Raw genomic sequence first — 72089 nt, forward strand, 5'->3', positions numbered from 1 at the left:
ATCTTGGATGGTGTCACCTTTACACTTACACCAGAAACTGTTTCATTAGTAACAGGTATACCGAATATTGGTGAACTATGGCACAAGAAACAATAGATTGACCGGCAGCATTATGAGCCATACATCAAAACCAATTTCTTGAGGCAGCTCAAGAGAGTGTTCCCGTTCCGATACCTGAAAGATGAATATGCTCCACTCATGAGATTGATCATGAAATATTTCAGCGGTGAGGGACAGTTCTCGTGTTTTTATGCTTATCACATCAGGTTGCTTATGCATTTCACTAGGGTGCGGATGATGAACATTCCGTATTTCATTTGCCAGAACATAGAGAGGATGACCACCTTTATACAACATAGAACCCCTCAACAGCAACTTAACAGTGTCTATCATTTTTCTCTTATAAAGATTTTGATGGTTCATCAGCTTGGATTGCAGGGCATCACTTGGGATGATTTCATCTCTCGTGATTTCTTCAGAGCTTCATGAAGAGTATTAGAGGTGAAACACGAGGGTGAACCTTCTCAGCAGTATGAGCATCATGAGACCAGGCCTGTTTTCATTACATATCAGAAAGGCTATCCGAAAGGCACCAGACCTTTGTTTGCAGCAGCAAAGCGAGTGTTATCTCCACCTGGCGTGGAAGGGGCCTCGCTTCCGACATCAGCACCACAGGTACAGGACAAGGGCAAGAAGCCCAAGCATAAGAAGGGGCCTTCAGGTGAGCCATCAGGTTTCGTTCTCGTTCATGATGATGAGACAGCTACAGATTCAGAGAAGGCCAAATATAGAAGGATTATCGAGGAGCAAGAAACAGACATTCAAGCCTTGGAAATCCAGTTGGAGATGGCCAAATGGAACATCAGGTATCTGGAGCAGAGAAATAAGTAGCTTGAAGACCAGCATGCAATCATGGAGCTGCAGAACATCCGTGAGAATCGCCAAGCTGCCCGACATAGGAGGATTGAGTTTACTTCTCTAGAGCGACAGATCAATGAGGATCGAGAGTCTAATCTCGAGAGAGTCAACATTTACTTGGAGAAGTGGTTGAAAAAGGCTAATAGAGACAATGCATTTCTGAGACACATGGCTGTCCACTATAGGGCACGGAACAAAGTTTGCAAGGCTCAGATAAGGAATCTAAAGGCGAATTTGAAGAAGGCAATCAAGAAGCAAAAGAAGCAAAGGGAGCTCGATCGTCTTCAGATTTTTGCCGAGGCCTCTTTGGCCCAGCATCACACTTGATAAGGAAGCTCCAGCCCAAATTTCAAGAAATTTGGGGCATTTTTGGTGATTTTGGAAATTTTTGTGTTAAAAACAGGCTTTTTCCCTGTATGTGCCGCGCACCTTGCACGACGCATAGGATTGGGAGCTCCAAATTACAAATGGCTTGCAGTTTTGGATTTTTCATGAGAAATCATGAATTTTGGTACTTGGACAAGAAACTTGGGCAAGTTCTGGGTCCCCAAAAGGTCAAAAAACATGCAAAAAATGACCTCATTGCCCCTATTTTGACACATAGGAAGCGGCCTTGGGAGAATGCACTTTTGGAGGGGCAAATGGACACCAAATTGGAAAATTCCACTTGGGTTGGAAAGTAGATAGGCAGGGCTTTCCAACAAGCCAACCTGAGCTCAATTTGGACTCCTGAAAGTGCCTCAAAATCAGCAGCAAAGTAGCACGGTGCATATAGAAATAAGCGCGACGCATATAGATTTTTTGCCCAATTTTTCATCTTTCAGCTCAGAAATTCGGCCAGTTTGACTAGTTTTGATTTGTGATGAAATTTTTGACTTCTCTTGATGTAATTGATTGAACATGATGTAATTTTGACACTTAGTTACTTGTTCTAGAAGATTCATTCACCAAAGAGTGAAAATTTCTTGAATGAATCAGTTTCCTACCTTATAGAGGCAAGTTGTTTTGACTGCGTAGATTGTAGTGCTTTGTTTAGAATTGGTTGAAACAGCTCCTAGAATGATGTGCTCGACCCCTAGAGGCAAGGGAATAGGTTGGCTTTCCTATATTATGTAATTTCTAAGTCATTTTCAGGGTTGGACTCTTGGGAAAAGCTTGACACTCTATTGTACATTCACTTCTGCATTTTTGGCAAAGGAAAGACCAGGGTTTTGCAGCACTGTTTGGGATCCATGTGGCTTTATGTCTTGATGGTGTGCTTCTTTCAGTATTTGTAAGTTGTTATGTGTATCATCTTACTTCTCTCATCTTCTGCAATTGAACAAATGAAGTGTTAAGGTAGAATCCATAGTTTGTTATGCTCTGCCTTTGAATTTGTTTGATTTTTCATGTTTTCATCTGTTTAAGGAGAATCCTTGAAAGCTTCTTTCTCTCCTTACTTTCTCACCAGTCAGATCTAGCCATTCATTCTCTTTAAAAGCATCAAGACAATCACCTACCTTGCCCCAAGTAGACCTCTGCAAAAACTGTGTCTCATCCCCGCACCCAAAATTGCCTTTCCCTTTGATTCAACAAAAAACCTCAAAAATCAACTTCAAACTCCTTGTACTTCATACCTAGCCTAAGATCAATTGCCAATTTAGTCATCTCGAGCCTCATCGATTACCTTTTTCCGAGATAGACCCGGAGAGAGCCCTCTCCTGTCCTCGTAGGGCTAGCTACGAGGTTGAGCGTGGTTTGATGTGGACCTAGAACCTTGTCTTTTCAGCCTGAGACAAATCTAGGCTCTAACATAGCGGCGACCATACTGGGGAAAAAATGGTTTGCTTGTTGATGTCATTTCTTTTATAAGCTATAGATGGAGCCTAAAGATTAGCCAGGTAGCCTTCGAAACACTTTTGCTTTGCATTAGCGCAAGTAGATAAACGCTACTTCAGTCAATCTCCGGTCTAACTTGTAATCGTGACGCTTGAAACACCCCAGTACATCTGCAAATTCTAAGCTTCTGGATGATAAGTTTAGGGTTTGACAGGATGAAAAAGTTGTCTATGTTCCTTTTATTTCTTGAAAATAACACGCTGGCTTCAAAGAGATATACCAGAGCTAATCCAGATCCTAATCCTCCTCCTGTTTACGAAAATCCCAATTTGATTCCGAGACTCATTCGTCAAGAGAGCTCTGTGACTCCCATGTTTAAATCTCGTTCATGTCCTGCAATTTTTAAGTATCTTGAAGAACTTGATTTTGATGAGAAGTTTGAATTGTCACTGTTTAAAACCAAATCCGAAAGTGCTCTTGGTTCTCTAGTTCCAGATCCTGACTTTGCTGCAGCTCTTGAAGTTGAAAGAAACAATAAATTAATTGAAAATTTTATCTTGAGGCACCTTCAGAGAGAAATTCAGTTTTCAAATCTTGCTGATTTCCTAGAAGCTACATCTGCAAATATTGGATCTTCTATCACGGCTTCCGCCTCGAAAATTCTCACCGAACCGCCTTTCATTCCCACTATTCCCCTGCAACCTATAATCACATATCAAAAGTCTGCAGTAAATTCTCCTTCTTCATCCCACATTGCTTCTCCTCCGCATACACCTCCTCATACTCCTCATACTTCAGTTACACCCACTCCTCCAACAACCCCCAGACCAAATCCGCCAAGAGCAATGGCCGCTCGGTTTGCACCTCTCGCTCTGCCTCAAGTTTTGAATGACATGTCCGCAGATTATCAGAGCAAAATTCCTTTGTTTGATGGCACACCTCAGAATATCACAGCTCAGCAACATGTCGACAAAATGACGGATTTTTTCGATCTCCATGATATTGATGAAGAGAATGTGACCATGAGATTATTCGTGCAGACCTTTGGTGGTGAGGTAAGGAAATGGTTCAGAGCTTTGCCGGCCAGAAGTGTTCCTACATTAGAAGATCTTAAGAGACAGTTTTTGGAACGTTGGGAAGTAAAGAAAGATCCGCTGCAAATCAAATCTGAATACACTAAGATCAAACGAAATGCTGGAGAGTCCGTTCAAGACTATTGCATTAGATTTAATGCGGTGTATAATGCAATTCCAGATGATTTAAAACCAACTAGAAAATCAGCGTTGCTTAAGTTCCCGGATGGTTTTGATCCGGACATGGCTTATCAATTAAGGGAGAGAGATCCAGCTACCTTAGAAGAAATGCAGAAAATTGCCGTTAGTGTTGAGGCAAATTTGAATGATAAGAGAGCCAGAATGAAAGCCAAGAAGAAAGTCTCAATAAAAGAAGAAGCCTATACATCAGATCAAGTTCTCCGCAAGGTAGAAAAGATGATTGAAAGGTTAGCACTTGATAAGCCGGAACCGCAGATTCGGAATCCCAATTTCCGTGGCCAACAACAGCCACAATTCAGGATCAAACATCGTGAGCAGCGAGCACAGGAAACGGCATCACAACAACAGCAAGTAAAGACACCTCTTCAACAAAATTTTGTTGGTCAAGAATCAGATGATGAAGATAATGTAGTTGGAGAAGAAAATCACTTCTTTACTCCTGATGATATGCCCACGTTTATCACTGAAGATGATGAAAATACAACAAGTTCAGCAGTGCAACATTATGCAGATTTTATCTTGGCAAATGATACAATTCTTGAGGAAGAGTCGGATGAGTATCAGAGAGGTTATATACATGCTTTGTCCGCCCAGCAATGTCAGTATTCACTTAGAAACAGAAATGTTCCCATCAATCCAGTCCAGAAAAGAAAGGAAGTTCCAGCATCTAAAGATGAAACATCAGTTGCCCCAAAGAAAGGAAAAGAAAGTGCTGATCCTATTACTAGCAAGCATCCACCAACAAATGAAAAGGTAAATCAGCCCATTGTATCAAAGGATAAATTTGAAAAGAAATATGTTCCAACCAAAGAGATGGAAAAGATTTCTGCTTTTAGTTTAGAAAATGAAATTTCTAAACTGAAGGTATCCATTCCCTTGACTGAGCTCATGAAGAACAACAGCTATAGAGGTCAAGTCTCTAAAATTCTGAATTTTGACCCAATGTCAGATATGGTGAGTGTGGAGGATGATCAACTAGAATTGATATTTGGATCAGCATTGAGTGGTGAGTCTGAAGTACCTCCTTTTTATATCAGTTTGAGAGTGCATGAGTTTGTGTTGCATAATGCTATGTTTGATTCCGGCGCCTCCCAGAATCTTATGCCGAAAGCTATCATGGAGAAGTTGGGTTTGGACATCACCAGGAAATACCATGATCTTTATTCATTTGATTCTAGCAGGGTGAGATGTATAGGGCTTATTAAAGACTTGGTTGTAAGTTTGGATCAGATCCCCGCGAAGAATGTCTTGATGGATGTTGTCGTGGCTGACATTCCTCCCCGCTTTGGTATGCTCCTTTCTAGATCTTGGGGAGCAAAATTGCAAGGAACAATACAGCTTGATTTCTCCTATACAACGATTCCTGTGTTTGGCCAAATTAGAAAGTTGTACCAGGAACAGAAAATGAAATACATGATCACCAACAAGGAGAAATCAATTAATCATCCAGTTAATTATGTACATACAGATCTAGAGTCTTTTGTTTTGTATTCAGATAGTTTCAATGATATTGATAGTCAGTTAGTTGTAGTAGATGATATTCTAGAAATAGCAGAGAATTTCAGAGAAGTTTTGAAGAAAGAACGACAAGAACAACAAAACACCATTGAGCAATCAGCTGGAGGTAATGGACAACAAGCAAAAAAAATACAGCAAACAACATTTCAACACTTGGCAGAAGAGGAAGATGGTTTGTGGACCATGGATTTTGATGAAGCAGTGGGCAATGACGGTGCTGGGATTGGTATTTGGGTATGTAGTCCTTTTTCTTCTCCAGACAAAGTGCCTAGTAATGTGCGGGTATGTTCTTACAAGCTTGCTTTTGATTGTTCGAACAATGAAGCTGAGTACGAAGCTTTGATCGCCGGCCTGAAAATTCTAAGAAAGCTGAATGCTAAGAGGATTGCAGTATATGGCGACTCCGAGTTAGTGATTAAGCAAGTTAAAGGCGAATATCAAGCAAAACATCCTCGGATGCGGGCATACCGGAACACTGTTCTAGATATCCTGAAGGTGTTTTCAGATTATACATTGACGTGTGTGCCTCGTATTCAAAATAGCATTATAGATGCACTTGCTAAGGCAGCTAGCAATTTGAAGATTCCTATGAACTCAAGCAATAAATTTGAAATCCATGTGAAGCACCGTCTGACTGTCCCAGATAATCAGAGGCATTGGCAAGTTTTCCAAGATGATGAGGAGATTAATGATTTCTGCAAAACAAAGGTGATTTCAAGGATACTTCAATGGATGTAGAACATGATGATGGTAAAGATGATGTGCAGATAAATCAAATGGAAGTGTTGCAGCTCAAGGATAATGTGATTCCTAAAGGCTTGATACCTTTAGAGGAGCTCTTTGATCATGATGACGTAGCCTGCAAACCGACATTGCAGCCAACAGAAAAGGGAGTTGAAGACGTGAACCTTGGAACAGCTGAGCATCCGAAGATGGTAAAGCTCTCCAAAACATTGCCGCCGAAGGTAAAGGCCAAATATATCAGTTTGTTGTCATCTTTTTCCAATGTGTTTGCTTGGGACTATTCTGATTTGAAGACATATGATACAAATATAATTCAGCATACCATTCCTATTAAGCCTAATCAAAAACCTTTCAGATAGAAGTTAAGAGGGCTTAATCCAAAATTGCTGCCATCAATTGAGAAGGAGATAAATAGGCTATACAAATTAGGAATCATTGCTCCTATCCATTTTTCTGATTGGATATCTAATTTGGTGCCTGTGCGAAAGAAGACCGGTGAGATTCGTTTGTGCATTGATTTCCGGAATCTCAACAAAGTTTCATTGAAGGACAATTATCCGCTGCCCAAAATGGATCGCATACTACAGCGAGTAGTTGGAGCATCACGCATGTCACTACTCGATGGTTATTCCGGATATAACCAAATTTTAGTCCATGAAGATGATCGAGACAAAACAACGTTCACCACTCTGTGGGGAACCTTTCATTATGCGAAAATGCCTTTCGGTTTGAAGAATGCGGGTGCTACTTTTCAGCGGGCAATGGACTTGGCTTTCACAAATGAGAAGGATGTCTTCTTAGTGGTGTACCTTGATGATTTGACCGTGTTTTCCAAATCAGATGATGAACACTTGCTTCATTTGAAAATTGTCTTTGAAAAGTGCAGAAAATATGGTGTGTCGCTGAATCCTAAGAAGAGTTTGTTTGCCATGGATGAAGGCAAACTACTTGGGCACATTATTTCAAAAGATGGCATCCGTATTGATCCAACACGTGTGGAAGCAATTCAGCAAATCGACTTGCCCCGGAATAAGAAGGAGATTCAATCGTTCAATGGTAAGATGAATTTTTTGCGCCGTTTTGTTCCTAATCTTGCTGAGCATCTTAGGGAGATTACAAACATGCTTAAGAAGGACAGCCAAGTGTCATGGATGGAAGAGGCTGTAAAATATTTCAATTTAGTTAAATTGGTTCTTTCCTCAGCTCCGGTTTTAATCAGCCCGGATTATACTCAGGATTTTATATTGTTTTCATTTGCTTCGGAGCACACTATGGCAGCTGTGTTAATGCAGAAAAAAGATGAGCATGAGAGACCCATTGCTTTCTTCAGCCAGACCATAAGAGATGTTGCTTTGAAATACAACATTATCGAGAAACAAGCCCTTGCACTTGTAAAGGCACTGAAAGATTTCCGTGTGTACATTCTGCATTCCCATATTTTAGCTTATGTTCCTAATGCTACTGTCAAAGATGTTTTGGTTCAGACCGACCCTGAAGGAAGACGTGGTAAATGGATAGCAGCTTTGCTTGAGTATGATGTGGAGATAAGGCCCACAAAGCTTGTTAAAGGTTAGGGATTGGCGAAATTGATGGCTGAATCAAATCTGCACGTCTTAGACATAAATCTTATCGCTGCCTTATCTGATGAAAATGAGGAAAGTTCTTCGCTTTAGGTATCAGAAATGTTTGTTCTTTCTCCATCGTATTCAGATATCATATATGTACTTCAAAATTTGTCTGCACCACCTGGTATGGCTAGAAACAAAGCGAGAACTCTTAAGTTGAAGGCTGCTAAGTTTTGTGTTTTGAATTCTGCACTTTATTGGAAAGATCCTGGTGGCGTTTTGTTAAATTGTTTGGTGGAAGAAGAAGCGAAGCAGGTCATAGAAGATTTCCATAAAGGGGATTGTGGCGGTCACCTTTTTTGGAAAACAACGACAAATAAAATTTTGAGGGCTGGATACTATTGGCCAACATTGTTTGCTGATGTGTTTAAGGCTGTCAAGAGCTGTCATAACTGCCAGATTTTTGAAGGGAAACAAAAATTACAGCCTTTGCCGCTTAGGCCCATTGAGGTGAGTGCCCCTTTTCAGCAATGGGGGTTGGATTTTATCGCTGAAATTCATCCTTCTTCTTCAGGTCAGCATAGATGGATCCTCATGGGAACGGATTACTTCACGAAATGGATCGAAGCAATTCCCACCAGGCAAGCTACGGATGCGGTAATAGTTTCATTCCTTGAGAACAATATTTTGTCTCATTTTGGTTGCCCGAATAAGTTAATAACTGATAATGCAGCTGCTTTCAAGTCAAAGAGGATGGTTGAGTTTTGTAGTAAATACCATATTACTTTGGGAGACTCAACCGCCTGTCATCCGCAAGGAAATGGATTGGCGGAGTCTTCCAATAAATCTTTGGTTAATATCATTAAGAAAATGCTGGAAATGAACAAGAAAAGTTGGCATAAGAAGCTGGTCCATGCACTTTGGGCAGATTGAGTGAGTCAAAAGAAATCCATTGGCATGTCCCCCTTTGAGTTAGTTTATGGAGTTGATACAATGTTCCCTACCTCTCTTGCAGCTTCGGTAGTCAAACTTCTTCAAGAGGCTGGTAGTGAAGAGGATCCAATGCAGAGAAGGCTAAATCAAATGATCCACTTGCAGCAGACACGGGAAGATGTTTTTCAGAACACATTCAAGTTGCAGGAGCGCATTAAAAAGATTTTTGACAGAAAAGCAAAGGCAGATACATTTCAGTTGGATGATGTGGTATTAAAGTGGGATGCAAGAAATGAAGAAAAGGGTAAGCACGACACGTTTGAAAATCTCTGGAAAGGTCCTTTTAAAATTGCAGCATATCAGGGTCAGAATGCCTTTCTTCTTAAGGAGATGAACGGGGAAGATTGTCCAAGAGGATCGGTCAATGGTCGGCTGCTCAAGCGGTACATTTTCTGAGTTTTTCTGCTGTTCCGTTATCATTGTAAATACCATTTTATTTTAGTTTCGCTGCAAGTGTGTGCTGTGAATCTTTTCTTCAGTCTGGGGCCCGAAGTGAAGGCTATAATTCTGAAGAAAGATTTCAGTTTTGAGTTCAGTTTGTCGAGTCAGTTTGTTAGTCATATTATCGAGTCGTTTTCAAGTTAATTTTCAGTCAAATAAATTGAGTCAACATCTTGAATTGTTTGTCGAAATAATGATTCCATAGCCCAATGGATGAAGGCACTGTCTAGCTCTTACAGAGATCTGCTGTTCTTGGCACCTCCGAGGAGCTACCATCCCCATTGGAGCCAATGTTAGAGTCGGTCTGGTCATCCCTCCGTCAGAGATCAAAACTCTTTTTTGCATTTCATGTTTAGGTGTCCCATCATTTTCGATCAGTTGCATTTCGTTAGGAGCATGCCATAAATCTGATGGAAGGGCTTGTGTCACTCATTCCCCTCATGCTTGGAACTGCTGGCTCAGGTCTGTTCATAAAAATCAAGTCTTGAAAAGTCATTTGCAGTCCTGTTTCAATTTCTAGGTCATAACAATTATTTTAGCCATTAGGTCTAGGGTTAGTCAATTTGGTCTATGACAAAGTCTAATAAAGCCAGCAGGCCCGATGGAGGTCCTTGATAAGTTGTTATTTCAAATATTTTTATCGTCATATAGATGGATTATGACTTCTCTTCAAAACTCTGTTTTGAAGATAAGTCGACATTTCGTTTTTGTAATAATTTTTCAAAAATTTCAATTCTTGAATTGTCCACATGCAGCCCTGGTCTCCTTTGCTAGACCATATGTCAGCTATCCCTACAAAACATTGTCAAAGAAATTCATTATTTCAACTGAAATTAAGGAGGAAACAAAAAGGCCAAAATTCTATTAATTTTGAAAAAGTGTCAATTGCAAAACATTACAAATTGGGTTATTGAAGAGGCAAAAATCAAACTGGTGTCTATATAAAGATTTTTCAATGAAGATTCAAGCCATTGTACATGCCAAGGGTGGAGAAAATCGTGTCAAGTCGAGTTTGTGCGTTTTGGAGAAGATTGGCTCACAGTTCACCTGCGCGGCGCATATAACAGGCAGCACGACGCATATAGTGTGCGCGGCGCACACAGGACTTCTACCCAGTATTAAATTGAACCAGCGCGGCGCATATAGTGCGCGCGGCGCACTGGGTTATGAGCGCGGCGCTTATAGTTTTGAGCCCGAAACTTGCTTGGAAACTCATCAAATCGCCCAAACTTTGCATCAATTTTCTAGGTATGCTCTCATCCAATGCTGTGGCTTTGTATTTAGTGATGAATGTGATTGGTTTATGGATGATGGCCGTTGAAACAAGAATTTGAACCCTCCCTTTGAAAGTAAGGAAATTTGCTGTAGGTTTTGAAACACTGTTTTGTCACCAAGGATTTTTCCCTTTCCCCATTTCCCTTTGTTTCCTCATTTCCAAAAATCCCCTCATCAATCCTACACTACAATCCCTAAACTCCTAATCCCTTACCCTTATAAAAACTCCTTAACCCTATTCAATATCCCAAACCCTAAAACCTATTCTCATATATAGATTTTCCCTCCTCCCCCAAATTAAATTTTATTTCAATATTCCCTAATTCCCTGATATTTTCCCCTTCCTAATATTCGCTGGTTACATTTGTTTTCCCCTTGGTTACAACATTGTTTATATCAAAAAGAGCAGTCCACCTTCAGTTGTATACAGCAGATTCATACATCAGCATTCATTCAAGGCAGTTTGTGTATCAGCAGTGATGTCGTCTGGTCATTCATCTGAATATGAGGCAGAAACCCAAAGTGATTCTCCCTTGGGAGAACAGGAACCCCGGAGGCCTCGTAAAAGTGGCAAACATGTCAGGGAAGAACCAATCACCCTTATAGAACTGCATGCCTGTCCTCTTGCTATGCAGTGTTTTGAGCATCAGTCTTGCTATGAGTTTTGTCAAAAGGTGGCTGAGGTCCAATTTCATCATGAGTTGGCTCGTCTTTTTGTCTTGCACTTGCACGGAGACCAAGCTATCTTGGCTGGTGTCACCTTTACACTTACACCAGAAACTATTTCATTAGCAACATGTATACCGAATATTGGTGAAATATGGCACAAGAAACAACAGATTGACCGGCAGCATTATGAGCCATACATCAAAACCAATTTCTTGAGGCAGCTCAAGAGAGTGTTCCCATTCCGATACCTGAAAGATGAATATGCTCCACTCATGAGATTGATCATGAAATATTTCAGCTGTGAGGGACGGTTCTCTCGTCTTTATGCTTATCACATCAGGTTGCTTATGCATTTCACCAGGGTGCGGATGATGAACATTCCGTATTTCATTTGCCGGAATATAGAGAGGATGACCCTCTTTATACAGCATAGAACCCCTCAACAACAACTTAACAATGTCTATCATTTTTCTCTTATAAAGATTTTGGTGGTTCATCAGCTTGGATTGCAGGGCATCACTTGGGATGATTTCATCTCTCGTGATTTCTTCAGAGCCTCATGAAGAGTATCAGAGGTGAAACACGAGGGTGAACCTTCTCAGCAGTATGAGCGTCATGAGACCAGGCCTGTTTTCATTACATATCAGAAAGGCTATCCGAAAGGCACCAGACCTTTGTTTGCAGCAGCAAAGAGAGTGTTATCTCCACCTAGCATGGAAGGGGCCTCGCTTCGACATCAGCACCACAGGTATAGGAAAAGGGCAAGAATCCCAAGCATTAGAAGGGGCCTTTAGGTGAGCCATCAGGTTTCGTTCTCGTTCATGATGATGAGACAACTACAGATTCAGAGAAGGCCAAATATAGAAGGATTATCGAGGAGCAAGAAACAGACATTCAAGCCTTGGAAATCCAGTTGGAGATGGCCAAATGGAACATCAGGTATCTGGAGCAAAGAAATAAGCAGCTTGAAGACCAGCATGCAATCATGGAGCTACAGAACATCCGTGAGAATCGCCAAGCTGCCCTACATAGGAGGATTGAGTTTACTTCTCTAGAGCGACAGATCAATGAGGATCGAGAGTCTAATCTCAAGAGAGTCAACATTTACTTGGAGAAGCGGTTGAACGAGGCCAATAGAGACAATGCATTGCTGAGACACATGGCTGTCCACTACAGGGCACAAAACAAAGTTTGCAAGGCTCGGATAAGGAATCTAAAGGCAAATTTGAAGAAGGCAATCAAGAAGCAAAAGAAGCAAAGGGAGCTCAATCGTCTTCAGATTTTGGCCGAGGCCTCTTTGGCCTAGCATAAAACTTGATAAGGAAGCTCCAGCCCAAATTTCAAGAAATTTGGGGCATTTTTGGTGATTTTGGAAATTTTTGTGTTAAAAACAGGCTTTTTCCCTATATGCGCCGCGCACCTTGCACGACGCATAGGATTGGGAGCTCCAAATTACAAATGGCTTGCAGTTTTGGATTTGTCATGGGAAATCATGAGTTTTGGTACTTGGACAAGAAACTTGGGCAAGTTCTGGGTCCCCAAAAGGTCAAAAAACATGCAAAAAATGACCTCACTGCCCCTATTTTGACACACAGGAAGCAGTCTTGGGAGAATGCACTTTTGAAGGGGCAAATGGACACTAAATTGGAAAATTCTGCTTGGGTTGGAAAGTAGATAGGCAGGGCTTTCCAACAAGCCAACCTGAGCTCAATTTGGACTCCTTCAAGTGCCTCAAAATTAGCAGCAAAGTAGTGCGGCGCATATAGAAATCATCGTGGCGCATATAGATTTTTTGCCCAATTTTTCATCTTTCAGATCAAAAATTCGGCCAGTTTGACTAGTTTTGATTTGTGATGTAATTTTTGACTTATCTTGATGTAATTGATTGAACATGATGTAATTTTGACACTTAGTTACTTGTTCTAGAAGATTCATTCACCAAAGAGTGAAAATTTAATGAATGAATCAGTTTCGTACCTTATAGAGGCAAGTTGTTTTGACTGCCTAGATTGTAGTGCTTTGTTTAGAATTGGTTGAAACAGCTCCTAGAATGATGAGCTCGACCCCTAGAGGCAAGGGAATAGGTTGGCTTTCCTATATTATGTAATTTCTAAGTCATTTTCAGGGTTGGACTCTTGGGAAAAGCTTGACACTCTATTGTACATTCACTTCTGCATTTTTGGCAAAGGAAAGACCAGGGTTTTGCAGCACTGTTTGGGATTCATGTCGCTTTATGTGTTGATGGTGTGCTTCTTTCAGTATTTGTAAGTTGTTTTGTGTATCATCTTCCTTCTCTCATCTTCTGCAATTGAACAAATGAAGTGTTAAGGTAGAATCCATAGTTTGTTATGCTTTGCCTTTGAATTTGTTTGATTTTTCATGTTTTCATCTGCTTAAGGAGAATCCTTGAAAGCTTATTGCTCTCCTTAGCTTCTCACCAGTCAGATTTAGCCATTCATTCTCTTTAAAAGCATCAAGACAATCGCCTACCTTGCCCCAAGTAGACCTCTGCAAAAACTGTGTCTCATCCCCGAACCCAAAATTGCCTTTCCCTTTGATTCAACAACAAACCTCAAAAATCAACTTCAAACTCCTTGTACTTCATACCTAGCCTAATATCAATTACCAATTTAGTCATCTCGAGCCTCATCGATTACCTTTTGCCGAGATAGACCCGGAGAGCGCCCTCTCCTGTCCTCGTAGGGCTAGCTATGAGGTTGAGCGTGGTTTGATGTGGACCTAGAACGTCGTCTTTTCAGCCTGAGACAAGTCTAGGCTCTAACAGCTTCTATCGAGATGGAGGAGATCAAGAAACATGTGTAGGAATTGATAAGTTAAGGGGGTCATCGGACTGAATTCTTCTCCGTGCGGCTCACCGATCATGTTGGTGCCAAATAAAGACGACACATGGAGAATGTGCGTAGACTACAGGGCGCTAAACAAAATAACGGTGAAGAATCGATACCCTCTCCCTCACATTGATGAATTATCAGATCAATTGAAAAATGTTGTCTATTTTACAAAACTGAATTTGCGTAGTGGATATCACCAGGTTAGAGTTGCAGAACAATACATTTGGAAGACTGCATTCAAAACCAAGCAGGGGTTGTCCGAATGGATGGTGATGCCATTCAGACTGTAAATGCTTTGATCACGTTTATGAGGGTAATGAATGATCTGTTTAGGCCTTTTCTTGATAATTTTGTGCTTGTATATCTGGACGATATTCTTGTTTATAGTAGGACATGGGATGAACATGTATGTCATGTGAAGAAGGTGCTTGATGTTCTAAGAAATGAAAAAATGTATGTAAATCTATCAAAGTGTGAGTTTGGGAAGACCTGTCTAGTTTATTTAGGTCACATAGTCGGTAATGGGCAACTGAAAATAGATCCCTCTAAAGTAGACGCGATTATGAAGTGGCTTGAGCCCAAAAATGTTACAGAGGTCCAAAGCTTTTTGTGTGTGGTACAATATTGGAGAAGGGTCATTGCGAACTTCTCTATTATTGTAACCCCCTTACATGCATTGACAGGTGTGAAGCAGGCCTTTAAGTGGGGAGAAAAGCAACATAATTCCTTCGACACGCTGAAAGAGAAGATCAACACAACAACAATGCTAGCCTTACTAGGCCTTCAACAACCTTTTGAGATTAAAACAGATGCCAGTGGATATGCCATTGGCACTATATTGATGCAGCAAAGAAAGCCTATATGTTACCATTCAAAAAATTTCTCCTAGGCTGTTGTGAATTATCCCACGTATGACTGGGAGTTGTACGCCTTGGTTCAAAGTGTAAAGAAGTGGAAACACTACCTGATTGGAAAGTAGACCATCATCCATATAGATCATTAGCCCTTGCAGCACCTTCAGTCACAGACCAAGCTTCAACAAGCCTGTCATTTCAGATGGATGGGTTTCCTCCAGTAGTTTCATTTGGTAATAAAATACAAGAAGGGCGCCAACAACAAAGTAGCAGATATGCTTTCTTGCCCTCCTATTTCTGCATCTGTAGTTTTGCAAAATGCTTCTTTATCGTTAGAAAGTTATGTTGAACAATATGCTAACGATGATGATTTTAAATAGATTTATGAAAAACTGACTCGTGGATCACAGATGGACAATTATTATTTGTAGGGAAAACTATTGTATCACCTTGGAAAACTGTGTATACCCATTGATGAAAGGGCACATATAATACAAGAGGCTCATACCTCTCTTGTGTCTGGTCATTTTGGGGTTGAAAAAACTTTATGTCATTTACATAGGTTTTTTTTTGTTGCCTCATATGAAAAACATATGACTCGTTTTGTAAAGGGTTGTGTGTTATGTTATGTTCCAAATCCCTTTAATAGAAAAATTGGGCTCTACACACGACTCCCTATTCTGAGTCGACCACAGGAAAGTGTGTCCATGTATTTTGTAGGTTGTTTGCTTATGTCTAGAAAAGGTCACGACTATTTGTATGTCGCCGTGGATCGTTTTAGTAAAATGTGTATTTTAATGCCTTATAAAAAGCAGGGCACTGCTGAGCAGACTGCTTATCTTTTCTTTCAGCATGTGTGGATCCATTTCGGGTTGCCCACATCTATTGTGTCATATCGAGACTCTCGCTTTCTTAGAGAGTTCTGGACCAGCTTGTGGAGAATGATGGACACTAAGCTGAAAAGAAGTACGACATTTCATCCATAGACCGATGGGCAGACAGAGGTCGTCAACCGCACCGTGGTACACTTGTTACGAGGCTATTGTGGAAAACATCCCAAGTTGTGGGATGAACAACTTCCTTATGTGCAACATGCATACAATTGAGAAACACATTCATCCACATAGAGCTCACCGTTCGAGACATGTTTTGGTTATCTACCAAGGGATCCCTTAGACATGGTCTTTGGGAAAGATGAGGATGGCAATGGACGAGATGATAGGGAAAAAGCATGGAAGTTTATTCAACATATACATGTGATTCATCAGGCAGTACAGGAGCAGTTGGAGAAGAGTCAGGCTCGGTATAAAGATAGACATGATAAGCACCGAGTTGACCATTAATTTCAAGTTGGGGACAAGGTATGGCTCCATATCAGCAAGGATAGAATGAAGGGGGAAGGGAAGAAATTGAGACCCATTCGTTATGGCCCCTTCACCATATTAGCAAAGATTGGAGACAATGTTTTTCATCTTGACTTGCCCGCTTATATGCAAATGTACTCAGTAGTAAATGTTGAAAACCTAAATCTTTATGACCTCCATTGATTATGGATATCGAAGAGGTTGCATAGATTCCTATAATGGACGATTTTGCACTAGAGAATCTAGATAATTCGCCCGAAGATATCATATTCTACAGGAAAACTAGAACTTCATGACGGGGAGATGTGGAGTACATTCATGTGGGCTTCAAAGGAATGCATCCGAGTAAAGCTTAGTGGATGGAGAAAGAAAAAGTGAGGGAGAAATTTCCTCACTTGCGAATTGACTTAAAAGGCTTTTAGCGGTCCAAAAGCTCTTAGTGGGGAGGATTGATCCAGCTGGATCTTTTAAAAGTACCAGTGACATGGTAAAAAGCCTTGAAACTCAAAGTGGAAGAATTTGGATAAAATTAGCATCTGATCAAAGTGCTCATCATTCTGATTCTAACAATGTGAACAACACTTGAATCTGAGCTCATATGAAGAAGTTAGCGCAAGTCAAAGTTCAGGTTTGACTTGGACAGTTGGCAGGAGAAGGTGACATGGTAGAATTCTTCGGCGAATGGGGAAGCGCCAAGTGGCAGGCTGCCATTGGTCCCGCATTTCATAATCGCAGATCGGAAGAGGTCAGCAGTAAAGAATCGGCCCCAGTAGGATCAGGGTTGTGATGTGATCGCACATCGCAAAGGGGAAGAGTTACAGAATCGGCCCCTGGCAGTCAGGGATGTGATTACGATATCGTACAGGCCACATTCACAAAGAATAAGACCCACTGGTTCTTGCTGATTTTTGTTTGCGATGTTTTTTAGATCCAATATATTATACACTATGTTTAATAGCTTGTTGGGTCCGCCATTATCATAGGTCGCTTGCTGCAAAGGTCAGGACTATCCATCGATTGAAAACACCAATTGTAATTTGCAATAAGGCTATTTGTGCCAATGGATTATTGATGTCGATGCTAAAACCTTCGGGTTAAGGGATTAACGTGTAGTTAAGAGGTTTATGCTATGTTTAAACATGTTGTTACCACGTACTATTCTAGGCCCAAGATCCTCTGGTGGAAACAAACAGTTGCTAAACTTGTCCTTTGTTGGAACTGCCCGGGATTGAGGAATCGACCAATCAAGGTTACATAATGGACGATATGCACATGGAAAAAGGAGGAGACTGACACGATAGTTCAGAACACATGGCATGCAACAGTAACCCGACCTGGTAGCAGGCCGAAACCTCGCCTTGAGCAACATGGAGGTTTTGAGAGGGTGGAAAAGCTTCAATTCTCCGAATTGCGTGTTCGGATAAGCGATTCTGCATAATTTTTCGCTAGGATTTCAGTGGTACTGTCTGTTTATGAAGCTGGGCTCTCCATTCTTCATCCATATTCTAGCTTGGACGTATAAGGATTGTAAATGAATGTTTCTTGTACTTTATCTCTTTTTATGCCACTTAATGAATGAAGGCCTCCCCACTATTGAGTAGGTCCCGGAGACGTAGTCCAAATTAGATAAACTCCGTAATCAAATATTTGTGTCATGGTTTTCATGCATATCTTGTTATTTCCACATGGTTTTATGTTCTTTTAAGTTCCAGGGTTAATAAGCTCTGTTTCATGTAATTTTGATGCATTTATAAGTAAAAGATCTTGAATCATCTTCTTTTATTGCATGAGATACCTTTGGGGAAAGCTTTCCCATTACAATATTTTTCCTTGGAGGTTCTTGATCTAGCTCTTCTTTATCAATCAAATCAATAGGGGCCTTTGGGACATAATTATTTGATGCTTGGGCCTCCAGATTCTCACCTTCTTTCTATGAATTTTCACCACCTTCTTCCACAAAGGCATTCAAGACTTCAAAGACATTTTTGGAAAGGGGTTTATGCTTAGATTCAACTGTACTTGTATGCTATTTTTTAATTCCTTTCTTCTTATGTTTTATTTTAACAGGAATGAATCCTTGCACATTTTCTCTTTGCTCTAGAGGAGTCAATGGATTTGGAGAGCTTCGAGAAGTTGAAGGTTTTGGACAAATTTTTGCAAAGTGTCCATATTTGCAACACATATTACATTTGAAATAAAACTGTTCGTATTCTAGAGCTCGAAGATGAGACCAACCATCCAGATTAAGTTGAATAGCCTTAAGGAGGCCTTTTGAAAAATCCATTTCTACACAAATTCAAGGGCACGAATAATTATTCCTTTGTGCCATGTCACTGTTAATATATCTGCCCAATTTATCTCCTACACCCTTACAGATGCCTTCACCCCAAAAAGTGAGAAAGGAAAAAGGCAAATTGATCCACACATGTGTAGATGAGATCTCCATCATAGGATTAAATTCCAAAGACCAATGAGTGAGAAACAAAACTCTCGTGCCCATGAAATAGGGACCTGATTTGTAGCTCTAGTCTCCAGCTTCCTGGTCTTCAAAGAGAAATACATAATACCCATTTCCACAATAGAAAATGTTCATGGGTCCATGTTTTTCCCATTTTTTATAAGCCCAATCTTTAATAACTTCATAACTTGGCCATATAATAATGAACTTTCCCAGTAAACCATTTTGCTTCAGGAATGCCACACTCTCTTTCTCTGAGGAGAGAAACCATAGATCCAAGGAAGGGTTTGATTATGATTTTTTCACAAATTTATTTGGGGCGCTCATTATGCTTGCATAAAGCACATGGAAAACAAAACAACCGAAAAATTCTCACGACGGCCACTTGCAGGCACGCTGCAGGACAAGCCAAATAGCGAGGCAAAAAAAAACTCAGATTTGTGCAAAAATTGTATTCGACAAATACAACACGGTGGATTCAAACCCCTGCGAACTTTTCTGCATTTGCAAGTAAACAGGCCATTGAGTGCCTCCCCTACAGGGTGAACATAACAATGGCGATGGTCTTACCATAGGCTTTAGGCACAAACACAATAGTGCAATTGGTTCTGCAACTCGAAACAAGGATTACCAATTGGACATTTTTCAGATCTCCACTCTGGTTCATTAAACGAGGTTTGACTAAATAATGAAACAGTCTACTAGGGAGACCATATCCATCTTAAATAATAATTAATATTATTAATAATTGTTACAAATCATATGCTAATAAAAATTCTAATATGAATTATATATATAAGAATGTTATATATATATATATATATATATATATATATATATATATATATATATCTATATATATATATATATATACGAATATGGTATCATACATAAAATTATTTGTAACAATAATATAAAAATGTTTTAGATTGCTAATATCTATATAAATGCATATCTACCTCCTTATGGTGGGATTCATTAGAATGTCATTATATGTCCTTGCAAATTTAAACACATATATATCAACATACCTCTAAATGATAACACAAGCATTAAAAGACATTACTCGTTTAATTAAACTAGTTCATATATCAATGGATGGTGGATAATTCAAATTATAAAATCAAGTCTACTAGAATTTTTTTTAAGAGTTGAGTCTTTCTATATGTGGTATATGTGGTTCTAATAATGTAGATGATTTCTATATGTATTATGGGGATTTCATTAGATGGACAATATATAAATACATCTATTTATATAGGGTTTAAAAAAAGAGTACACATGAAAAACAATATATTGCAAAGTATATGGGGATAAAAAGATTTATTTTATTATACATAGCAATATATGTTATTATTTTTTGGAATGACAGTTTTGGAGGCGCGAAGGGTTCACTATCTAAATTTTCATTGCTACCAAATTAGCTAATTATTTAAAATATAATACACATGAAAAACAATATATTTCATAGTATTTGGGGCTAAAAAGGTTTATTTTATTATACATAGAAATATATGTTATTGTTTTTGGGGAGGACAATTTTGGGGGCATGAAGGGTTCACTATAAATTTTCATCGCTACGAAATTAGCTAATTCTTAAAAAAAGAGTACATATGAAAAACTATATATTGCATAGTATTTGGGGCTAAAAAGGTTTATTTTATTATACATAGCAATAAATGTTATTATTTTTGGGAAGGACAGTTTTGGGGGGTGTGTTGGCATTATGATGCATGTGTTGTACTTGATGGCAACCCTCTCATAGAAGAATATCTCACTTAGGTATAACTGGATGAATCTTCAGAAGAGATATCAGATGTGACAGCTCAAAGGAATCAGATGATAGTTCTAAGTGTGACAAGTTAGCTTTGCCATCAAGTCCAAAGGGGGAGATTGTTGGCATTATGAGATAAGTGTTGTCCTTGATGGCAAACCACACTGATGACAAATCATAGTGCAGAAGGTCAGCAGCAAGGAATTGATGATCAGACTATAAGAAGAAAAGAAAGTTCATACACGCAGGTTCATTAAGCCCAAGTCGCGTATACACGCTGGTTCACTATATACCAAGTCGCGTGTACGCAGGTTCGCTATAAACCAAGTAGGGTATACACGCAGTTTCATGAACGGAAAAGAGCGTACATGTCGGAAAGCTTACTTTTGGTCCGTGGTAGTTAGTCCTTGGAATTTGTGCCTATGGTTTTGGACGATGGAGTCTCGACAGACGTGTTGATCCCTAGTATTGAGTTGATGGTATTGGGTTACTATGGTTTTGGACCGTGGTATTGTGAAGGGCCTAAAGCTATATAAGGAGAAAGATCATTAGGCCAGATTATGTAGCGAGTGTGTGTGAGTAATGAATATCTGATGAAGTGTGAGATCCAAATGCTGGTTATGGGTTGGTGATCTGAACCATGGTTTCACTCATGTGGAGGATGATGAACTATGGAACGGGATCTCAAGGCTTGGAATGATTATCTTCATATGGTTTGACTGCGGATAGACTAGATCTATTGACGCATGTTTATTGTTATGATCTGGGTATGTTTTTATGTCTGATATAACTGCGGAATTATAAGTTAGGATTTGCAGATCTGTACGCAGGTTGTCTTTGGCAAAAGAGCATATACACGCAGGTTGGGTTTGTCCAAGTAGCGTATACAATGTGAAGTATGATATTTGAAGATGAAGTTGGATCTGGTTACTGTTATGTTGTCTATGTTGTTGACAGGGTTTCAGTGATTCAATATTGGGTGATTCAGAGATTGATGATGCAGGTTGTTTTATGGATCCAGCATGAAAATGTATGAAACGTGGTCCCGGGAAGATCGTAGAGTTCAGTAGGCTGGAGCCTACGTACTGATAAACATATCAGCCAGTACAAGAGCCAGGGGGTTGTAGCTCCCTTCCAGGAGCAGCTGGAGAACGAGCAAAGGTTGGAGCATTCTGTAGGCAGGCACCTACGTACTAGTAAATGGATCGGCTAGTACAAGAGCTAAGAGGGTTGTAGCCCTCTACAGGTTGTAGCCTGCGTGCTGGTAAAGGACTGCACCTGTACATTGTAAAAGAAGTTTCTTATTAGAGGAAGATAGAAACAAATTGCAGCAGGTGGTTTTCACCCACATTGGGTTTCCACCTTATATCATGGTGTTCATGTGTGTGCCTTATGTGTGATGATCTGTTCTGTTATACTGCACCTATTTACTGTTAATATGGTTAATAATGTCCTGATGCATTTACTGAAGATAAACTAACTGAATCATAAGATTTCTGGTTATACGCTGGTTGCTTTAGACACAGTAGCGTGTACACGCTGGTTCACTTAACTGAAGTAGCGTATATGTTTCTGAGTATTGAAAAAGTTTTATTGATCTGATAATACTGATTCATCCCCCCTCTCAGTATTATTTCCAACAATTGGTATCAGATCAGGTCCTTTGATAGAATCTTGATCGCTTGAAGGAGATCCGTGGAACAATGGGAAAGAAGCTTAAGAAGAAAGCTCATAAGAAGAAGAAAACATCTCAGAAGGACTATGACAGTGGGAGAATCGATTGGGGATTAGGTATAAGAAGCTCTTCAGATTCAGAATCAGATTCAGAATCATTATCAGGTATGAATGTGTTATCCTTTGATGTTCCAGCTATATTTCCTTGTGAAAGAGATGGAAGTGATAGTGAAACTACTGAACTTGCTCTTATGGGTGAACAAGAAAGATATCAAATAGAGGCAGAATTTAAAAGGCTGACAGACAAAATTAGAGATCAACAAGATCTATTGAACAAAAGGGAATGTGACTTCAAAGAAGAAGCTACCAAACTAAAGGCCCAACTTGAAGAAGGAAACAAGGTAAGAAAACTACTCAAGGACAAGGAAGCCCAATGTCAAAAATTGCAGCATGAAGTGACATCATTAAGAAAAGAAGTCAACGAAAGAAGCACAACCATCAAGAAACTCAAAGATAGATCCAGCTACTATGAAAATCTTGAAGCTACAATCCTCTCACTAAAGGGAGATCTTGAAGAATCAAGGAAGCAGAATGAAGATCTACATCAAGCAATTGAAAAACAAGACAATGAAGTCATCAGCTTAAAATCCCAGCTGGAATGTGCCTTCCAAGTTCGTCAAATGCAGCAGGATCTGAATGAAGAACAAGAAAAGGAGATTCTCAAACTAAGGGAACAAATGGAAGAAGGAAGAAAAGCTGAAGAAGATTTGAAAAAGCAATCTCTTGAAAAGGAAGAACAGCTTCAGGTTGAGGTAAATATCTTGAAAGGTAAAATAGAAGAAAAGGATAAGCTTTTACGATTTCCAGATAGCTCTAAAGTCTTGGATGATATTCTTAATAGTCAAAGATCTCCTGCTATAAAGACTGGTCTTGGCTTCCATGAATCTATTGAAGGTGAATCTAGTTCACAAGGTGAGGCAAGGAACTCTAAAGAGAAATCTAAAGTGATCAATGAAGAAATGAAAGATCCATCTCATGATCAACCAAGGAAAGAGATTCTTCAAAGAAAATCTTTTACTTCTCCTGTGAATAATGTTGAATGTTATGTATGTCATAATCTTGGACATGTTGCAGCCAGATGTGGAAGAAGAAGAGTTCAAGACCATCATGCAGAAAGATCATCACATTCAAGGTACTTTAATGGATATTGCTTTGCTTGCAATAAGTTTGGTCACAAAGCTGTTGATTGCTACAGAAGGAATATGAAACATGTAAGATGTTATGCATGTAACAAATTTGGACATATAGCAAAGGAATGCAGGAACAAAGGACGAACATCACACCAAAAGGAGAAAACATCATCACACTTGAAGATATGGAAGAAGAAGGAAGTTCAGCCAGAAAGATGTGGCACAGCACAAAATACTCAGGTTCAGCACAACACAGACATAATAAACTCAGAGGGAGCTGAAGGTGTAAAACTTCAGTGTCCTGAAACTCATACGCAAGTTTCATAAATTGAAGTCGCGTATATACGCGAGTTATACACTGCAAAGTCGCATATATGTCAGTCTGTGGAAAAGCAGTGGGGACAGGCTCAGAAAAGGGGTCTGATATGATTCAATCCAGTATCTGCTGTATTGGTTAACAGTTACAGTCTGCTGAGAATGTCTAGAAATGACTTGATACTTGTAAGATGCTAGAAGTGTTTTAATCCTAACTTGATGATGATGATGTCTTCATGCTTACTACTGATGTATGCATGTTCAGATCTAACAGCAAACAGATGGCACAGGTTGAGGGGGAGAATATGCCTTTAATATTGCATTGTTGGCATTATGGATTAATAGTCCTTGGTGATGTTACTTATATAGCTAAATGATATATCTTGATATGATGTGGTTGTGAGTAGTCCATATGATTCTTGGGGTTTCATAGTTGATGTTCAGATCAGATTTATGGTTGACTCATTGATGATGCATATATGGTGCTTACGTGGTGATCTTCATAAGGATAAGGAGAAGTACAAAGCTTGAATACACATCTTCCTCACTTGATGATGAGTCACTCATATGCTGCTGTCGTCATATGCATAAAGATCATACAATTATGATGCAGGCACTCATGGGGATAAGGATTGTTGTTGTTGATGATATCAAGAAGTTTTGTCAAAAGAGTTTTAGCTCAAGATACATAGTGCTGATACATGGATGACTACTCAAAGTTGCTTTGTTGGAGACATGGAGATGAGTTCTTATCTATATGATGATAGGTTGATACTTACATATGTTGATTGATGCAGATGTTCCCAAGTAATGATACTTGGATCATGTAGATCTTGACGTTGATGTAATGGCTATGGTGGTTTCACACATAATGTGAATAATTTCAGAATGATGTTTAAAAAGAAGGAGTTGACATCTATGTCCAGACATACCTTGTTGCAGGACATTTACAGGTTGCTGATATGGAAATGGTTGTACGCGAGTTTCATAAGGCCTATCCGCGTATATACGCTTGTTTATGTGGATGCAGACGCGTATATGGAGTTTTGAAGGAAATCAACAGGGACAGATGTTGGTTGCAGAGAGTCTGATATGGGTCTGACAGAGACCATCTGGCACAGGTTCAGGAGGAGCAGATAATCTTCCAATGATGCATTGTTGGCATTATCTTAGAAGCTTTTGGTTCTAGTTCACATTTGTTGTTGGTTTCAGGTGGAACAAAGGCGAAAGGAGAACAAAAGGATCTCTTGGTTGCTGATATGTACAGTGATTGTCAGATGCTGCTGATAGTAGTTATTGGTCATAAGTCTTGATATTTCGTCTCTATGTCATATATCTCTTTTGTGGTATCTCTTTCATGGTGTCAAGGTCATGTAACGACCTATTTTGGTTTCCCCACTATGCCTGGGATGATTGAGGCAATGTGATTGATTGTCATATGTAAACTTTTGATGTATCCCCACTTGGTTGGGTGGATGAGTCAACTTTTGTATATCCTCACTTAGTTGAGAGATGGATGTATGTATGAGTCTTTGGTGATAGGAAGGTCTTTTATGATGTATAGAGTCATGTTCTTCTTGAAGAACATCTTTTGCAGATCTTGCCTACAGTCAGGAAGAGCATGAACAACACACTTCAGCAGTACAGAGACTCGGCATGTACTCAGGGGGAGCATTGACAGATTAATACACTTTGGCATATAGAAAGGGGGAGATCATTCAGAGATTTTAACAGATACTCAGGGGGAGTATGGACAGCAAAATGTTCAGCAAAGGAAGAGAACATCTTGGTCCACCCTTTGCCCTTGATGTCAAAGGGGGAGAGTGATTTGGTGTTGTTTGTTGTTGCCATCAAGTCCAAAGGGGGAGATTGTTGGCATTATGATGCATGTGTTGTACTTGATGGCAACCCTCTCATAGAAGAATATCTCACTTAGGTATAACTGGATGAATCTTCAGAAGAGATATCAGATGTGACAGCTCAAAGGAATCAGATGATAGTTCTAAGTGTGACAAGTTAGCTTTGCCATCAAGTCCAAAGGGGGAGATTGTTGGCATTATGAGATAAGTGTTGTCCTTGATGGCAAACCACACTGATGACAAATCATAGTGCAGAAGGTCAGCAACAAGGAATTGATGATCAGACTATAAGAAGAAAAGAAAGTTCATACACGCAGGTTCATTAAGCCCAAGTCGCGTATACACGCTGGTTCACTATATACCAAGTCGCGTGTACGCAGGTTCGATATAAACCAAGTAGGGTATACACGCAGTTTCATGAACGGAAAAGAGCGTACATGTCGGAAAGCTTACTTTTGGTCCGTGGTAGTTAGTCCTTGGAATTTGTGCCTATGGTTTTGGACCATGGAGTCTCGACAGACGTGTTGATCCCTAGTATTGAGTTGATGGTATTGGGTTACTATGGTTTTGGACCGTGGTATTGTGAAGGGCCTAAAGCTATATAAGGAGAAAGATCATTAGGCCAGATTATGTAGCGAGTGTGTGTGAGTAATGAATATCTGATGAAGTGTGAGATCCAAATGCTGGTTATGGGTTGGTGATCTGAACCATGGTTTCACTCATGTGGAGGATGATGAACTATGGAACGGGATCTCAAGGCTTGGAATGATTATCTTCATATGGTTTGACTATGGATAGACTAGATCTATTGACGCATGTTTATTGTTATGATCTGGGTATGTTTTGATGTCTGATATAGCTGCGGAATTATAAGTTAGGATTTGCAGATCTGTACGCAGGTTGTCTTTGGCAAAAGAGCGTATACACGCAGGTTGGGTTTGTCCAAGTAGCGTATACAATGTGAAGTATGATATTTGAAGATGAAGTTGGATCTGGTTACTGTTATGTTGTCTATGTTGTTGACAGGGTTTCAGTGATTCAGTATTGGGTGATTCAGAGATTGATGATGCAGGTTGTTTTATGGATCCAGTATGAAAATGTATGAAACGTGGTCCCGGGAAGATCGTAGAGTTCAGTAGGCTGGAGCCTACATATTGGTAAACATATCAGCCAGTACAAGAGCCAGGGGGTTGTAGCTCCCTTCCAGGAGCAGCTGGAGAACGAGCAAAGGTTGGAGTATTCTGTAGGCAGGCACCTACGTACTAGTAAATGGATCGGCTAGTACAAGAGCTAAGAGGGTTGTAGCCCTCTGCAGGTTGTAGCCTGCGTGCTGGTAAAGGATTGCACCAGTACATTGTAAAAGAAGTTTCTTATTAAAGGAAGATAGAAACAAATTGCAGTAGGTGGTTTTCACCCACATTGGGTTTCCACCTTATATCATGGTGTTCATGTGTGTGCCTTATGTGTGATGATCTGTTCTGTTATACTGCACCTATTTACTGTTAATATGGTTAATAATGTCCTGATGCATTTACTGAAGATAAACTAACTGAATCATAAGATTTCTGGTTATACGCTGGTTGCTTTAGACACAGTAGCGTGTACACGCTGGTTCACTTAACTGAAGTAGCGTATATGTTTTTGAGTATTGAAAAAGTTTTATTGATCTGATAATACTGATTTATTGTTGTTTTCCATAAATTACTTTACATGAGGATACAAATGAGGTATATAATGGAACATCATAGTTGTGACATAGAACAAAGGAATGTATATATATACATACATATATATATATATATATATATATATATATATATATATATATTTTGCATTAAAATAATATTTTTACCACAACTTTAACTCTTCACCGTGATCTCTGGCTATAAGCTATTTTGGTATGGTAATGTTATCACCCCAAGAAACTCACCTAGGTTGTATATCAGTGATGCTTGGGAACATTACAAACTCAACAAAAAGTTGGAAAAATAGGTGGATGAACGAAGAAATGCTACATATTCAAGCCAGATAACCACTATTACCATGATTGACCCCAGACATGGGTGAACACCCCCAAACTACAAGGCTTTTAACCACCAATTACTCACAGCTTGAGGATAAGGTGATAATGGAGAATATTGACCACACCAACAGATGCACAGGACCTTGTGATGGCCGGCTACAACCAGTTAAAAGGTCTGTAAATCTGTTTTCTAATACACAGACAGGATGACAGCTCTCTGGCATTAAAACAACAGAAACTTGCAAGCAAATTCAATGATACATGCTAAATCCTAACACAGAGGTGGGATGACATCCCCTTTAATGCTAAATATTAACAACACATGAAATAATGCAGAACAAGCACAACCTGGAACAAAGAAGAAGCATTGGAGAGTGAGCAATCAACAACAAAAGAAGCTTGTATTAGCTGGAAATGTAGACCAGAAGCTGTAGGTTACAAAGTAGTTACAGTCTCCAGAAGTTGAAGCTTGCAACAGAATAACACTCATCAACCTGATTACATCTTTTTTCTGAGTATATATAGAGGTTGAATACAAAATTTCCCTGCATAACTCATGCGTGAGGTGTCTTAATGGACCACCAATCACATTTACAAACTATTATGGGCCTCTGATACATTCTGACCGTTTTAATTAACAAATTTGACATTCTCTAATATTTTGGTGTCCTTTCTGAGCATAAGGGATATAATATGTACAATGCTCCATAACTGATTTATATCTTGATATGCTTGAAGCCATTCTTCTTGTCCTTGACCGTGCTGTTCTTGAATGTAGGTAGCTGAGGGTTTAAATGCGCAGGTCGCTGGATCGTTCTCTTCCTTCTTCGTGCACACCAAACAGGCTCAAATTATGAAAAATGCCTGAAAATGGACGATAACTTGTGAATGAATATTGGTCGTTGAATAGCTCAGATGAACGGCGGAGATGAAGGTGGGAGAAATCGGGAGGCAGATGATGGAATAAATGAGGACTGTCAGATCATGTAATCAGACGGTGGAGATAATTTGACAGAGGATATCGGAAGATAGGCGGGTGAAGAAATGAGGGCCGTCGGATCTGGACACGGTAGATCCGACGGTGACCAAGAGAAAAAGGAGCACGCACTTTAACTACTGGGAGTCATACAGGAAGGCGGAAAACAGTTTTATTGCATCGCTTATGGTGCTACGGTGGTAATCGTACCGCGGGCAGCAATGCAATGGAATGGAGACACATGTCTGAAAAGACAGCAGGGAAACCGCTTTTCCCGCTGCCTAACAGATGAGCGGTTAACGGGAGCGGGGATTGCGTATGGCATTGGATCAAGAAGCGGGCGTGATCGGACGGTCCAGGATTAACGTGCACGTTCGAATGATGTGACAGCTATGGGCCCGCCGAATTATATAATTTTCATTATATGCGCGGCTATAATGTGTTAAGTCTATAGTGTCGAGGAAATAACAAATAAAGGTTTAAGTAGGGTTAAAAAGTTTTCAGGCTTTTAATACAAGGAAATGGGGTAAACAAAGGGTTGGTGGGGTTTAATAGGTTTTACACAAAAGAAGCCTGGGAGCCCGAAAAAGGTTTATGAGGAGTTTTGGAGGCAAAACAAAGAAAAAACAAGGTGGCAGAAGCTATAAGGATATGAAACAAATGAAAGGGGAAAAGATAAAAAGAACTGCTGCTAGCCCCTCCTTGCAGAAAACACCACGGCCAAGCTGTCCTTGACCCTAAAAAATGCTCAAACATGTAGCAGTGCTAACATTTGGCTCCTTCTGGGGATGAGATCGTCCCTGTGAGGTCTCAAGAACCTGGAGATCAATGCCTTCCAGCTGAAAACCAATTAACCAAAATTCCTAGTGTTCCATTGGGCATGGAGTCCTGCACAAAACTGATACAAACAAAACATTTACAACTCTTAAGGCCAAAGTCCTTAAACAACATAAGCTTTCAAAAACCGCCCATTAACTGGGCCATCAAAAACTGTCTCTCCTCCCATACTTTTCAGTATGAAGGTGTTGTTCCTTTGAACCTGTGAAGTGATGAAAGGCCCTGTCCAGAAAGCATAAAATTTCCCATGATTGCCTTTCTTCTCCTTTAGTGCATCCCATTTCAGAACCAAGTCACCAACCTGAAAATTGTTTGCTTTTGCCTTTCTGTCAAAGGCTTCCTTGATCTTTTGTTGATGTGCTGCAGCATTTTCAACCAGCTGTTCTCTAATCTGATGTATTTCTGCTAGATCGGTGATTCTCTTTGCCATTTCCTCTTCCTCATCCTGCTCTGTTTGAAGGAATTTTGCCACAGGGAGAGATAGCTGAATTGGAAATACAACATCAGTGCCATATACCAACTTGAAAGGAGAATTCCCTGTGGATTTTTTGATGGTCACTCTGTCAACCCACAGTGCATACTTGAGCTTTGAATCCCAATTCTTTTTATTGTCCTCTAATAGTTTTTTAATTATCCTGATCAGGATTTTATTAGAGGATTTTGCTAGACCATTTCCCTGAGGATAATAGGAGGTGGAATGAACAAGTTTAATGCCCATTGAATCACACATTTCCACCAACTCTTTGGCCCTGAAGGCTGTTGCATTATCAGTTATTAGTTTATGTGGACAACCAAATCTGCTGAAAATATTTTCTGTTAAAAACTTCATGACCACGTTATGACCAGCCTTCCTTGTAGGTATTGCTTCAATCCACTTTGTGAAATAATCAGTGGCTACTAATATCCACCTGTGCTGGCCACTGGAATGTGGATTGATTTCTCCAATGAAATCCAAACCCCACTGCTGAAAAGGTCCTTTTGCAATTATTGGTTTTAGGGGTAGGGATTTCAACTACTGTTTTCCTTCAAATCTTTGGCACCTGTCATAAGATTTAACAAAAGCAAATACATCAGAAAATAAAGTGGGCCAATACTACCCAGCTCTGAGAATCTTATGGGCTGTAGTTTTCCAATAATGGCGCCCTCCACACATGCTGTTATGAAACTGTTGCATAACTTCTTTTGATTGTTCTTTGTCCAGACACCTTAACAGTATTCCAGCTGGATCCCTCTAGTAGAGCAGATTTTCAATGATACAATATTTTGTTGTTCTAAGTTTTAAAGTTCTGGCTTGACTTTGAGAAAATCTTGAAGGGGTTTCTAGCTTCAACAGAAAATTAATTATTTCAGCATACCATTTACATGAAGCTAGATTTTCAGCCACTAATTGCTTCCTCTTTGTTTCAGCTGTTTCCACTTCTATATCTGTCTGACCATTTTCTGCCATTGTGCACAAGAAATCAATGTCCAAAGACCTACAATTTTCTTCAGCTAATAACTTGGCAAGACCCTGACCTCTGACCAGCTTGGTGGGCTTTAGCTCTATGTTAAATTCTATCATTTTAGCAATCCACTTTGCCCTTCTTCCATCAACATCAGGTTTTGTCAAGACATCTTTAATTGCAACAAAAGACACATATGCAATTATTTTTGAATGCAAGATATAAACTCTGAAAGCCCTTAAGGATTTAACAAGAGCATATGCCTATTTTTTTATAATATCATACCTCAGTTCAGCATCCCTCAAGTTCTTGCTGAAAAATGCTACTGGATGTTCTGAACCTTCTTCATCCTGCTGCAATAGAACAACTGCAATGGTGTCTTTAGAGGCAAAAGAAAATATGTGGAACTCCTTGCTGTAGTCTAGACTTATTAATGTAGGAACCTCCATAATAGCTTTCTTGATGGAATCAAATGATTGTCTTGCTGTATTAGTCCATCTTATCTCTGATCCTTTCTTCAACATGGAGGTCACATGCTTACCTAATTCTGCAAAATTTGGAATAAACATCCCGACAAATTAATTTTGCCCAGAAAGGATTGGATATCTTTCTTTGATCTAGGGACAGATAAAGTCTGTATTGCTTTGACTCTTTCTGGGTCAATCTGAACACTTGCAGCAGACACAATATGTCCTAATAGCTTACCTTGATTTAAAGCAAATTGAGATTTTTTGGGATTGACTGATATTCCAAACCTCCTGCACTTCAAGAATACTTTTTTCAAATGCTGTAAATGATTTTGATGGATGCTAGAGTAAATTGTTATATCATCAAGGTAGATAAGGACAAATTTGTCCTTCTCTCCCACAAATGCTATATCCATAGCTCTCTTAAAGGTGGCTCCGGCATTCATCAATCCAAAAGGCATTTTGGCATACATAAAAGTACCCCAAGGAGTGGTAAACACAGTGTTTTCTTGATCATCTGGATGCACAACAATCTGATTGAAGCCTAAAAATCCATCCAAGAAAGACATTACTTTAGCTCCTAAGACCTTTTGCAACAAATGCTCCATCTTTGGCAGAGGATAATTATCTTTCTTTGAGCATTTGTTTAAATTTCGGAAATCAACACACAGTTTGATTTCTCCACTCTTCTTCCTCACTACCACCAAATTAGCTACCCATTTAGAATATCTAAGAGGAACAATGATCTTGGCAACCAGCAATTTTTAAATTTCTTTTTCAATCAATGGAAGAAGCATAGGATTTATTGGCCTCAGCTTCTGTTTGAAAGGAACAGTGTCTTTCTCCAGAGGGATTTTGTGCTGAATTATATTCTTATCATACGTTTTCAGATCACTATACTCCTAGGCAAACACATCAGCAAATTGCCTCATTAAATTTCAGTATTCATCACTTTGATCAGCAGACAAATGAGTGGACAAATTTACATATTTAGGCTGACCTGGACTTCCTATGTCATGCTTACAAACTGTAGATTGGTCTTTTTTTTGGGCAGCTTTGTAAGGCACATCATTCTGGTCAAGCAATCTTTCAAGAGGAATTAGACCTTTGGGAATATGGTTACTAGGAAGCTGGACAATGTTGTTTTTACCAATTTTATTTCTAAGCTGGGACTGGTGATTTTCTGACAAGGCATCATTTTCTTGGTCAATTTGTATCTCAGAAAATTCATCAATGACTTGCAAGAACCTATTTATCTCATCATCATCATCAAAAACTTTCCAATGGTGGACATTGTTTCAGCAAGGATGGTCTGTATTTCATTTGGACTTCATAAACTAGTCTAGGAGGCATGGGAGGTATAAACATACTAGCAAAAATAGCAAGGGAATCAGCAAGCTGATTTTGGGCTCTAGGAATATAGGAAATGTACAAAAAAAATCAAAAGAGTCTCTGATTCTCCATACCTCATCTTTGTATGCTTTCAGCCTTGGGTGCTTTTCCTGAAAAGTTTTATTTACTTGCTGAATGATCACATCAGCATCTCCAAACACCTTCAGATTCTTGATTCCTCTGTCTTTTGCTGCAATAAGGCCCAACATCAAAGCCTCATACTCTGATATGTTATTTGTGACTTGAAAAACCAGCTTAAAGGACAACTGAATCCTTTCTTGCTGTTGAGATACTAACACCACCCCTGCTCCAGCAGTCTCCCTAGAACATGCTCCATCAAAGAACATCTCCCAAACCTGACCTTCTTGCTCTTTCTCGGCCTGAACAATTGGTTTCCTGAGCTACATTACGGCCTTATGAGATTCTTCTATTTGGAGAATGCAAGCTCCAAAATCGGTGTTCACTGCATATATAGGATGATTTGTAGGATTCTTCTCATCACTGATAATATATGCCAACTGTGCTTCTCTGTACAATCTCCTGCTTTCTCCTCCAAACACTGGGACAGTTGCATAAGATAGATCATTCTGTAATGTCCCACCTAATCTCTTAATCCACCCTCTATACAACAGCATACCAAACTTGGGAGGCACATCTGCTACCACAATATCCATTATCATACTCTTCATGGGTAGCTGGGTTAAGGTAATGGTCAGATCTTTAATCAATCCAAGAGATTTCACCTTCTTTGAATCAAAAGAAAATAAATCATGATAGGGTCTAGTGATATCAAGGCCTAACTCTTCCATGACAACTTTAGGCATTAAATTGTGGCTGGCCCCTATGTCTAGTAGGCAGTTGTGGAGGATTTTATCATGAATGGTCAATGAAACATAAAAAGATGGAGAATTATTATCAGCAGGTTCAATCATGGGGTTGAGCACAATGGCAGGCTTGTCATCTTGCAAATTAACAGAGTCAGTGGAGGTTTGTTTGGTTTCTAGCTCAAGGGCTTCAAGGATAGGCTTCCTAAATAGTTCACTCTTCACCAACTCAACCAGAGGCACATAGATTTTCAATTTCTGAACTTCTGATTCAAAGCTGAAAGAAGAAGAAGACTTATCAGAACTTTTTACCTCTTGAACTGGAGCTTTGAGGATGACTGGATCACCTGCTGGTCTTCTCTGCCTGCTATTATGTGGTTTTGTTTGGACAACAGCTCCTTGGACAGGATTCTCTTTGAAATTTTTTGCATTCGACCTCAGGTTATATCTTTGCTGCTTTTCTCCAGTTTGTAGAACAGCTCCTTTGTCCCACTGCTGACTGTTTTGTTCTTGCAGCAATGATTGTTCAAACTCAGCCAATGTAAAAAATGTAGCGCTGCCTTTATCTTCCATGCAGTGAATTTCATCCTCATCTTCTTCAAATTATTCTTCCTCCATGAATACATTTTGGAAAGGAGCTTTAAATTTCTGTTCATCCTTTGTTTCTTCACCCCTCTGCATAATCTGTAACTTCTCATTTGCTCTTCTGAATGGATTTTGATTTCTTGGAGCAAATGTGTTTTGCTGCCTTGTTTTCCCTGAATTTTGCTCAACCTTTAGCTTAGAAATTTCAGCAACCAATGACTCTATCATCTTGGTCATTTTATCTAATTTAGGCTCTGAAGATGATGCAGAAGAACTAGAAGCCTGATCTCTCTGCCTCCTTCTGTCAGCTTGACCTTTTAGTTTCTCTGCAGCCATAATATTAGATTCTACTTCTAAGGCTGCATCCTACATGTCTGCCAGTGTAGCACATCTCCTTTCTCTCAATAACAGGCAGAAATCAGAATCAAAAGCATTGGCATAAGTGAGTTTGGTAGTGGTGGGGTAGGTTTTACCTTAGCTGGTATGCTACTATACAAACGATTGAATCTTTTATTAAAATCAGGTATTGATTCCCCATTTTCCCTCTTCAGATTACCAAACTCAGTATGATAATACATCAAGTCTTTTTTATCTCCCCATTGCTTCAAAAATGCCTCATCTAATGCTTCAATATATGTTATTGATCTCTGGGGTAATTCTCTAAACCACTTCCTAGCCTCTCCATCAAGGCTCTAGACAAAAACTCTCATCGACACATCATTCTCACTTATGTCTAAATTATCAGCATAGTTGTAAAAAGCTTCAAGGTTTTCTTTTGTTGTTACTCCCTCTGTACCAGTGAATTTAGGCATATATTTTTGATATTCTCCCACAAGCATAGGATTTAAAAGCACATGCAACACAAATGGTCCATATCTGGCAGCTACAATCCTTTCTATTCTCATAGGTGCTTGCTGTCCTGCCATGATTGGAATATTTGGAAGAATACTAGCAGATTGAATGGTAGGGAGTAATGTGATGGATGGCACAGATAAAAGGATGTTTTGGATTGAAATGGAAGCTTTCCTTGGATTGAGATTCAAAGGGGAACTAACTGAACAAGGGGCTAAACTAATCTGTGAATGTTTTTCCTCAGTAACAGTGGTGATTTCTAAATCTTCAAACCATACATCTTTAGCTATGAATTTATCTTTCAGAGATGAATAAGATTTCTTAGGCTTACTTGATCCTGATGCCCCTTTCTGTGAAGCTTTCTTCGATTTAACAGTCCTCTCAGGTTTAGGCACTGGTTGAGCAGGTGATTTCTGAGGATTTCTTCGAGTATGTCTCACAAACTGAGCCAGAACTTCAATGTGGAGTTGCCAAAGGTTGGTCTTCCTCCAATGGAGTCGCCAGACAGATGATTACAACCAGAAACTGTGTTCAAACCTTGTCTGTCATCAAAGCTTGAAGTTGTGTCGTTTTCCCAGGGAAGCTGAGCTTCAATTCTCCTCTCCCCGGCAACGACGCAAATTAATGTTATCACCCCAAGAAACTCACCTAGGTTGTATATCAATGATGCTCGGGAACATTACAAACTTAACAAAAAGTTGGGAAAATAGGTGGATGAATGAAGGAATGCTGCATATTCAAGTCAGATAACCACTTCTACCATGATTGACCGCAGACATGGGTGAACACCCCTAGACTACAAGGCTTTTAACCACCAATTACTCACAGCTTGAGGATAAGGTGATAATGGAGAAGATTGACCACACCAGCAGATGCACAGGACCCTGTGATGGTCGGCTGCAACCAGTTAAAGGGTCTGTAAATCTGTTTTCTAATACACAGACAGGATGACAACTCTCTGGCATTAAAACAATAGAAACCTGCAAGCAAATTCAATGATACATGCTAAATCCTAACACAAAGGTGGGATGACAACCCCTTTAATGCTAAATATTAACAGCACATGAAATAATGTAGAACAGGCACAACCTGGAACAAAGAAGAAGCAATGGAGAGAGCAATCAACAACAAAAGAAGCTTGTAGTAGCTGGAAATGCAGACCAGAAGCTGCAGGTTACAAAGTAGTTACAGTCTCCAGAAGTTGAAGCTTGCAACATAATAACACACATCAACCTGATTACATCTTTTTTCTAAGTATATATAGAGGTTGAATACAAAATTGTCCTGCATAACTCATGCGTGGAGGTGTCTTAATGGACGACCAACCACATTTACAAACTATTATGGGCCTCTGATACATTCTGACCGTTTTAATTAACAAATTTGACATTCTCTGATATTTTGGTGTCCTTTATGAGCATAAGGGATATAATATGTACAATGCTCCATAACTGATTTATATCTTGATTTGCTTGAAGCCGTCCTTCTTGTCCTTGGCCGTGCTGTTCTTGAATGTAGGTAGCTGAGGGTTTAAATGTGCAGGTCGTTGGATCGTTCTCTTCCTTCTTCGTGCACATAAAACAGGCTCAAATCATGAAAAATGCCCGAAAATGGACGATAACCTGCGAACGAATATTGGCCGCTGAATAGCTCAGATGGACGGCGGAGATGGAGAAGGGAGAAATTGGGAGGCAGATGATGGAATAAATGAGGACCGTCAGATCATGTAATCGGATGGTGGAGATCATTTGACAGAGGATATCAGAAGATAGGTGGGTGAAGAAATGAGAGCCGTCGGATCTGGACGCGACAGATCCGATGGTGACCGAGAGCGAAAGGAGCACGCGCTTTAACTTCCGGGAGTCGTACAGGAAGGTGGAAAATGGTTTTATCGCATCGCTTATGGTGCTACGGTGGTAATCGTACCGCGGGCAGCGATGCAATGGAATGGAGACATGTGTCTGACGGGACGAAAGGGAAACCGCTTTTCCCACTACCTAACAAACGAGCGGTTAATGAGAGCGGGGATTGCGTATGGTGTTGGATCAAGAAGCGGGCGTGATCGGACGGTCGAGGATTAACGTGCACGTTCGAATGATGTGACAGCTATGGGCCCGCCGAATTATATAGTTTTCATTATATGCGCGGCTATAATGTGTTAAGTCTATAGTTCCGGGGAAATAACAAATAAAGGTTTAAGCAGGGTTAAAAAGTTTTTGGGCTTTTAATACAAGGAAACGGGGTAAACAAAGGGTTGGCGGGGTTTAATAGGTTTTACACAAAAGAAGTATGGGAGCCCGAAAAAGGTTTATGAGGAGTTTTGGAGGCAAAACAAAGAAAAAACAAGGTGGCGGGAGCTATAAGGATATGCAACAAATGAAAGGGGAAAAGATAAAAAGAACTGCTGCTAGCCCCTCCTTGTAGAAAACACCATGGCCAAGCTATCCTTGACCCTAAAAAATGCTCAAACATGTAGTGGTGCTAATAGGTAACTTGCTAGGGTTTTAACACAATGAATCAGAACGAAAATTGTAAAACCATCTTTTATATGCATGGGTCACTCATATTCATTTTGATCACTTTGGAAGGGAAGTAAAACCACTTTAAGTGTGGGGTGAAACTACCCAAGCTTTGTCCATGGTTTGTACTTATTTTTTATTTTAGGGTCCACCACACACTATCTTGAATTAATAGTTAATAACATGTTAATTTAGCTTGTTTAAGACTAGCATTTGTAGCATATGTTGCAAAAGAAACGCCACAAGGCAATGACATAAGAAACATTAGCATAGAAGAAAGAAGTCAAACAACTTTGGCAGTTCTAAATGATCTTCAGACTCATGAGTGGTATAAAGATATTTTATTTTCTCTTCAAAATATATATTATCAAGAGCATCTTGCTGAGCATAAGAAAATCTCTTTGAGATGTTGGGGGCTGCCAAGTATTGTTGGGTTCGGCCCATAGAAGATAACTTGACCCAACATTCAAAGGATGTGCCCTCCTCAAGTGATCTTGACCCTCTCAAGATGAAGTTTACCCCTCCATAAGCAAAGCTCAGTCCACTCAAAAGGAAACTCATCCGACAATAAATCAAATTAATCCTCCTAGCAAAGGAAATCTTGGACATGAACTGTACGGTTCCCCTACCTTTTCAATCAAGCTAAACTCCCACAAATATTCAACAATAAACCAACAAACTCCATCTTGCTTTGAAACTCTCTCACAATGAAGCATGTTGTCCCTTGAGATGTTCTTGGCTAGGGAACTATGCCAAGGCATCCAAGTCTCATGTAATAATAACAAGAATCCCAAACTTGAAGAATCCACAAGGGAAATAATAAGAAATAAATAGTTGATATCTCAAAAATAACAACTCTTGAAACTCTCACAAATTAAGATAAGCTCAAAGACTTTGGGTCAAGTCACCAAGAAATGAATCTTTTAAAGAACCACTTTGTCATAATCAACATTCAGATAATTTCAGATATGGTAGGCAAAAAATAAAGAAATAAATGACTTTAAGGCATTCATATGAACAAATATTTCAAGTCAAGGCTAGCAAGGTGTATCATTCATCACTGAATAATAACCAACAAAGTTTCAGAGTTAAGAAACATTCATTCATTTATCACAGTGATTAGAACATGAAGCAAGAAAGCTAAATGATGTCCTTCACCACGACAAAACTTCATACATATGGGATTTCTAGGGCATAAGCTAATTAGCCATCAACTCATGTAAAGCTGTTATCACCACAATATTTCAAACATTGATTTTCACAGTCATGAGAATAACCTTCACAATATTTCAAACATTGATTTTCACAGTCATGAGAATAACCTTCACCATGATGCTATACTCAACATTCATTTATGATAATAAAGATATATTTTGAAACAAGAAGAAAGACATGTATGTAAAGGAGATTAACATGAAGTGCGAACAATGGGTAGGGACAAAAACTGACACAAACAAAGGGAAAATATTCAAAAGATTTTCATGGATGATCATTATTCCCAAAGAAATGTTTGAGCTTAAAAAAATATCACACTCAACACAAAGCTCTTCTTTTTGCAAAAATGATAAACCCCCCTGTTGATCCAGTTAAACCATATATATATAGTTTGGAATGTCTTTGTCCAATTAACAATAATTCTTGAAAATAAAAAGAAATATACTAAAAATAGAAATATTTTGTTTTGATAACGGATCCACTGGCTTCACAGGATTCACGAACATATTGCAATGAATTGATCTGATCCTTGGACTTCATTCAGGTTCCTGCTTGCATATTTTTTTTCTTTTGAGCCATTATTGCCCCGTAGAATGCTGATATGTCTTCATGGTCCTACCAACCATACAGTATATCTCTTTTATGCTACTACAGGAAATCCTTGGAAGATTTTCTTTAAGTCAAATTACAATTGAAATTAATCAATAATATGGTTTACCACCACTGTTCCCTTCAGGGGTGCCTTAATATCGTCGAACTTTTTCTCATCGTCACTAAAAACTACAAAGTGTTCATTATATGCTTCATTCTTATAAAGACTAGTGTTATCTCCTGAATAAAAAAAGTAGACCTTTCTGAAAGAATAGCTTGAATTTATCCTTAAAATATTTGCTTGGTTTATTAATGTTCTGGCATTATGCTTGGACTGCAGAAATGAGCTCCTTCTTGGTTAGAACCCTATTTTCTTCCATGACGATACTGGTTTTGTCTGATACTCCCAGATAATTAAGCTCATGCCATGTTCTTCCATTTAAATACTTGATAGTTCTCTCAGATAATTAAGCTCATGCCATGTTCTTCCATTCAAATACTTGATAGTTCTCTCAACAATAGAAGGTATATCACCCATATTTGAGAAGAGATTCTTCATTGTGTAGAACCAATAAATAATTCCAATAATCATTAATAAGATCTAACATCCTATCACATATAATTCTCTTGGCTCTAATCAACTGGTTCTTCCCTAATATCTTCTTCTTTCATCTTTGAATCTCTTTTTGTAATCCAACTTCAGTGCCCTGTAATCTTGAAATGACATTAGTCTTCTCGCTAAGCTGTCCTAACACGATTCTGCTTTTCCTGGGAAGTAAAATACTTTTGAATTCCCTCCAATTCCCTTTTCCTTAATATTCAGTTGGGACAGGGTATTTTCCAACTTCTCAGAAGCTTGTTTTTATTGAGACATGACCAAAGGTATTGTAACCACCGTACTTATTTCTGGTGCTTCAGCCTTTTCTTTCTCCATCTTCTCAAGTTGGAATTTGAACATTCTGATCTGATCATTTACTCTCATTACCTTTAAATTTCACTCCGTCTTCTCTTGAAGAACAAATTCCAACTCTTGCATTTGAGGATGTTCCACAACACGACATCTCAACTTATCTTTCCAAGAAATAACTGATTTATCCTTTTGTTTAAGCACATCCTCAATAGGCTTAGGATTATTTCCATCCTTTCCCAATTCAATAACCTTCTTTTCAAGACTTTCAATTTTGATAGCTTTGGCCCTAACCAAATCTCTCTCATGCTTCAATTTCTTTTCCAATTTATCTACGGACTTGACCAATCTATTTACACTGGCAGTAGACTTCAACAAATCTCTATAAATAACTTTCCCAGTATGTCTATGAAGATCAATATGATCAATTACATTCATTTCATCAACTTGAAATTGCAGTTGAGTAACTGCATAATCCTATGCAGACTGGGCTTCACTGGTGCATGTTGAGTAGGTTGAAGAACGACCAAATTCAAAACCCCTCTTTCAAATAAGTAGCGGACAATAATCTCCATTGGAGGCCATCCTTCTCTGAGGGCATGAAATCCTCATAGATTTGGGCGAATTCTTCTTTGTTTCTCTTATTAATTGTTTCTCTTCTTAATTTCGGCTAACTGTTTATATACATTCCAACTAGTTGGCTGGTCATTATTAGAGGTAGAGCTAATTTGACTGGGACTGGATTCCAACATAGGAATGTGTGCAGGAAGCTTAGATAAAGAGAATTTCCTTATGTACAATTTCTTCTCTCAAAGGCATTTGTAAATTTGACTGAGAAGAGATTTCGTTGTTACCTTCCTCCTCTTCTTCAAGATTTCACCTTTTCTTCTCAGGGGAGAAAGGAGTTTCTTCATCAATCTCCATTAATGATGGAATTTCTAATTGATAACGAAACAATTTCTCAGCAGAAGCCTAAAAACTAAATATTCCAAGAGGAAATAAAGGTGAAAAGAATCATAAAAATGAATTTTTATATACATAATATTACATATTCGAATCCACCAAATGTTAGTACTCTGAGCAGGTACCTAGAGAAGACCCTCCTCGACCATTATTTAGTTTATTTTGAGAGCAGTGGTGGGAAATGGCGGCTCCTCAACAATTATTCAGTGAACTTTGAGAGCAATGGCACCTCCAAGGGAATGGTCGGCGAGAGAAAAATGCGAAGCCCCATATTCCCTTACCGCAAAGCTTCGTCGAGACGGGAAACCTTGTTTATTGTTTAGAGGATGAGATTGAAATCATAGGGGCGGTCGGAGTATGTTTGCAGGTGAAAGACGATGACGATGGCTAGAAAGAAGTGATTGTACATGACAGATCCTGTATTCAAAAACCCTGAAGCTCCAAACACGAAGAAAAGAACCTATGCTCTGTAGGTTATGAATATCTAGAGACCTTTCCAACTACTTTTACCTCTGTGATGATCGAATGATTTCACATACTTCAATCCAAAGGTGGAAAGTAATGACAGGTAGGCAAGAGGGACGTTCTTCTCAGAGAAGAACGCCTTACAACATAATTATAAATCATGTTTGATATATTTTTAATTGAGTTTCAAATTATTGATTTGTTAAAAAATGTATAAAGCAATAGATTATTCATTAAACATTGTAATTAAAGATATGTTTAATTATTGTTTAAAATGTAATTACAAGTGTAGTTGTGAGTTTAGTTTTGCATCATTTTTAAAGACGACTTTGCGTTTATAATGAAATATCTCATAACTTCTTTAAATCAAATATTGGATTTTTTTTTTTTTTAATATCATTAATATATAAATCTTTCAAAATATAAGCACATGATTAAGGATATTGGTTCTAATTAATTGTAATTTAATAAAATATTTGTGTTAGATTTATTTTATAAGGTAAGACAGGGTATCACATTTTAGAATAATATTGAAGATATATTAATAACACATGCCCTTTAAATAATAAATTATAATGAGGGCATAATAAATTATAATGATAAATGACATCTACATCATTAATGTATAAATGAACAATATTAGAAATATAGTATTATATTAGTAATTATTCATCTTTAATTAGATATGTTTGTCCTTCATTGATATTTTTTAGGGTATTATTCGATATATGGTGATGATCTTGGAAGGAGATGAAATATTATACATGATAATGTTTTTTCCTTAATAAAATTCCACCGTTGAAACTTGAAAATTCAACCCCTCAAAAAATGCATGGCCATGTATTAGACTAAAGATGGTGGTGAGAGTAGTATAACACCAATGAACTCAAGTCTATATTATTACAATGACATATCCCTATGTTGAGACGTTAGTGCACTTACTTATTTATGGATCATTTTTGTGATTTGTAGGGATATAAGAGTTCCATCATGTTTCTATACTAGGGGTAGAAATAAAAGGGGTATTATTTTCATTCATAATAATTTTCAATAACTTCAAAATATAATAAATTGAAAATATATAAAAATAGATACAATTAAATCTTACATTTTATAACTCGTGTTTTGGAGGCTAAACATACAATCCTTGTTGAAAAATGATCTTTGTAAAAAATGTTAGGTTCACAATAAAATTTGCATATCATGAACCACCTCTCTTAAACATAAAAGTCTTATTACAAAATTACTTACATGCTAAAAGATAAGTTCTTTTTTTTTTAATTATACATAATTTAGATTAGAGTTAGTTTTATTGTTAAATAAAAAAGTAATATTTTTATATGATACTATCATCAAACTTATGCCAAACTGACTACTTGAAAGACAAATTTTCTAAAAGGAGATCCATAGACCTTTAGGCTATGTATTTCAATTGTCGATTGAAACTTCAAACCACCTACTTTCTCTTGTTAGATAATATCCTCATAATATGCTTCCAAGAGTCGAAATCACAAGCCCTATTCCTTGTCGATGGACTACCTCAGCTTGAAAATCTCGAGCTTCAATTAATGAAAAGGAACCCTCAATGTAATAGGCCTACTTGGATTGCCTGGTTTTCGTAATTAGATTGGTAACTTAGCTAAGATAGGTTGAATCTATTAGTGATATGTGATTGAGGGCATGGGTTGTCAAAATTTGAAGTCAGAAAACTGCTAATGTTTACATGACACAAGACGATGGATGTTGTAAATTCTATGGAATTATATGCCTTTAAATAGGCTACATTAGAAAAGAATACCATGCAAAAAACCACGGTTTAGGAATATCATGGGAAAAACCATGGGTTATCACAACTTGGAGCTAAAAAACTACGAACAATTAATTGACTAATTTACCTCAATTTTATCTTAATTATTAATTTTATTTTTATTTTTATGTAATTTTATTTTAATTATTAATTTTATTTTAATGTAATTTGACCAAGTCAAAATGTTTGACGGAATATGACAGGACATTACAACATGAATTTTATGCCATTAAATAGGCTACACCAACCTAGATCCATCTACTCTGGATCTACCAAGCATCGAGATGGATCATATCTCTTTTCCCTCTAAAAGAGGTTTGCATCTCAAGAGATTTGATCTTCTTAATAGATTGGTAGTTAAGATGGATCTAGACTAGTTTAATTATTACTTATAATTATAATTATAATTATTTTATGTCTTTTATTTAATCTTAACCTCTAGACGCAATAAATTAAATACTCCTAATTAAATAATATTCAAATATTAAACTAACTAAATATTATTAATTTTGTTCCCTACCAAAAATATACCAAGGTCATTACAATTATTATTTAACTTGTTGCCTCGGTGTGTTTCTTTATCTTCTCTTGACGATAAACCACACTAATTGGTTCAAAGCACATCAAAATTTTTCTTGATGTAATTATTTCCATTTTTTTTATATAATACAATATAGATCACAAAAACTTGTTATTATTATAACTTAGCAAATAAATACTCACCTATTAATATTATTATATAAAAATAATAATACATAATTGTAAAATATTAAATTATTTTCCTAGTTTTATTTCATATTGAAAACATTTTTTTAAGTTCCAAATAAATAATTTACAAAATTAAAAGAATTAAAAGTTATAAATAATAGTATAAAAACCTCCATAAAAGTGGAAAATTATGAGAGTTTTGAATAAATAATTTAAAATCTCTTATAATTGTGAAAGTTTTGAATAAATAATTTAAAATCTCTTATAGTTGTGAAAAAACCTAGAAGATGGTGAAAAAATCTCCATAATAAATAACTCTGAAAACAAACCATGTAATAATAATAATAATGCCTTCGAGAAAAGCTCTTCACAATAATAAATGCCTTGTAAAAATCCTCATCAAATGCTTTCAAAAAGCCTTTTCTTTTCGATCCAAGAATTCTTATGAATAGGAAACCTTAATTCAATTCAATTTTACTATAAGTGATTTAAAAATGACTTTCTCAGTTGAAAAACACTGTAAAAAACACAATATACCCCGGGCGGTCAGAGCAATCCTATGTAACTCACGAGTAAACGACATAAGCAATCGCTGTAAAATTATTTTCACATAGTCCAAAAAATTACTGTGGCATACTATCTATACTGTTAATTGTTTTAAAAGTGTAAATATTTGTTGATAAGATTGTTAAATTAGAAGTGTTGAATTGGAAAAGTTGTACTTTGTTGTATTAGATTTAAGTTGTTTAGTGCATTTGTGTTAAGTTAATAATAGATTTAAAATTATTTCGAAGAAATATTGATTTTCTAGAATGGGCAATTTCTGCCAAGAAGAAACCACAGGACATATTACTTTGGCCTATGAAAGACATTTAATATTTTTTTTGTGTGGCTATCTAGTATGGTGGCATTCAAAATGTATATTGTTTTCTTATTCCCATTTGTAATCTCTATTATTGGTGATTATCTCTTTTAGGAAATTATCTATATTTGTTGTAAATCAAGACATTGCATTATTTATATGCATCAAGTTGAACTGAAAGTAAAACATGACAAATTAGAAGAATCCTACTATTGTTGTATAGTGGTTGCTTCAATAGTAGGTTTTGGATGAGACTATTGGCTTAATGTACAATGTCTAGTTGCCATATGTTTATTCATAATGCATCACATTGTTATGAATATAATTCATAACAATTGGCTAAATAAAATAAATATAAATATTAAATAATTAAATATTATTTAGGTTAATTAGTCATTAAATTAAGTGAAAAGATTCACGAAAGGTCCCCTGCTGAGGTATAAAAGCAGGGTCCTCATTGTACATTCATATCATCTCATACATTTTATATATATTAATAAATTATTATTTTAAATACCTCTGTGTATTTTTATAATAAAGTCTACAAGTTATCAGTCCTTCGCGCTTCAGCGTAGTTTTTATGCTACAGTAGTATCAGAGCCATGGCACACGATATAATTATGTGAGTCTTCGAACATTGTTCGCAACACAATGTGCCATTACATTCACATTTTGATTATGTTGAACAACTCAGTATTCAAGAAGCATTGCCACATTTAGAAAAATCATGTGGAGAAGTTAAAGTATGTATAAAGGAAATCATTAATAAAGAAGATGAAAGTGAAGATGGAAAAAAGGGCTTGGACAGATAGTCAAAGAGATTAAAGTTGGAGGCATCAAATACTACTGAGGATTCGCAAGATGCCCCCAAAATGCACCATCTCCACCCAATGATCCAGAAGTAAAGAAAGTTGCTGACAAGTTAGCATGTTTTGTGGCAAAGAATGGGAGACAGTTTGAAAATATTACCAGGCAAAAAATCCTGGCGATACACCTTTCAGGTTCTTGTTCGATGTACATTGTCTTGACTACAAATATTATGAATATCGTGTTTCTGAAGAAGAAAGAGCACTTGCACAGACGAGGGATTCTCAGAATGCTGGGACTGCCAGTACAAGCAATACAACATCACGACAAGGCAACAATTTGCAAAAAGGTGCTCCTCAACAACGAACAAATTATCAAACTCCAGCATCTGCACTCTATGATGCTGGTGGTGTAGATTCAAGATGGTCAAATCAATCAACTCATGTAGCTTGTTCCTTTGGTGACCGCACCACTGAGCCACCACCCACAACAGCAGATTCAGTAGCCATGATGGAATACTATGTGAAGAAAGCTGTAGCAGAAGAGCTAAGGAAACCACCTAAGCAGACCAAAGATGAAATGCCCCCTCCAGCTTCCCTATCGGGTCCACCAAAGAAAGGTCACCACATGGGTGACTACATTCCTCTTGACGAGCTAGAAAAATTTCTAGCATCTTGCAATGATGTTGTTGCCCAAAAAGCTTACAGGGAAGCAACAGAGAAGGAAAAAATTCAGTCAGATAATGTTGGGCATAAGCTATTGTCAAAGATGGGTTGGAAGGAAGGAGAGGGACTTGGAAGTGGGAAGACAGGTCGTGCAGATCCTATTCAGGTAGGTAATGTGAAATTGAATAATCTTGGAGTTGGAGCAGAACACCCAGGTGAAGTAGTGGATAATTTTTTTATATCTAATTTCACCATTCGTTCAAAGAACCCTGCTCAGATAAAGAGAAAGGAAATTGATCAACAACGGCTCTTGAAATTTATGACGGATCATCAGCCTCGTGTACTTGCTATGGGAGTTTCCAACATTTATTGTAGACACTTGAAGGAATGCATCTTTGAGACGATATTTAAGATGCTGGAGGAGCGTCCACGTGAATTACCTGATGGCCTAGAAAATTTAACTATGGTTTATGGCGATATGGTTCTGCCTAGCCTTTATGAGCAGTCCCGCATTTCCCAGGACCAGTTACCGACACAAAAAAGTCTTGTCCGACGTGCCACTGCTCTTGGCGGGTATCTTCAGAATCCATTGGCTATGGTTGCAATGTTATGTGGTCCTGGCAGAAAGATATTATCATTAAAGCTTCATTTGTTATAACATTTCCTTAATCCAGATGAAAGATGCGAAGCTATTGAACAGGTGATGGTTACAGTAACCAATCAAGTTGGTGTTGATATAAATATGGCTGCTTGCCATGAGTGGATGTTTTCCCCGCTGAAAGTTGTATCAGGATTTGGACCAAGAAAAGCTAAAATAGACAGAATGATTCTTTCTATAAATGGTCGGCCCGATTCCAGACCTGCAAGACCAGCACACAGATTTGATCATTTTTACAGGAAGACCGGTCCAGGCATGGATTACGAGGTTACAATCATCGTGGTCTCAGTCGCAGCAACAACGGATTGGATTATGAAAGGAAGAACTGTGAGAGATGATGCCCATGGTACAATCGGTACCTATGAAGCCCCGGCCTATCCCTTCACTGATGCTCATCTTCAAAGGATGGTGGAAGAGCTGGCTGAGGAATCACCCAAGAAGATAAGTTACACCATGCATGAGTGTCCCGTTAAATTGACACAGAATCCTGAATTTAGCCATGATCATCGCTAACAAGATGGATTTGGATGGTGCTATCCTTGTTGTTGCGATGGTTGGGAGATGGGTCTTCATCTCACTTGTGCTTTGGAAAATCAATCTTCCTGGCAACATGTAGACGACTTGGATAACGAGACTAACACCGAAATGGATAGCCGACGAGCCGTCCACCCATACATTCAGTTTAAAATGCTACTGTCGTCTCCCATCAAATGCCACGTCCCCAGGTCGAAAGACATGACGTCAAGTATACCGCTCAATAAAAGCGTTCAGTAAATATACTGTGTATATAGTAAATTAAGGATATGGAAAAAAGGATTATATAAGGCATTTTAAACGAATTATTTACATCGGAAGGCTTTGCACCTATTTATGATAAAATCTATTAAGGAGCCGCGTAATTGAAAGCCCTCGATTACGATTACGAGAGTCGTACATTTCACCTCTGTCACTTATCCACGTGGCAATATATGACTCGAGATCCTTATTCGTCCTTGAATCAAACGGAATGCTCTCTTAAACAGCTATTTACCGCAAGGATTGACACTATTTTCGAAAACATCCTCGACCTCTATGGTAAGATGGTAAAAAGTAAGATTCAAAAAAAAAAAATTAGAGTTAAAAAAAAATTAAAAATTAATAGAGTTACAATTTTTTTTGTTAGAACTATATATATATATATCCAAGGAAATAGTACTGATAAGCTACCTGACGAATCAATGACCAAGTTGTATACATCGATAACAACTGAATGAAGAAAACCCCAGTATTAAAGCTTTGAGGACAAAGCTTCCGAAGGGAGAGGCTATGTTATGAATATAATTCATAACAATTAGCTAAATAAAATAAATATAAATATTAAATAATTAAATATTATTTAGGTTAATTAGTCATTAAATTAAGTGAAAAGGCATGTCTAAAAGACATGCCCATTCACGAAAGGTCACCTGCTGAGGTATAAAAGCAGGGTCCTCATTGTACATTCAAATCATCTCATACATTATATATATATTAATAAATTATTATTTTAAATACCTCTGTGTATTTTTATAATCAAGTCTACAAGTTATCAGTCCTTCGTGCTTCAGCATAGTTTTTATGCTACACACATTCTACATATGCATGTGTAGAGTAACTCAAAAACAATGTAGTGCCCCACCTCCATGGAGTCTCATAGTTTGTCTATACATATAAGAGTGGTTGTGGTACCATATGCGCACTTTTCTCAACAATAAGAAATGAGGTCTTCTTGTCACTTACAAAATAAGACGTGGCAACTATTGAGAGGATGGTTCTTGTATTGCCAACAATGGAAACTTTTATAATTATACATCATTTAATGCACCAGTAGATTCATGGAGCTTTTGTATGAACTCTCTGATATGGTATTCACCTAATGGTTTACATTACCAACGAAATAATTTGCCACTTCAAATGTAAGTGGAACATATTTCCACTCATGAGTAAAGACACCATTATTGTTTACAATTATAGATAACCAACACTCATGCACATCATTTGGAAATCATTTACCTAGGTTTTATATTTTCATTATTATTTAATAGTAAACCAAAAATGTAGCCCATGATTGAATAAAAAAAAAGACCAGAAGGAAAGGAAAGGAGGCAAGAAGCCAAAGTTCCATTGAACAATGCAAATCATGCTGTCAAGAAGATGAACATGTGTTGCACTTATTTCCATAAGCATGGACATACTGCTGAAAGGTGTTGGACTCTGAATCCAGCAATGCTTCCACGAAAGTTGAAGAAATTGGAGAAAGAGTATGGCAAGAATGGGAAGGAAGTTTCCATCATTGATATGTGTCAGAATGATACACATGTTGATATCGATGTGCAGTTAAAGGAAGCGCCTTTGAAATGGATTGGTTAGAAATGGTTAGAATTCTTATCCAATTAAAGTTGCATGTCTTTTGATTGAATGCCTTTCTTTGTTAAGGGAATGCAAGTTGCAGGATGGAAAAGCTGAGTATGAGACTCACTTTATCGCAACGAAAGTTATATTCATTTCAGCTTTGAAAGTACATGTACATGTGATCGAGGATATTGTACTTATGATTGTACTTAAGAGAAAGTTGAAGGATAAACTGCATGCATGAGAATGATATGCATGAGCACAGGGATCATGATGATTTCCTTGTATTTTAAACATGTATGTGTGATTAACTTGAAGGGTTGATTACTTTGTTTTTAACCATGCATGTAATGTAATATTGACTTGGAAAAAGTTAATTTGATCTCCAAGATTGTAAAGAGGAGAAATGATGAAGTGTTTCATCTTTGTAAAAGCCTTCTCATTTGGGAGGCAGCTCTTCTTCTGGAGCAGAGGTGCCATGGATGGGCATCGTGACAGTTTGCAAGCCCACATGTTCAGAGGAATATTTCAGCTCATATATTAGCAAGTTTCATTGCTGGTTCTTGCAATTTCAAATTTGTCTAATGAAAGAACTTGATCGGGATTCGACAAGTACTTGGCTTATGTAGCAAAAAGTCGCCATGACGACAGTTGATAAGGTAGGACATTTTGGCATCAGTATGCTCTTTTGGCTGATCGGAAGAGGATATTTTTGTTCCTCAACTGCTGTACAATTCAGTTCAGAGATTCAGTAAGCTTTTGGGGACCAAAAGCCCTCTCATTTGGGAGGTGTGATCAGGAGCTCAGGACCAAGTGTCGTAAAATGGTCAAAAATGAAATTTCTCAAAATTGGTGTGAACCTAAACGACCGAATAGAGCTCGTCTTCCTGATTCTTCCACCACAAACGGTTCAGAAAACGATCGCCGTATGAGAAAGTTATGCCAAAAAGAAGAATTGCCCAATAACATTGAAATTTTGAATTTTTTCAAAAAAATTTAAAAGAGAATATTCTACATAATATCCATTGGAATATTCTATTTTGGGCAGCGAATGGCAAGCTGCCACGTGGCAGGCTCGGAGACCACCACATGGCCCATGATGACGTCAGCACATATATGTGGCGCATTTCAAAATTTTATGGATGGATGGAGGATCGAACCCGCGACCTCCTTACCACAAACCATGTGCCTTACCAATGGACCACACGGGAAGTTCTCATTGTGAGTGCGGAACGAACTGTATTTAACGGTTGTAATATATTTGGTCGTGGCCCGAAGGGGGCCAGCCCCTAAGTGCCAGCCCCCATATCATACGACCCTAGCCCCATAACCAAGTGCTAACCCTAACCGCCGGCACCATTGCAACGGTCACGTTTAAATGATGTCAAACGTGTTCACATTTAAACGTTAAACGCGGAGTTAAAGAACCAGTTCCGCTAACCGTTTTGCACGGAATCCTACGCAGAACCGCCGAGCCCGGAAATGCAGTCACATGCAGTTTGTAACTAACAGTTAGTAGTTGAGATGGCAGATTTTTTGGCAGAGTGCTCCAAAAATGGCGAAATTGCCTATTTGTCGGGGTTATCTGGCAGTTATCCAGTTTTATCTGGAGTTTTTCTAGGGTAGATTGGAGAAACTTTAATGAGCCATAACTTGGCTAGGAAAGTCCTTTTTGGACGAATTTTTTATTTTATTTTGGGTATCTTCGACCTTATGAAGCCATTGTCATAGGTTTCACAGCCATTTGAGGTCATTTTCATGTGATTTTGCTTCGTGGAAGTTCCAGGAGCCACCAAGGCCAAATCAGTTTGGGAGCTGCATTGGGAATTGTGCAGCCATTGAATGTGGAACGAAGGTCATTCCTAAAGGTTTTCAGCATTCTGAATCCATTTCTATAGCTTGTTTTTCCTGTTGAGGCATTCTTCTCACTGTTTAGCTTCAGGGAAGCTTTCAGGGCCGCTAGGGCCATTTCAGTGCTTGAGCTGTTTGGGGGCTATGTTCATCCATTTTTGGTGATTCAAAAGCCTATGCCTGCTATTTTCGACCTTCTAAGTCTAATGGCAGAGGTTTCAAAACCATTTGAGATCATCTTCACCTCGAAATTCTCCATTCAAGATTAAAGGGCCACGAGGGCCAATTTGGGGAAAGTATTGTATAAGGTACAATTTCAATGTTTAGTGCTTGGGAAAGAGCATGTTTAGCTAATTCCTATCTTTTGATTCTATATTTACAGTCAGATATGCCTTTCGAGACACTCATATTCTTGTATTAGCCTTTGTATCATTTTTAATACAAGAGGACAAGCCTAGTTTGAGAGGCTTGTCCAGCGGATGCAGCCCAGAAGGGGTGAACTGCTTTATCATTTTGATGTCTTTATTTGCTGAAGATGATATGCTAAACAAAATTGATATAAAGTGTTCAACAACAAATATACATAACTTGCATACACAAATAATCATCTATTTAGCTGCAGAAAGTTATTTGTCTTATTCCGCAAGACATCAAACTTCAAGTATGTGTATGTCAAAGACTTCTAAGTGTTTACTTTGTTATTTCTTTAGGTAGAGCCTGTAGAGGGCCAGGTAGCCTCTGGAACTCATCCTCTCTTTAGAGGTGACATGTCCGGTGAATGCCCCTACAGTCTATCTTTGTACAAGAAATAAGAAGTTTTCACCTTTTTAGAGGTCACTTGGAATGCATAACTCACATTTGAAATTATGGGAAATGGATACCTTGCACCCTTAAACAAGTACATTCCATTTTCAGATCATTCACTTCCTTTCAACTTCAGCTTATTATCCAGGAAGATGACTTAGACACTCCCTTTCAGTACCTTAGAGCTTGCATGTTTTAATGGCAAGTTCTTCACACCCGACGATAGGTTTTCATCACCGGCCTTCGATCATATGATTCCACAAGTGTTTGAATTCAGCTTCATTTTCACATTCACGGATTGCACAATCATACCTTGAGAGCCATTGTCATTACCAGTGGTTTATCTCGTGTCTGTTAACGATCCACATCATTAGTTAGTAATCAAGTGGTTTTCTAGCATGTTCGACTTCGACACATTTATTCACATGTTAGAATTTGTACTTTGATCGGGTTGGGATGGAGAGCAAGACCCTGAGTCTTGTCTGACATGACTCAAGTTGCGTGGAGCTATGTATTGTTTATGATTGTACACATGTTTCTACTATACGGATCGTTGTGACCATACCGTGGGATTTTACATTTATGATGATCCTTCTATATCAGATGGTTGCATCCATACTTTGGATCTTAGATTTACAGATGATCCTTTTCATTTGGATGGTTGCTCCCATACCATGGATCCTTTCACATAGTCCTTCCTATCTGGAAGGCTGCATCCATACCATGGATTCATTTTTTAATATCATATATGTATATGTATATGCGTTCTTGATTTGTAGGTCTCCTGACAGTGTTTGTTCGCGTCCTTGTAAAAGCTCGTAAAGTCAGCCATCACTCCCTATTCTGCCTTCATGCTTTAGGGGGCTTCTGTTACATAGTATTTTGTCACACCTCCCGCACTCCTATGGCATACCTCGAAGTGCCCGAAACATGGCCATCATGCAATGTACTCATCCAGATATGCAGCTTAGATCCTCCCTAAAAAACTGATGGAAAAATTCCTTAAGCTTCCCCTGAAGAAAAGGGCTCTAAAACCCTAATTTGAGGATCATCGCTCCCCTGGTACTGGGAACCCGTGCTGGTCACTAGTTGCACTATACTAACCTTGTGATGCCAACGCGCTTTTGGCTTGGATACCCACGATGATCCCTAAAATGTAATTTTTTCCAAGGAGGACAAGAAGCCTCGTGATCTAGAGGCTTCCAGAACGACAAGTTGGAGGTTGTTCAGCCTGGATGAGGTCGAGTTCTTTCAATGTTGCCCTTTGGTCTTAACCCTATGAGCTACCTCCTTGAAATTAGGGCCTTATCCTATCTTTAGAGAGATCCTAACTCCCTTTCCCTGCCTATATATTCATCCTCTCCCATTCCCAAATGTTTGGTCTTTGTCTATTTGCACCTTTATGTTGATATTGTGCCTACATGCTACTCATTTGGCTTGGAGAATGAGTGCTTAAAGAGCTTGAGCTTGGAATTGGAAATTCACTCAAGGAGAGCTTATTGACATCAAGGCTTGGTTGTATGCTTCCTCCTTTATTTTATTGATATATAAAATTGTTGGTTCACTTTCCATAAATGTTTGTATTGATTCATCATTTATATTAATACTCCTTGATCTGTTAAATAGGTTACTTTCGATTATGTTATTTGTACTTGTATGATTTGTGGTGTCTTGATCTCTTATGCAAGCATTCAAATGCTGTGAGTAGTAGGATCGAGCCTGTGGCACAAGCGATTCAAGGTCTTCAACAAAGGAGGATGTTATACCATCAGAACAAGGTAGGCCATCTTTCTCTTCTCCTATTTTTATTATAACTTAGGAAAGTGTCTAATAGATTGTCACGTAGGTTACTAGTCCCACTCATTGGGCTAGAGGGATCATCTTTGTCAGTATAGAGGATTTTCCTAGACAACAAATAGTGCCTCCACTTTTTCAATGCATAAATGATTTTTGCCAACTCAAGATCATGAGTCACATAGTTCTGCTTGTTCCCATTCAATTTCTTTTACTCATATAATACCATTTCTCCCTCCTGCATCATGATTCCACCAAGTCCTCTATTTCAAGCATTTGTACAAACCATGAACTCTTTATCTAGATCTACAATATTTAGAACTAGAGTGTTTATAAGCAATTGCTTCAACTGCTCAAAAATAGTTGCACATTCCTCTATATATTCAATCTTCTTTCCTTTTCTCTGAATTGATGTAATAGGATAGGAAATTTGTGAGAAGTTCCTGATGAACTATCTGTAGTAACCTGCTAACTCCATGAATGATATGATTTCATCCACATTCCTAAGATCTTCCCATTCCATGATAGCTCTGATCTTTTCCGGATCCATTGTTATGCCTTCCATTGAAACAACATGTCCCAAGTAATGAACTTTTGTATGAAATAAAATCCACTTACTAGGCTTGGCATACAATTGGTGCTCTCTCAATAATATTAACACTGCTGCTAGGTGTTCAGCATGCTCTTCCTCATTCTTATAATATATCAATATATCATCAATGAATACTATCACAAACTTGTCCAGATAAGGATGAAATACACTATTCATCAAACACATGAAAGTCGCTATAGAATTAGTCAAACCAAAATGAACCACAACAAACTCATAATGCTCATACCTAGTCTATATTGTGGTTTTGTATATGTCCCTCTCTTTGATGCGTACTTGATGATATCCTGATATCAAATCAACCTTTGAGAACATTGTTTCTCTCTTCAACTGATCAATCAAGTCATAAATCCACAGTAATGGGTACTTATTCTTGATCGTCACCTTGTTCAACTTCCTATAATCAATTCACAACCTAAGAGTTTCATTCTTCTTTTTCAAAAATAACACAGGTGCACCCCAAGACGACACATTTGTCCTAATGAGAATTTGATGTTGGTGTTGCTCCTAGTACCAACAATAGAAAAGTTCACTTCTGTATGAGGAGAAAACTCCGAAATCTCTGTTGGGAATAGATCTCGAAACTACTGAAAAATCAGATACCTCTTCAAGACTTCTGTATCCTCAAAATCCCTACCTTTATCACTAGAAACATGCACTGTGAACAATACACACCCTTTTCTACAACTGCACTTTGTCTGCATAGTTGAAACCATTCTAATTGATGTAGGCTTCTTCTTACCTTGCAAAATTCTCTTTCTCCATCATAATCCTAGCACTTGATAGCCTTCTTGTAGCAATCTACCTTAGTCTTGCGAAGGTACAACCAATCCATACCCAAAATCATATTGTATGATCCCAATGGAAGAACATTTAGATGTGATGATGTAGACATACCATTCAACTCAAACGTACAAGCTCTTACCAAATTATGAACTCTTTTCTTAGTACCTATATCCAATTTCACTAAAAAATACTTTGCATACACTTCTTTCATCAAACCACACTTATCCACCAGGTCAGGATTAACATAACTATAATTACATCTAGGATCAATCAAAATGGAAAAACTTGATCATACAACTTACCTTCCATATCAATAATGGATTCCTGGTGATATGCCTACTTGTTATCAAATTCTCCATAGATCTAAGTAATGGTTTCGCCCACATCCCCAACTATTGTGCCTCCTAAGCACTGTAAATCTAAGGTTTGACACCGAGATACAACCAGAAATCCTTCCTGCGATGATATTTTCCACATTTCCAACACTGAAATGGTTCTCTGCCATTTCCATTATTCTGCTACTCTCTAGGCTGAGGTCCATGTCCCTTCTCTCCTACATTAAACTTCTTATAAAGAGAAAAAAAATCCTTCTCACCTACATCCTAAGTTTTTCCCCACTTTGGTGGCCACTTTCCTTTAGTCTTATCATTCCCTTTCCAACCCTGCTTAGACTCAGACTTACGCTTCGATTGCTCATAACAATGCTTCAAATTTCCAATGGATTCCTCCAGCGACTAAGGCTCATTGTACTCAATCCGATCCTTGAATTCTAATGGTAGTCCATTGATGAACCTTTAAACTTTTTCCTTCTCATCCTTGAGGTAAGGCACATACCTCAACAACTCCAGGGACTTAGTCATGTACTCTTCATCTGTCATAGATCCCATCTTCAGCTCATAGAACCCCTGGGCCTTGCCGTCGTAGTATCTCCCAGACATGTACTTCTTTTGGAAGATTCTTTTAAACTCATGCCAAATCAACTCCTCTATCCAAATATTTGATACGCATCACATCCTCCCACCAAATGTATGCTTTTCCTTTGAGATTGAAAAAATCTATCTTGGATTTCATATTCTTTGTATAATCATGCAATTTGAAGAACTTCTTCATCTCAAGAAACCATGCTTTTTCATCCTCTAGTTTCTTCAACTTTCCGTTGAATGTAGGTGGCTTGAATTTCTTGAACTCATCTGGAAAGTATCCCCTCTCACTCCTCCTATAAGGATAATAGTGATGATGGCCATGATAATTGTTTGAATCATAGCTAGAATAAAACTTGTAACCGCTGCCTCTCTTATCAGGTGTATCCAAGAACCTACCATCTCTGACTGTATCATCCTTTTCTGATCTATACCCTCCATGAGAGCTACTTCCATATCTCCCATTAGTCATGTCCTATTGTCCATAACTAGTATGTGGTTATCCATGTCTTTGCAAATCTGACAAAGTCCGAAGGATAACTGCATTGACATCTGCTTGATTTTCCTATGCCTTGGCATGTCTCTCCTATGACTGAATGATCATGTCATTATCCACCTTACAAATTTTGATCTCCACCTTTAGACTTCTCAAGGTATCTTCTATATCAGGAGAGTACTAATCTCTTGGATACTCATTTGATTTGTAAGGAGAGTCTCATGAACTGTAATCCACCATTATACTAGTCATCTTTTATCTTCTTCTTCCTACAAATGTATTCATGTTAGATAAACCAAATATAAACATAATCAACATACCTCAGTGAAGTTTAAGGGAGGCCATCTCATCTGAAAAATCAATCCAAATTAACACGATACATATATACATAATAATATCAATATATCAACATCATGCATGATACCACTAACTAAATATAGTAACCCCATGCACGACAACCATAACCATGTCAATGCATACACAACAACATGCATCTACCCCATCCAGTCAAAGTATTTTAACCATGTTGTGATACCACCCAGTGGTATCAGATATCACCTAAAGAGAACGAAACTCACTCTGATGCCACCCTATAATGCCCCCTCCCCACATTTATCTTATTTTACAATCCCTTTAGGTAAATGTGAAGTAGAGTGCTACTATGACATGACCCAACCTCCTAGATCCATTTAAGGAAGTGTGGCCTATAACTAAGAGTTACTAACCACAAACTGGCATCCTATAAAGCTTACAAGATACTCAAGGGCCAAAGAACTACCCCAGATGACCAAACGCTGAGCTGAATTGGTTTTTCACTTACCTAGATTCCTAACTGCATGCACAAGCCTACAATGGCATAATTATAGGGCTCCAACTACATGCATGGCACTGCTTCCATGCGGTTATAGCCCAAAATATTTAGTTCAGGATGTGGTCCTAAGATTTGAGGCACTTTTCCATGCCATTGTACAGACAACTGCCCATAACTGTCTGTAACTTCTTAAAGTGATAAATGAAATAATGACAATATTATTCATACAAATCTTGAACAAGAACTTGACCTAACTAGGCCCAACCAGGACAGTGATTTTTTCAAACATATGGTGAATAAGTAAACTATAGGTCATGAATGCATATCTGGTCATATCAGTCTGAAACTTAGCATAGAATCACCAAGAAGGTATAATGCCCTCTCATAATTTCTATAATAACACTTTTTAGCCCATGCATTCATTAACCATCAAATACTTATCAAATCTTGAAGAAAGCCATAGCTAGAACATGTTAAAAAACCATGCTTATAACCAACATATAACCAGAATATTAACCATAACATAATATCCCTCAAAGCAACATAATAATAAGTATAAATGCTCATAGAATATTATAGAAAAATAACTCTTATTAACTTATGAAAAAGCTAACCAAGCCAGGAACTTCCATGTACCACTCAATCATAGATTGGGCTAAACCAAATATTTCTTTCATACAATCACCCCCGTGCCATATTCCAAGAATGAATGTGGGATCTCAATCCATACAAAACCATGGCTTCCTGGAGATTAAACCACTTCCACCCTCAGGCTACCGCGATCTCGCAAAAACCGGTCAAAGAGATCACAAAGCGCAAAATAAGCTTGGCTACCTTAGAATTTCCTCACCAATACCTTGAGAAATTTTCCTGTCTCCACCCACTTGTCAAGGGCTTCCTGGAGATTAAACCACCTCCACCCCCAACCCTTGGGAATTTTCCTGCAACCACCTCATCTGATTCCAAAACCTTTTGGCAATCCAAAGCTCAACCAGAAAATAATCCCATCACACCATGGCTATCCAGGAAATGGAAAGGAAAGGCAAACCACTGTTAAAATAGGAAAACTCATGCCAATGATAATAAATTAATCAAATGAATAAATGCATGTATCATGGATTCAAAAATCAACTAAGAAATCACATATGTAACCTGTTACCTACAAAATCCTCCTATTGAAGTTGCTTGATCCAACCTTCGTTAGTTTTACTTTGCTTTCCTTGTCCTTCCTTTGCCTTCCTTCCTTTCTTTATTTCTCCTCTTGGTGCTCTTCTCTCTCTGAAACTGATTCCAAGGCCAAACTAACAAAAAGTTGTGAACTGATCCTCATAGGCCTTTTTATTATTGAGGCCTCTATGTTCTTAATTTTCCTTCATTTTCCTCATGCAAATTTGTGACCCTTCATCTCCCTTTTCTCTTATTTTCCTTTATTTCATAAATAAAATGCGAATTAATGCCTCTCTTCCAATGCCTTTTCCAATTTCCATATCCATTAATAAACCGAAGTGGCACCTGTTAAGATGTTTTTCCCAACATTCAGCTTGGAATACATTTCCCATGACCTTGGTCTTATTCTTTTGTCTTTATTAACTTTATTACATGAAATTTTAACCCAAGGTTGTTACATTCTCAACATTAGCTCAACCATGGTCAATTAGAATATTAACCAAGTATAAACCTTTAGTGGTAATAATGGAATATTGAACAAGTCATCTAGTAGTATTTCCTCAAGGGATTCAAGCCCAAAATACAGACTTAGGTATGAAATACTAAATCAACCCATTTCTAGTACGTTGCACAAAATTCAACATTCCTACTTTTACAAGAAACAAACATTCCAAGCATCTAAAATAACATTTACATAACACAACAAGCATCAATTTAGAAACCTATGGTACATAGGACTTAAGAGCCATTTATGATGTCACATAGATAGTTTATTAAGTAGTAATAAAAGATCTTCATGCACACAGAGTTACATGAGTACTTATCTTGGTAATATAAAATCTTGGCAACTGCGATTAGGACTCTAACTCTACACCCAACCTTATACAATCTGCAACCAAGCTTACTTGTATTTGTCACCCTCGAGCTAGATTCCACAGTTTAAGGAGGAGTGCTTAGGGGTAAAATCGATACCACATTTAAAAAAGGGTCTCCAAAGGCTTAACCACCTTTACCCACTAGCTAATCATAAATCAATACAAGGAATAGGAATTAACTTCCTACACGCTTTCTCAATAGCTACGAGTTGCTACATACTAGAGATTTTTATGTTAGTTAACCTCGATTCTGAGGTTCTTTCTGGCATAGAGGCTTGTCATTCAATATCAAGAATAGAATCGATTTAAAATATGGAAAGTTTCTTCAGATCTTGGGCAAATAACTCACAATGGTTTCATCAGCCTCAAGTCAAGCCATTTCTCTATAAATTATTTTATCTCAGGTAGCAAGCCACATACAATGGCTTCATCAGTGTTATTGCTATAGAGTGAACTCTCTCTATCAAAATGAATATATCCTCTAGTCCAGAAAAGAATCCCCCCTAGTTTTCATCATCCATCTCTTAAATAGTTATCTTATCGTGCCTTCCAATTTTCGATGCTCTCCCTTTCTAGGTGCATGGAGTTGTAGATTTTTTTGGGTGCATAGAAATGCTTGCCTCTTCGGTTGCGCACAGAGGCCATTATTTGTATTCATCAATTCCTCCCACTAGATGCTATAGCCACCCTTTTTTATTGCATGGACACACTCTCTTTGTTGCCCCTAATAGTCACAACCCTACTTCCATTTAATTTTGATTCTCTCTCTTGCAGAGTTTTATAGAGAGTTAGTACGGTTCCCAAACATTCCTTTTTTAGTCAAATTTATTATGCAGCCAATTCATTAAAACACACAACCGAGAATTAATATCAACCAGGTATGCTCAAGCAAATATCCTTTCTCAATCTTTGGAATCTGTGTCCCAATTTCTTAGTGATTTTAATTTATGGTTACATACTTACAATTAATAATTTTCAATGCTTAGAAGGGGATTTAACCCACAAGGGATGTCACAAATATATTGTGTTTTCCATGGCCAACTGGTACAATATGTAGGCAAAACTAGAGGTAGGAGGAAAAGGAATTTGTACATGGGCTTGTAGATCCTCCTCTAGACACCCTAATGATTCCTCGAAAGTTGTGTGTGCTACTTAGGAGGCAAAAGAAAATGATCATAGTTAGTGCTTGGAAGGATCCAAAAGATAGATGGAGGAGCTGTAGAAGGAGGTGGAGGAGAAAACAAATATGTTAACAAAGGACCAACTTTTGGAGGAGGTTATGGGATGGGTCTTTGACTCGGTCCATTCATGGACACGAAATGCTAAATTTTTCAAGATTGTTGAAACATACCAGTTGATTAATACCATCACTTCTCAAGCCTTGTAGAATACCCAAGAAACCTAAGAAGACATTCTACACACAATTTGAATTTTGGACGGAAAGTTTGAAACAATGTGCAAGGGGACCTTTGAAATTGGTTTTTTAGCCACTCAAATACTAGAGTAAGATGTAGCCTAGTTGTAAGCTAATGGGGTAGAGGATACCCATTCTAGCCCTATTATTCTCGAGGATGAGAGTCAACCTTCAACACTACCATAAGAATAGGACAAGCCCATAAGGAGAGCCAAAGATGACCAAACTCATGAGAAAATCAAGACCCACTTTGTTTGATGTCATTGTTTAGGTACTATGAGTTTTGTTTTGTAATGTTTATTAATAACTATACAAAGACAATTTTTTTTTTTTTTTAAACAAGGATTTATAGACTATATCTAAAGTTAAAACACTGTGGACATTTTTTCATACTTTTTTATTTTTTCCATAATATGAAATTATTTATTTATTTATTTATTTTAATTTTGATATATATATATATATATATATAGAGCCATATGAAAAATATAGAATTTTAATTAAGATGGAATTAAAAAAAAAAAATCAGTAATTTTAATATTTTAAATTTTAATTATAATTTTTTGAATATTAAAAAATTATAAATTTGATCAAATGTTAGAAAATTATAATTTTAATAAAAATAACAATCTAGAATACGTTGAAAATTATTAATTTTTTTTTCTAAACTTTTCACTATCCTATATACTTTGTGAAAAAATTACAATTAAATTTTTAATTAATACAATTTTTTAATTCAATTTTGTTTATTAAAAAGAGATAAATTTACTCTCTTTTTTTTGTATTGAGAGGAATTAATATTTGGACTAATTTTTTTACTTGTGAGATATGGGATTGATTCTCACCACTACCACTTTAATCTTTAGGTACCTAGTGACACCTCTTGGAGCCACATGTTCATCAAGAAAATTTGAATCTAGATCTCATAATTTGGAAGCACATGTTCATCAAGAAAATTTGAATCTCCATCTCACAATTTACATAATATTTTATAACACGGTCCATTAATATTTTATAGCACGGTCCATTAAGTTGCCCTCTAAAAACTAAATCTACATAATATTATATGCTAAAATAGTATAATACATAAAACAAAGTTATCATTTAATTAAAAAAACCTAACTTTTTTACTTTCATAAGAGATGGAACCTTCAAACCTCTTTCCCACTTATATCAAAGTATGTGATTATTTACATAAAATTAATATGTATGTTGATAGACATGTTTATTTTGAAATATATCTTCTAAAATTTTAATTTAATTATAAAAAATTACTAGCCCAACCATATAAGTTAAATGGATAGTTAACATCAATAAACGTCAATGCATAATAAGTATCAAAACATTTAGTCCATTATACATTTCATGTTGCTAAAATTAAAATATACACACGTGTCAGGCCGGCTCCTAGTTCCTCTGGGTCACAACAATAACAACATATATATATATATATATATATATATAAGTTAAGCATATATACATTTAAAGAAATATGGAACACAATTCTTAACTATGAAGATTTAGCCCACTTTACTATAGACGCTCTTGAATTCTCCTTATATCTACCTCAAATAGGTAATCTTGGAATTTTCACAATATTATTTTGTTGGGTTGATTCAAACAATGAAACCTTGAGGAGAGAGAGGTGAGATATTTTTGTACATGTCCTAAAATTTCTAGGAATTTGTTTTCTATACTTTTGGAGCTATGCTTCAAGGAATTTAGGGTTCCTGAATGCTTCTAAAATCTACTTCAAATATGTCAGAGTAGCATTTTCACTATAACTCTTCTCCAAAGATGTCTTAGACTATAAAATATGGAGATAGAGGTAAGATATCTAGGTATCTGTGGTAAAATTTTCTAAATTTTGTTCACTATATTATTAGAGATATGCCCTGTGGAAGTGGGGATTTTTGAATATTCTTGAAATCAACTTCAAATAGGTTAATTTGGAATTTTTTCTATAATTTATTTTCTAAGATGTTTTAAATTATGAAACTTTTAGAGAAGCAAGAAGATGTACCTAAGCCTTTAAAGTAAAAATTTCAAATCATATTTACAAATTTTGATATGCAATATGATATACAAGTTTATTCTTGGGAAGAGGAAAAAAACAAGTTTTAGGAAAAACATACCTAATAAAAGTAGAAGTAACAAAAAGACTTATGAAGACAGAAACAACTTTTTTTTTTTTTTTTTTCTTAAAAAATATCTGGCCTCTCAGTGCAACAGGTAAACATGATCTAAATATAAATCAATGTTAGTTTTTTCCTTTTGGAAAGAAAAAAAGCTCCACCAATTAGAATTGATCTTTCACCACCAAGTTAGAATTAATCTAGCAAGTTCAACCAGTCAAATTTGTCATCATTATGTTTGTTGTCTGTAACTCAAATAAAAAACGATACCTGCCCACCAACCTTCCTACTCATCTTCGTCGTGCCCCTCTAAATAAGACGTGTCGAAAACAACAACGGGTATTTCTCGTAATTTGGAAAATGCGTCAAATATTTTTATAATGAAACTTTAACAATTTCTAAAAATCTGAGACAGTGCACGAATTAATTAGCAATTTCATAATTTCTGGGGCTCCCCTGAACTCTCAAGAAAATTCACACGCGATTAACATTCAAGTCCATTCCGTGTCGGTTGTTTCTGGAGTTCTTTTACCTCCCAAGTTGTGTAAGAAAAGGAGAGGTCGTCATTAATGGAGTGATGTTGTTGTATGCACTTGCATCACCACCTAACCATTAACCACAAAGATGTCACTATCTAATTCCGTGAATTCATAGCCTTCTAGCGAGGAATCTATGGCCCTGATAAAGTTTCATTGACATAATCACTTTCAAAAATCTGGTCAAGTTTTCAAAAAATTTCCATCCTTCCCACTGACACAATTTTCCACCATCTTTTTTTTTTCAGAAGAAAAAACTATATATGTTATATTGAGTTCATATAAACTGTTTTGATAAATACATAGCAAAATATGGATCGGAAAACCATCGATCAACATATCGCATCAGGTCTCATGCTGTGGATAATAAAAAACAAAAATGGTCAAAGACATTCTGAGCCTATGTTCTAAAAAAAAACATTGATACAAGTATTCACTGATATTGTGTGTGCACTGAGACATATTGCCAATGTGAGAAGATGCTATCAGATGTGGAGCCGCCATCTTTATGATTCACAATTTTTATAAAAACATTCCACCGCTAAATAAATAATTAATTGTATACTCAAAATTTTTACTAACCAGGGGAAAGTGGAATGTGTATAAATTATAAATTTTGGCGATCAATATATGGAGTTATTCTTTTGTTAATGGGCCGGGCAGTATACCACTCTTTTGGATAATGTACTTGGTTAAATGCCATTCGTGACGTATACTGCTCAGTTAAATTTTTTTATTACATAGTTTTACCAATTTACAAAAAGAAAAAAACCAAAAATAATCAAAATTTTAATACATAAAATAAAATTAGAATTTTTTACAAATTAATTATATATATATATATAAAAAGTGTATTAATTTTTTATATTTTTATTAATCTACATAAATTTAATTGAACAAATATGAATTACAATTTTAAATAAATCTTTTCATGAAATCATTCTCTATCTAGAGTGACAAGGAATGACAAGCAATGACAACCCTGAAGGCTCATGGAGCCATCCCACTAAGCAATTATGGATAGGGATATGCCATGCCTTCACTTCCTCAAGTAATATAGTTGAGTAAATAATAGTATTCACAGCTAGGCATTATAACTCATTACTACAACAAACCACTCCACCATCCTCCTCTACCCCATAGTACAAATGTAGAATTTATAACTCATTACTACAACAAACCACTACATCCTCTACCCCATAGTACAATTGTAGAATGTAATCCCACATCACGATAAAATGATGTTGTCAAATTAGAGTTTAGTTATTGTTCTAATAGAGACTTCCAAATGTAGTTTAGCTATTGTTCTAATAGGGACTTCCCTCCCACAATTGGAAGTAACTCAAATAAAAGGTTTTTATTGTAAGACATTCTATAAAATTCCATCACCATGTGCACTTTGTAAGTTGTTCCTTGCATACACTCTCCTTATTGACTAACTAGGAAATGGTTCATGCTTTTATGGACTCTCCAAGGTTAGGAGGTGCATTGGGCTTACCTGTTCCTTACTTATTACTTGTGATTCTCCATGGCCTACCATCAACAGTCCTTGAGTCAACCACCTATTTCCATCATCATCGATTATCAATTCTCTCATGTTTGTATATCTCCATCATCTGTGATCATCAATTCTCTCATGTTTGTGTCCTAGTGTCAACCACCTATCTCCATCATGATGCATCAACACACTCATTGCAAATGAGTACCCTACCATCAAAAACTTGGGGAAGCTTGAGGGCTCACTTCAAAGGCAAAATCCTATGCACATCAACTCCAAGAGAACTCCAAAAATCTAGCTTGAACTTCAAGAGTTTAACAAAAATGATAAGGAAGAGAACGCAGGTCTCAACCATAGAAATTGTAGCAAAATTTATCACGTGGATTTTAGACACTCGACAAAATTAATATTTGCATATGATGTAATATATGCATCCAAGGACATCCAATAGCAAAGGCAAAAAATCCATTAACGTGAAATCATCTAACTCTAGACTTAACCTTCATGTTTTTATACTGGAGTTATAACTTCAAATGAAATCAGAGAATGGAAAGGTGTGAGAGCCATTTAGATCACTCACCCCCTTCATGTTTTTATATTGGAGCTATAAATTTAAATGAAATCAGAGAATGAAAAGATGTGAGAGCCATTTAGATCACTCACCCCCTTCTGGAGAGCTCCAATCGCCATGTCAAATATCCATTAAAGTGGAACCATCTAATTTTTACTTAACCCCCATGTTTTTATCTTAGTTTTAATAATTTTTGGCTCCCCTTGTGGAGAGCTCCAATCACCCTGGCATGACAAATATCCATTGAAGTGGAACCATCTATTTTTACTTAACTTTCATGTTTTTCTCTTAGTTTTAATAATTTTTTCTCTTATCTTCAATTTATCTTTCAAGATATAATAACTACTAGTTATTAGTTATTAAAACAAAATTTATGTTTATTTTATTTTGAATTTGCCATTAATCTAATTTCCTAATGGCACATGACCGGTACACAATAACTATTTGTATTAGTAATTTTCTAATTTATCAATAACTATTTGTATTCGTAATTTTCTAATATATCAATAACTATTTGTATTAGGCATTTATAAAGTATCAATAATTTTCTAATTTATTAATAAATGTTATACAGATAACCAAATTTTATGAAATTGTTATTAAAATTCTAAAATATCATTTATAAAGTGAAATACTAAAGACATAATATAAATGTAATTCCATCTTAATTTCAATTATTACCTTTTTACACAAGTTTTTCCATACAATTTTTATGGAATCAAATGAAAAAATTCCAAAATAAAATAATAAAAAATAATATTATTAAGTTAATATCAATTTGTGAATTCAATATTGATAAAATATTTTCAAAATATTTCCTAAATTCCTATTTTATTTATTTCTAATTTATCAAATAATTGTTCTTAAAAAATTGTTTCAAAATTGTCATTTATAAAATTGGAAAAGATAAATAAATAAAAATTTCCATAAATTGCGTAAAATACGTACACAATTAATTGCCTCAATTTCTATTACACTTTTTTACAAAGCCGCTATAAAATATAATCAGTTAAATGAAATTATATCTCTATAAAATTATAAATATGTAATTTATAAAAAGATAAAATATCCATTAAGTAAACAAACAGGGCAACTCCCTTGGCTAATCTGAAAACTGATCAAACCCCAATTCAAAATTGGAATTCCATTTTGACATAAAACCCACTATGCTTCTAAATTTACAGATGAGATAACATTATTTGATTTTGCACCCAGTGGGCCTCACACGCCTTTACACGGAAGTCTTAGTTATGTTCTTGAACCCATGTACGGAATTTTATACTATACTCGAATTTAATAGGAAAATCACTGCACCAATAGTAAACAGGCACAACGATGTTTACAACTGAAAACCATGAAATATATTATCCTTATCCTTAAACTCTAGACTTAATCCTCCACACCTCTGACGCAGAGAGAGCAGGGCCATGATTTATTACAAACAACTTTTTATTTTATATGAAGACCTTGCCGTTTAACACCACCTAATACAACCTATCCAACCATACCTAGCCGGTCTTCTCTATAACATATACTATTAATACTCATTTGCAATTGCAAGGGTCGCAGGTACAGTTGGATCCACACTTGCATCCGCCAGAAGCGCAGCACCCACTCTCTCCCGAGACAGTAGCAGAACCCTCAGAGTATCTGCCAATTCAACACATTCTCAGATTAAAAAAAAAAGTCTCAATCCAGCCATCTTCTGCAAATCATTAAACTTAAAATTGTAGCATGATAGGTACTATGATTGTAGGCAAAACTTAGAGTTACCCCATGTCAGAAGCCGTGGCTGCAAATAGGGGCGCCTCCACGGTTTTCTCACTAAAAGAAAGGTCGACGGTTCTTTTGCATCTGCATAAACACACAAACATAAGCTCTTAGAAATACAAAGAAAACCCAGAAAATTCCAATTTCTCATACCCTCCTGTGTTAATATATCAAATTCGAGCAATTGCGCTTAGAAGCCAAAAAAGATTTCACCGATAAGCATAATTAATTAATTGAATGAGATAGAACGCTCACCCCTTGCAGCCACTGCCGCACCCGCAGTTAGCGCCGCACCCACAATTTCCTCCACAGCACGACATTTTTTCAGAGCAGAAAGTGTGCAACTCTCACCAAACAAAGATCGAAGAAGTAAAGACCCAAAAACCCTTACCAAACAAATGCCAACAGAGACGAGATGAAGAGATCAAACCCCCTGGCGGATTATTTATCGAAGAGCGGGGCAGGAGCTGGCACACAGTAAAACGAAAATTAAAAATTATTTTATTGAGAAGACCCTCGATCACCGTCCACGTGGCCATATCATTGCCGTTGAATCACAAATGCAAACGCAAATTGTACGTCAATGTCACCTCAGATTCCAGAGGGATGTTAACCTCCACGTGTCAATGCTTCCCTGCCGAAGGCAGTCGCCCGCGCTCAACTCTGTTAAAGTCAACATGAAGCAATAGCCGTGTCGCTTTTAAAAAATAAGTCTGTTTCTATCATCACGCCGCTCCTTGTCCCTGTAAAATAAAATAACAATCTTCTAGACACGCTGCGATTCGAATTTTTCGTCATATCTTTCGGGCATTTTTATTTAAAATTTGGTTACAAATTTAAAAATTGCAATATTCAGATATTAATCGTTTATATTTATAGGGTAATTTTTATCTTTATTTATTTATATATTTAAAAAATAAAAAAATTACAAATTTAGTTAAATTTTATGTAATTAAATTATAAGTTGTCAAATCTGTTGATATTTATTGGTAGTGGTTATCTACCTTAACCCACAATTATTCATAGAAAATCACCCCACTTTCAATTACATCACATAAAAACAAACTTTTAATCCAAAAAAACCAATTTTAAAATATTAACCTATTTTCTTAACTCCTATAACAACCAACTCTTAACTAACCAAAAATAATTTTAAAATATTAAAACTTCCACAAAAATGATTATATATTCATTGCCTTAAAATATCTAAATCGTACAACCTGCAATTTTTTTTTTAAGATAATTGAAAGATATATACAATAAACGCTATGTACCTGAAAGTTGTTATCATGATAATTGAGACCTTGCAAAGATTGTAGGGTTTAGATATTCGATGTATGATGTATGTGACGGTCCCTCTGCTCCAATAATTGCGTGTCTGAAATGTGATGTATTTACCAACTCTCTGGTTTTAGCGGCGAAAGGCATTTACGATCATGTGAGCAAGTAGGTCCTAGTGACTCATCATGAACAAGTCCGTGGTTTTGAGGGGCAAAGACCATTTACGATTATGTAAGCAAGTGGGTCCTAATGACCCATCATGTACGCACACCCCCAAAACTTTTATCATGATGTGACAGGACGGGTCACGACTCTCAACTAAAAACGGGATATTCCAAGTCCGTGCAAGATCATGCGGCTCCATTTCCCAAGAGTGTTCCCTTGGGGTCTTGGAATTTGGTAACATAAAAGGTTATTATACTTATTACTTATGGAATTTGATGCGGAGTGTTGGAATTTGTGAATATAAAAAGTTATAGATTATTACTAGTGTTGGAATTTAATAAGAATTTTTTTAAAGGTTTTATTAAAGTTGGACTGTGAAGGGAAAATGTTTTTCGTGGAGTATTTTGTCTAAATATAACCTATATTTTTGACTGCTTTAAAAGAGAAGAGTAAATTGTCTAATACATTCGGTTTAATGTTAAATTAATGAAATGAGATTGATGGAATGTCTTTCAAGAGGATTATTATGGATTTTGAATTTTAATTAAATCTTTTAAGATTCGCGTAAATTTAGGAAAAAATTATAAAGATATTGTTTTACTATAATTGGATTATGGTAAAAGTTTGTATATATTTTATTTTATTTTATTTTGGTAAGTTAAGTGTGTATTGTTTTAGAATTCAAATCATCTTTTTCTCGTTATTATAGTTTAAAATATAATTGGGTCTAATATGTTAAGGGAAAGTGGATATGTTGATTGGTTATTTAAAAGCAAGTATACTAAGATAAAGTTTTTATTTTTGAAAACGATTAAATGATGTTAAGTTGTATAGTAAGATAAGAAAATTGAATAAAGACATTCCATGAAGTTAGGAATTAAAGGAAGTGTGCTCGCTGGAGTAGAGGGCTTGATCTCGCATTGAAGGTGGCTCTAAAAATGAGTCATACGAGTATCCAAGCTAGCCAAACATGAACATTGATAATGTCGCACTTGCTTAATCTCGTTGAAGGAAGAAATGATATCATTACGATCTTCATGCTTCTCTTTCAAGATGCAACTTAAAAGAGTTTTCATCTACCATTAGAGGGTGATGAAATTCAAGTACTGGTTTTGTCTTCCCTTGGTGTGACTAGGGTCAAGAACCTAATTGGACACCTCTTCGAGAATCTTAGAGTCCATATAAGCCTAGCAATCATTAGTGGTCCAAATTTCAAGTTGGAGGATTTCTACAAGAATGTCTTAAGGTGTTGCAGAGTGGGAGATAACAGCGACTACCTGGGAACACTACCAACCTTACAAACCCCAACCACTACCACCCTTGCGGCTACGCATACATTGCTTGGGCATTATAAACTAAGAAGTTTAAAGTCAAACAAGATTAAAGGTACTCACCATGTTTAGACAAGAGAAAAGGCTAGGTAGACTAGGACAAAGAAACTGCCAGAAGAGGCCAAGAGGTTGGGATAGCCCATGCCAACCCACTAACAAAGGCCAATACACCACGGGCCCATAAGTCACCCATCGGGAAAAATCACCCACTCGCCAATAAACCCCAAGGCACATGCATAGTGAACCATCGAGGAAATTAGAAGAAAAAAAATCAAACAAGAATAATAGAAACACAAAGAAAAGGAAACAAATAACAAAGATCAACAAAATAGCGAGTACCCGAAAGACGTTCTCCCAAGTTGCCAGAGCAAATGAAGATACAAACATTGCATGCAGGGTGGTGACACAAACTGCCTCCCCCTCCAATGTTATCCAAGTTTTCCAAATTACGTAGCCCAAAAGCTATAGAAATCCAACTTTAGGCTCTAGTCGATTAACCAAAAACTTGAACAAGCAGTTTTGGCTACAAAACTCGAAAATTGGAGTCATGCATGCAGTCCCATAACACTGCATCTGCAGCCCCAAAAATAGGTGACACTTTTCCAGAGAAAGGCCAATAATACTGCCATAACTCTGTGGACTTTCCACCAAGTGTAGACTAGACACCATCAAGCCAAAGAGGGAATAATCCCACCAGCGGCATGGGAAGAGACTTGGAACTACATGAAATCTAGGTAGTAACCTTCATATGACAAAAGCACTGTGGGGGGGGCTTAACATCATGGGGAATAGATAATAAAATTGCATGATTTATGCATGGGGCTCGCTGGCCATGTCACCCTGTTAAATGTAGTGGGAGGCAATAGGGTGGTGGGTGCCCTCCCCAAATGCTAATGCCACCTTGTCATTCACCTTGCTAAGGGATGTCTAAAATTTGTATTAAATTTATAGTAAAAAGAAAATAAATTTATCTCTATAAATAATTTTCATTATGTTTTTATTTTAATCAAATTATATATACCTTGTCATTTACCCTAATCGGGGATGTCTAAAATTTGTATTAAATTTATAGTAAAAAGTAAATAAATTTATTTCTATAAATAATTGTCATTATGTTTTTATTTTAATCAAATTATATATATATATATATATATATATATATATATATATATATATATATATATAAATGATTTAATAATCAAATTTTAATAATAATAATTATTGATTATAATTTTTTTTACTTCAGATTTGATTTGATCCAAATTTGATTTTATTCATTCTTTCTTACATCAAAACCCCTTACATGGATACTCTATACATTGAGAAAACACCAATGCATTGTGCAACATGGTGTCGAGAGAATGGGAGTTGTGAAAAAATATATCTCCTTTTTACTCTTTTGCATAATAGGAATAATAAAAAATAAAATTATTTTTACAATTTTCATAATATGATTATAGTATTTTTAAGGTTTAATTTAATATATATTTTACTTTATTTTTGTTTCTATCAATTTTAAGTAAAACAAGAGAAGTCGCAAGCAATAAGTCCTTGCCCTATCGGCTATTGCAACTATGCTTGCTTTAACGGTGCTATTGCAAATTACATAAGATGCAAAAGCTTATGTGTAAATTAGATCTTTCAGGAATTGAAGAGGATGATAATGATGTTTCATGACCAAAGCTATTGACGTCAATTGAATAAGATATTTCATTAACTAAGGAGGATGGTGATGGTTTCGTTTTATGATCAAAGGTGTGAGCTGCAACTGAATGAGATATTTC

At 37.2% G+C, this 72089-nt stretch overlaps 1 protein-coding gene and 1 pseudogene across 1 annotated transcript; one reads left to right on the plus strand and one right to left on the minus strand.

Annotated features, from left to right (window-relative positions):
- Positions 1-16946: 16946 nt before the first annotated feature.
- Positions 16947-47120, plus strand: LOC149152739 (SURP and G-patch domain-containing protein 1-like protein; annotated as a pseudogene).
- Positions 47121-66861: 19741 nt separating this feature from the next.
- On the minus strand, positions 66862-67953 carry LOC149152740 (metallothionein-like protein 2). The gene is made up of 3 exons (XM_089440665.1): positions 67784-67953; positions 67532-67612; positions 66862-67408 (listed from the first exon to the last, which is right to left on the minus strand). Exons 1-3 carry the CDS (start codon positions 67846-67848, stop codon positions 67303-67305), a joined length of 252 nt encoding a protein of 83 aa, XP_089296791.1. The 5' UTR covers positions 67849-67953; the 3' UTR covers positions 66862-67302.
- Positions 67954-72089: the final 4136 nt, after the last annotated feature.

Source organism: Pinus tabuliformis, chromosome 9 (genome assembly GCF_031772625.1).
Source record: "Pinus tabuliformis cultivar Carrire ecotype Pingquan chromosome 9, CPIR1, whole genome shotgun sequence".
NCBI classification, from domain to species: domain Eukaryota; kingdom Viridiplantae; phylum Streptophyta; class Pinopsida; order Pinales; family Pinaceae; genus Pinus; species Pinus tabuliformis.

What these genes read in the sequence shown, in the direction of transcription:
- LOC149152740 (XM_089440665.1), bottom strand. Translation starts at nt 67,848, where the DNA reads ATGTCGTGCTGTGGAGGAAATTGTGGGTGCGGCGCTAACTGCGGGTGC. An exon ending in TGCGGCAGTGGCTGCAAGGG is followed by an intron (nt 67,613 to 67,783) that starts GTGAGCGTTCTA and finishes GTGTTTATGCAG; the next exon opens with ATGCAAAAGAACCGTCGACC. An exon ending in GCCACGGCTTCTGACATGGG is followed by an intron (nt 67,409 to 67,531) that starts GTAACTCTAAGT and finishes TTGAATTGGCAG; the next exon opens with ATACTCTGAGGGTTCTGCTA.